This window comes from Martes martes (genome assembly GCF_963455335.1).
Source record: "Martes martes genome assembly, chromosome: 4".
Lineage (NCBI taxonomy): Eukaryota > Metazoa > Chordata > Mammalia > Carnivora > Mustelidae > Martes > Martes martes.
The window spans coordinates 138,168,758-138,240,846 of NC_137891.1; positions in this window are offsets into that span (position 1 = coordinate 138,168,758).

Sequence of the window (72,089 nt, forward strand, 5' to 3'; positions counted from 1 at the left end):
CTGTGGGTCTCTCTGACTACTTGTGATCTCTGTCTGTCAAATAAATAAATAAAATCTTTAAAAAAAAAAAAAAAGATTAGACTATAAAATGAAAAAAATTGGGGGCACCTGGATGCCTCAGTTGTTGGAGCATGTGACTCTTAATTTCGGGGTTGGAAGTTCAAGCCCCATGGTAGGTGTAGAGATTACTTTAAAAAAAATTTAAAGGGGCACCTGGGTGGCTCATTCAGTTAAGTGTCTGCCTCAACTCAGGTCATGATCCTAGGGTCCTCTCATTGAGTCCCTCATCAGACTCCCTGCTCAGCAGGGAGTCAACTTCTCCCTCTATCCCTCTCCCCAGCTCATGAGCTCTCTCTTTCAAATAAATAAAATCTCTAAAAAGATAATTTTTTAATTAAAAAAAATTTAAATGACAAGAATGGTTTTAAACAAGAGAATTTAATGGTGTATGAAATGAATATATATGCAATATTCTTGGAGATATATATATTTCAGTGATGACGTCATCTCTAAAAATATTTTTGGAACATTCATGTGGAAATGACTTTAGGAAAATTTATAAGTCACATAAGAAATTCAGTCTTTCACATAAGAAATTCAGTCTTTCACATAAGAAATTCAGTCTTGCACATCAGTCTTACTTCTTTATATTTCTATATAATTAACACCCTTCAATAATTTTTGCATACAGAGCCCTATCAATATCTTTTATAAGTAATACAGCCCAGTTACTTAAAAAGTTTAATCACCAGATTTAATTCCTAGTAAAATTTAACTGTTTTCTTTAAGTAAACTTACCTTAAAGCATTTACTATTTCTCATCACTAAGTTTTTTTCAAAGCACCTTTGGTCTTATAGATACAGTTTATTGTTTGACTTTAAATATGTCTGCTTAGACAATATCAACAATTAAGCCCATGGTCTTCTTTTATCTTCACACCAAGCATGTGAAAGACACTCTGAGTTAGTAAGTGTTGCACACATGAGTCAGAAGACTGTTCATGGGCATGAGGAGTTGACTGGTTTAACAAAAAGAGAAAAAAAGTCTAAATTATGAGATGTGGGTTCTATTTCTCTTCCATGGTTTCATTCATTCACAAAATATTGTGAATATCCTTCATATATAAAAAACACCAAGATGGAGGTAGAGAAATGAAGGATTGTACCTTCATGGTTTCACTGCTTGGCAAAGAGAAGTATAATACCAGGGAGAAAAGGACAAGAGGAATAAGGGAAATATAGTTACCAGAGGTTGCAATAGTGGAGTGCATGGGTCATTGGGCTTGGAAGGAAGAAACTGTGATGCTTATATTAAGATTAACAAGATATCAGGGTAGACGGAAGTAAAAGTGTGTGATAAAGCCAGAGTGACTCAACTTCAGAGATGTAGGAAGGTATTCATCAAAATGGTACAATAAGTTCAGACTTTGTTTGCAGACAATGGGAAGTCAGCCACATTTTTTCCAAGGCAGTTAGGTTATCAGTCAGAATGGGTTCCAGGAACAGAACCTGGTCAAATGAATGGACTATGGGGAGGCTAGAGGCTCAGAGGCCAGTAAAAAGAGTACTATAAATAGGGGAGATGTGCCAAAGTGATGGGAGCCTGGCCAAGTTCAGACACAGTAGGAACAATGAGGAAGAGTCAAAAGGGTGAGACATAAAGGCAGTTACTCTCTCACCCCTGGCTGTTTCCAGAGTTACCTGTGGAATTTTTAAAATTCCAGCAAAAGAGAGTAATGAATTCTGCAGAAGAGAAAGCAAGAATGGTAAATACACATAAGAAAAGATGCTTCGCCTCATTGGTTATCAGGAAAATGCAAATTAAAATCACTGTGAGATACCATTTTACATCTCCCACTATAAAAATGAAACACAAAAACAGAAACTTGGACATTAATAAGTGAGGACAGAGATATGGAACAACACGGATTCTCAAGTACAACCGGGAATAAATAGCTACAACCACACAACCACTATGGGAAAAAATATGGCATTCTTTTGGAAAGTTGGAAATTTAAATGTGAATATACAATCCAGCAATTCCACTCCTAGGAAATGCCCTAAAGATGTTTAATGTGGAGACCTGACCCTCCGCCCCCAAAAAAAGGAAGGAAGGAGAAGAGAAAAGAGAAAAGAAAAACAATGTAAATATCCATCCAAAGGAGAGTGGATGAATAAACTGGGTCATGTTCATAAGGGTGGTACTACACTAAGTAAATGAGCCACAGCAGTAGGCCAGCTGGCACCATCTTGGATGAGTCTCACAACCATGGTGGAGAATAAAAAAGGCAAGTCACAGAGTACATACAAAATTTGACCATTTACGTTTAGAAAGGCAAATATCTGTAATAAAACTATAATGAAATCTAAGGGAAAGATAAATATATAACATTCAGAAACCACCCTTGAAGGGAGGGAGAAGGAAATGAAAGACCAGGAGTGCACAAGAGACCTCAGCTCTACTGGTAGTGTTTTGTTTTATTTTTAAACTGAGTGGTAGCTAACAAAAATCATTTTATTGTATCTATATCTTGTTTTTATATTTTATATTGTATTTATTCTTTGAAGTCTACGAAATTTCCACAGCATAGAATACAGATACCGATAGCCCAACATATCTGAGAGTGGTTTTCAGGAGTTGTACTTTTAAAAGGTCCATAGGTGACTCTCACACATGCCAGGAATGAGAACCACTGTATCTAGATGACAAAACTAGCAGAAGATCAACAATTTCAGGTTGTGAGGTAGGACTATAACATGACACTCAATTTTGAGCTTCTGTTCCTAGAAAGAGAAACAGGTACCATTAACTAAAACAGAGAATTCAGAAGGAGAGCTGGATTAGGGAGAAGAAAAGTGGACAAGTAAATTTAAGGTGCAGGTAGGACCAAGACCTCTTGTTGAAGGTAACTGGATAAAGCAGTTAATTTTTCAGTTAATTTTCATTACATGGAGAACTTCTATCTGTTTGAAGAGCAGGACTGGAGAAAGTAGATTTCTTGAAGAGGTAACTTCCAGCCCCCAAGGATTATTATTCAGAATCTATGCTACTTTCCAGGAAAATGTGGCAAAAGAACTTGCTAAATTGCTTCAAAATTAAAGAATTTGTTAATAAATTGTAACAGGATTAGGACCTCCCCCACCTCCAATCTTTCTACCAAGGGGTATCCTTGTGCTTATCTGCATGGGAAGAGATAGCTGTTGCTATGGCAATTACTCTCCTGCTTCCTTAAGAACAAAAAAGGTGGTGTTTATAAATGACACAGCACTTTACCCTTTTCAGGGCAGAATGAGCCATGTTTCCTGTGCCCGACCAACCCGTGGTCCAGTTGGAGTCATCGTTAGAGAGAGAGAGAGAGCCCTGTTTCGGGCTCTACACTCATCTTTCCTCAATTTCACACAAGGTGTAGGATTTGCCAGTTATGGTCAGGGTATCTGAAATTCTCTATTCAGCTTCCAAGTAGCTAAATGGATTGTGAGGCTGTGGGGCAAGATATTTCTCCTATGAGGACCTCCATGCATCACTCTTAACCCTAACTTACCTTACAGGGATATCAGGAAATTTCCAAAAGTAAACCAGTGCTGATCAAATTGCCTTTCTAGGGCGCGTGGGTGGCTCAGTGGGTTAAAGCCTCTGCCTTCAGCTCAGGTCATGGTCCCAGGGTCCTGGGATCGAGCCCCGCGTCGGGTTCTCTGCTCAGCGGTGAGCCTGCTTCCTCCCCTCTCTATGCCTGCCTCTCTGCCTACTTGTGATCTCTGTCAAATAAATAAAATCTTTAAAAAAAAAAAATGCCTTTCTAAACTCACTTACCTTGCTCTTTCCTAAGAGCTAAACGTGGGTAACTGAGTAATTATTGCTGTAATTATTTCAATTAGCACATCATTGGAGTTGCCATTGATTGCCAATATTGCACACATATTATTACTTGTTATGATAAAATGTCAAGGTAAATATTTTTATCCCCACTTTATAGATGAAGGAAGTAGAAATCAAAGAAATGAGTTTCCCCATGGTCTTACTGCTATCAAGTAGAGACTGAATTAAAATCTAAATCCAAGGAGTTAAATAAGTTTTTAAAACAACCTCGATTTTTTTTTTAAGATTTTATTTATTTGACAGAAATGACAAGTAGGCAGAGAAGCAGGCAGAGAGAGAGAGGGGGAAGCAGGCTCCCTGCCGAGCAGAGAGCCCGATGTGGGGCTCGATCCCGGGACCCTGGGATCATGACCTGAGCCGAAGGCAGAGGCTTTAACCCACTGAGCCACCCAGGTGCCCCTAAAACAACCTCGATTTATCTTACTTAAAACCTATACTCTTCCTCTGCATCAAGATCTCCTCTTGAGGGAACTCTCATTGCGCACACTGAATGTCTTGTTCTAATACACATTTCTGGGACCAAACACAATCTAATCTCATAAGTGAGAAAGCAATGACTCGATAAACTTTTATGATTTCTTATTCTACAGCAACCATAAAAGAATATTACTTAAATTTCAAAAACTACCTATCTAACTTACATTTGGAGTTCCACTTTTTTTGTATTGGATTATTGAGATTGTTTTTGATCATTCAAGGAGATCAACATGGTTGTTCAGGACTAGAATCCATTCTTCATTCCTAAAGATATATGTATCCGATAAATGGAGAACCAGACAACTTGAACGTACTACAGAGAGAAAAACTCTCTGTACCTCAAATATGGGATCTTGACAGTACTCCATCCATGATCTCAGTCTCAGGATGCCCTGAAAGATAAATATTGTCACTGTCCATTCTGCCTTTGAAAGTCTAACCAAATCTGAAAATAATCATTTTTTTGCTCCTTTGGCTCCACTGAAGTATTTGATGGCAAAACTTTTTCTAACCAAATCTTAGTCTTTTTCCTTAATCATTTTCTTGCTGTGTTCGATGCTGCTCTTACTCTTTTCCTTCTGAGTTTTTTTTGTTTGTTTGTTTGTTTTGTTTTGTTTTGTTTTGTTTTATCTTGACCTGATTTCTCAGAAACTATACGTTCCTGGTCTCATTCCATGTCTGGCATCATTTTCTCTCTAACTTCCGTCATGGCAAATATGCTATTTATAAAATCATGAAAAACAAAGCCAATACAAGACAGAGCAAACAGAGAGGTATTAAAGAAAAGGATATTACTAAGCACCTGAGACTAAGTAATGCAAATAGAGAAGTCAATCAGAGTGGGCTCTGAAGTTAGACTAATCAGATCACAGCTCTGGCGTACCTACTAGCTTTGTGACATTCAATCCTTCAATCACCACATACTGAGCTCTGTAATGGACCAAGCACAGTAATGGGGGCTGAGTAGACAGTGGTAAACAAAACATCAAAGTTCCCTGTGGTAGATTATGTTAACTTTTGCCAAATGTCTCTTTTTCCTGTCTGAGGAGTCATCCTCATAGGAGGATTATGTATACCCATCCTGCTGCACTTAGGAGTGTTCATGTGACTGGCTTTGGCCAATGAAACACGGGCAAAAGTTCAAAAGACATCACATGGTTCCCGTCCTTGTTCCTCCAGTTGTGACAACTGGCAATGTTCTAGATAAAGGCTGTCCTGCCAGAAAATAACAATACAATAAATATTCCTCTCTAAGCTTCAATTTCTTTGCCTGTGCAATAACATCTGCCTCATACATGTGCTATGAGGATTTTAAAGACAGTGTAGGTAAAGTTCCTAGCTTTATACATGTAAATATTAAATGTGTGTTATATAACAAGCCCTTAGCTAGCCGAGGAGAACATTGTTCTGGCCTTTGTGTATTTCCCAATGTTTACAGGGAAGACACTCAAATAGCCAAAAAATTACAGTTCTGTACATGTGGTGCTGGGAACACAGTAAAAAACAGATTCCTCTGCCAGGTAAAACTGAGCTCATTAAAGGAAAAATAGACGTCCTCTCCAAAGAAAGGTACCGTTGCAAGAATGAAGGAGGGGAGAGGGAAAAAGCATGAGAAACAAAGCAAAAGCATGAAAAAAATGATCACCACGCCCCAGGAAAATTACAAGTAATTTAATAAAGCTAAAGGATAGGAGGCAAATAAGGAAAGAAGCAAGACCCCAGGCAGGGAAGGCATTTAGGCAGAGTCCTGAGGGGGAAGAGCCTCATGTGCCAGACCTGGAGCTCAGCTTTATGACACAGGAAGAATTTTAAACAGGGAAATAATTACAGCCATATCTGCATTCCAGAAACATCCCTCAGAAGCAGTGTGGGGGGTGGAAGAGGCTAGAACAGAGAATAGTTAGAAGGCTGCCAAGGGTTCTAAATGAGATATGATGAGAGCAAAATCAATGGCAGTGACAGTTAAGCAATGAATTTAGCTTTGACTACTAGTAAATAAAGCAGAAGAGGCCCTATATTTTTATTTGACAAAAGAAATCTTACAAGTTTATCTGGAGAAACATTTTCCTAAGGTGTTCATCTTTACGAATGGCAGTGGTATGTGGATCCTTATAAAATGTAAATCAAGTGACACAATGAACACCATTTTCAATTATGATTTTGCAAAAGCCATAGTTTTATAATCTATATTATGCAAGATAATAAATTATACTTGTGGAAAATACAGGGAAGACTAAATATGTCACTACCTTGCATCAATAATCCCACTACCAAAAAGTAACTATCATCAATTTTTACTGTATATTCTTCTAGCCCTTTCTGCGCATTCATATACATACAAGATAAAACCACATTTTTTTTTTTAAAGCAAAAGTTTATATAGAATCTGGCTATCATGTCAGTAAGAGTTGCAGTAATGAGGTGGGAAGGGGGGGGCTTGAGTTTAACACAGCACAACTGGAAAACAATAAAACCAATTCATGTGTACACTCCAGTGAGTTAATAAACCTTAATAAACCAAACACCCACTGATACACACACATAAGTTTTCAATTATTAGAACAGTCTCCCTTTGATATCTAAGCCTCAGTCCTCTTATTTTAAAACTTCAATCTGAAACTGAATTCAAAGCTCTTCTATTCCCCTGTCACCAGTGAAAGCTAGACTTCTGTTGCCAACTCTTGAAAACTGTGGTAATCAGGTGAGGCATCCTGACTACCATGCCCTTCCTCTCAAGGCTAACTCCTCTGTAGGGGGGAAGAGAACAGCGGTAAATCTCTCCTAATTTAACTGGGAGAGATTGGCATCCTCCCCCTCCTTTCCCCATGCCCCTCACCCCCATTCTTCCAGTTATTGTTTCTCTGATAAATAGTGACACCGGGCTATAGATGCCATCCATGTGGCAGGAATCACCACTATACCCCTTTCACTGGACCTCTCTTCCCCAACGCTGCACTCCCCCAAAAGACAACCGTCTCTGTGGGGTATGTAGTAACTTTTGTTCTCAGCCTTGGACCTCAGCTGCAAGTCCAGAAAACAAGAATGGTCTCAGCTGATACACTTTTTAATGGATATGTTTGTAAATATGTTTCTTTGTTTTGTTACAAAATTATTTCTCAAATTATAATTTATGAAGATCTTACACAAAACTTTTTTCATAAAGAGGCTGCTTACATCGTCAGGATCATACATTTAATATTATACCTTGCTTTAATCTAATTTACACTACATCATACACATCTTTCAATTCGCCGCTCTTCAAAACATGCTTCTTATAGCTTTACTCATAAGTAGAACAATGGTCTCATATTAGACAATTATGTTGCCTCATTTTCGCCCCTTAAAAATAATGCTGTGATTAACATTCTTGCCTATAAATCATTGTGAAAATCTTTACTAGTACTTTAGATTTTATCCTAACTATGAAATTGAGTATGGATCTTTATGGCTATTGACACAACTTGATGATTTTGGAAAACTGTACCAATTTATATTGCTGTCCACAGATTAAAAGATTCTTACACTACAAATTTTTCGGTACTAGCTTTCTTTGCTTCTGAAGCTTTTTCTGAGTTATTAACTTAGTAACAGAAAAAATGGTACCCTGTTGTTTTAACTTGCATTGGTTTGACTACTATGGAGAATTAATATATTTCCAAGTGTTTATTAACCATCAAGGTTTTAGATAACTAATCACACTCTCCACCCCCACCCATACACACACACTCACACACCACACACACCCTCTTTGTGTCTCTCTTCCATACATACACAGAGTATATTAATAATATATTAATATAATTAATTATATTAACTATAATTACATGTTAATTATAGTTAATATAATTATATATTCACTAAAAATTGAAGCAAGAATCACAATAACCAAAAAAATAACTTTCTTAATGTTTAGGCTGATAAGAATACTTAATTTCTGCTAACAAATGGGTGTCCCAAAATGCTTCTAAAATGAAACCTAAGCAACAGAGTTGCATCTGTAGAAAAAAAGAAGGCACAGAAAAAGCCTAGCGATGCCTGTGTGATATTTTTTCTCCCAAATTATTAAAATCAGATAAGTTAATCCTCCCTCATTTAGGATAGAGTGAGAAATGGAGAAATTAGCCAAGTTCATTCTCTAGCTGAAGTCCCCCTAGGTAGAAACATGAGGCAGGAGAATAGAGTCTGTTCCTTACATAAGCCAGATGTACAAACTATTTTATTCATTGTCTTTATGTTCTTGACTCATTTCTCTTTTGGGGGATGTGTATTTTTATTATTGACTTATAAACACATTTTATTTAATGAGGACATGTCTTTGTCATATACATATCAAATGTTTTTCTCACTTTAATGTTACTTTTAGCTTATAATGTTATTAAACAGAAACTCTTAATTATACATTTGATATCTCAGTGAACTTTTTAAAAACATAAAACTTTTTATTTTCATATAGGTTTAGATTCATAGAAAATCTCCAAAGATTATGTGGGGTTCCCATATACACTCCACTCATTTTTCCACTAATGCCCTTTTACTATGTCAGGATCCAATCCAGGATACCATATTGCATTTAATCTCAGTTTGACTTGTAATTTTGGTTGTGCTTTTTTTTTTTTAAATTTAATTTATGGAGCCAAGACTGTTCAATTTCTGAATTGACCAAATTTCTGAATTGACCAAACATTTGATAAATAATCATGGTGTTCTCCAGTGACTTCAAACACCAGCTTGATCTTGTAAATGACTTCCAAATTGATACTTCTTAAATTAAATTCCTATAAAAGCAGAGATGCAATATTTAATTTTGGCTTTCCAAGCATGAAATGTGCTTGCTCAAGAATGTGTGTTGAGTGAAGAATGAATGAATACATATATTCTGGGAAACGTGACAATTTTAGCATAGCCATAGACTTCCTGATAATGTAGAACAGCTAACCTATTCCATAATTAGGTATTTACCCATGACAAAGGAAAACATATGTTCACACAAAGACTTCTTTAAAAATGTTTGTTGCTGGTGTATTTGTAATAGCCCATTGCTAGGAACAACCTAAATGTATAAATAAATTGTGGTATGTCCATACAGCAGTAAAAAGAAAAGGCATTACGTTGAGTGGGTGTAAAAAAAAAAAAAAATGAGACAAAAGAGTAAATATTGTATGATTCCATTTATATAAGGTTCTACACCTACAAACTAAGCTAGAGTGAAAGAAAGGAGATGGGTGGTTGCCATGGGCTGGGGTGGAGGAAGGAACAACTTGCAAAGTCCCATGAGGAAACTTTGAAGATAATAAAAATATCTTGACTGTTATGGTAGTCTCACAGGTGAATATATTTGTCAAAATCACCAAGTTGTAGACTTTAAATGAATGTAACTTAGTGTACACGAGTAACCTCTCAATTAAGTTGTTTGAAAAATGCAAAAGGTGCACAAGATAATCCACCAGATATAGGGACATATATTACAACTCATCTTTTATCCATTTATTATATCTCTATAAATTTCTGTTTTCATGCATTCTCTGGATTATATACACACATACATATATATTTACACACACACAACCATACATACATAAGATATAATAATGTGCTTTAAATAAATTTAGTTGTACAGATAAGGGAAATTTAAAGACTACCAATCTAGCAAACTAGGGAAAAAGAGTGATTTGTCTCTTGAGCTGTTTCTGTCAACCAGCAGCTGTCTCAAGCAAGGTTTTGGCAAGCAATGTACTTTAGCCAATTCACAACTGAATTTTCTGTTAAGTGCCCAGAGTGCCCTAGTCCTTCTGTTCACCTGGCTCTCTACTCTGGGTATTGCCCAGAGCTCAAAACTTGGCCTTCTGCATCATTCTGTCTTTATTCTAAACCTTCGGTTGGAGCTCAAATACACCCAGGCTTCTAGTCTGTACTCTAGTCTCTCATCTGTTTCCCTTTGCCACAACCCCTGCCACTTGTCGGACGTGCTATTTTCCAAAGTTTTATCCCAACTCAAATTCATTATTTCTAATCAAATATTTTCCTAAATGGATTCCCGTTCATGGTCTTGTACTGCCAAGTTAAAAAGAAAAAAAAATACTGTAAAGTTATCTTTAATTCATTTTCCTCTTTTACTTTAAAATAACCATTCCTGCCAATTTGCTTTTCAAGTCTTAATTTACTATCTGCGGCAGTGATTCCTTATAAGTATGGAGGTCCCTCTCTTCAAAAAGACCACATTGGTACACAAATTTCTTCAGACAGTTTTGCATATGATTTCCAGGGACCAACCCCACCCCTGCCAACCAAAAAAACATGGATCTCTACACTGTTCATTTCTAAAATCTGATTTCTCTGATGAGACTCTTTCTTGAGAGTTTCAGAACCACTTTCCAAGTACTGTCCACATAGCTGTTATTTGATGTTACACAAATACCTCAAACTCTGGATATTCAAAAACCCAATGTGCCATCTCCCCACCCCAAATGGCAATTTTTTCTTGCTCCTTTTGTTAATGATTGGTAACACCATCCCCTAATTAATTAAAACAGTAATGTCAATATTATTGATTTCTTTCTTCTCAAACCCCACACATCTGCATGGTAATTATGGTGGCCTGACAAAATTGGTTAAGGGTTTTAAACATAGTTTTATTTGCCAAGCTGGTAAATGTATTTCTAAAAGCTGGCCCACCATATACACTCAAGTTATTTCTGTATGAATATAACACAAGGGACTCATTCCTTTTCAGTTTGTAGCCAATGCTCCAAATTATCAATACCTCATTGTTGGTTTCTCTCAGTAACCTCAAAGCTCTCACCTCATTCTCAGTCCCTTTCCAGTTCTAATATCTCCCACCACCTTGTCTTGAAATGGATTCGACTCTTCCCTCACCAGCCCCCTACAGAAACTCCAGTGGTCTTATCCTCATTCTTAAGTCTTTCTACCCCTAGGGCAGCTCTTCCAGGGTCAGCTGGGCCTTTAGAAAGCATGTGATAGCCAAATAGAAAATGAAAAGGCTGAAGAATACTGTTTAAGATTTTACACTCTCCCACCCCCAGTCCTGTTATAATTCGCTTCTCAGCCTGTATGCCACTATGTATAATTTTTTAAGAAGGTTGAGCAACTCACCCCTCTCTCCCCACACCATGGCCATGCAGGTCCTGGAACGAAGCACAGTGTTATCTATGTATCTCAGCGTTCCCTACAAATGTTAACATTCCCAAAGTATGTCAAAAGATGAAGAAAACATTTGAAAGCCACTGCAAACACAAAAAGGCCCTCAAGAGTCTAAAAGAATGAATTTGCATCATGACATTTTACTGCCTGGGGAATTCAACACCAACCACCAACCTATAGTTAAAACCTGAAGGATTATGGCCAATTACTTTTGGAAGGGAAAGTTGGCTTAGGGCCAGAGGGAGCAGCAGAGGGTGAGAAATGCTACCTCTGAGCGGTCGAAGGGCGCGGAGGGTAGTCACCTCAGGAAGGAGTCCAATGGGGGAAAAAATCAAGTCAGTAATGAAGCTGAAAGAAGATCCCAGGTACCTAAGAAAGGAAACCTCCGAGCAGACGCTGAAAGCCGGGAGCAGAACCCAAAAATGAGTCAGAGGAAATGCGGCAAAAGGTCAGACCTTAGGGAAGGAAGCAGAAGATGCCAAACCAGCAGACGGCTGAGGGCTGAGATCAGGGATGAGTCAAATCAGCTGTTGTTGAGGCCAAAAGAAGGCTCTCTTTTGAGCAACCAAGAGGGTTAATAATTCTTTACTGAAATGAAATGGGCTACACTTAATTCTTCACTAAAACCTAAATAATTAGGTATATTATTTTAGTCTGTGCAATAGTCCTGTTTTTTTGCTTGCTTAGCCTTATGTTCCCGCCCCTACTTTCCTCATTTCTCTTCTGAATCTGTTTTTATTTTATGTCACTTTTTTAATTTAATGTAACACAACAGCAGCTTTCAAGGTGTCCCAGGTAGACAAAACATTTTTTTCTTAACTTAACTGAGATGTAAATACACATAATGATCTCATGTTACAAATGGAAAATCAAAACCATTTTATTATCATAAATACTATGATTCTTTGTATTACTAGTGGCTACCCTTTACCAAAATTTTTTTTTTTTTCCTGTATTGGAAAATTCTTATGACCTTTTTTTTTTTTTTTTAATTTTTTATTTATTTTCAGCGTAACAGTATTCATTGTTTTTTTACCACACCCAGTGCTCCATGCAATCTGTGCCCTCCCTAATACCCACCACCTGGTTCCCCCACCCTCCCACCCCGCCCCTTCAAAACCCTCAGGTTGTTTTTCAGAGTCCATAGTCTCTCATGGTTCACCTCCCCTTCCAATTTCCCTCAACTCCCTTCTCCTCTCCATCTACCCTTGTCCTCTATATTATTTGTCATGCTCCACCAATAAGTGAAACCATATGATACTTGACTTTCTCTGCTTGACTTATTTCACTCAACATAATCTCTTCCAGTCCTGTCCATGTTGCTACAAAAGTTGGGTATTCGTCCTTTCTGATGGAGGCATAATACTCCATAGTGTATATGGACCACATCTTCCTTATCCATTCATCCGTTGAAGGGCATCTTGGTTCTTTCCACAGTTTGGCGACCGTGGCCATTGCTGCTATAAACATTGGGGTACAGATGGCCCTTCTTTTCACTACATCTGTATCTTTGGGGTAAATACCCAGCAGTGCAATTGCAGGGTCATAGGGAAGATCTATTTTTAATTTCCTGAGGAATCTCCACACTGTTTACCAAAATTTTTTTAACATTACGTCATGTCTTCTGGTGGGTGACAGTTATTCCTCACAATATCCACAAGAGGAATTATTAGTTCCAAACAATGAGGAAACGGAAGCTAAAAGAGGTTAAAATTTTTCCCAGGACCCTAGAACTAATAAATGGCAAGGTTGAGATTTAAACCTGCCATGTGTCTGATTCCAAACTCTGTGCTCTTAATTACTACACTAAGCTAAATTTTATTTAAAAGATCCTTATTTAAATAGGACTCACATAAAATGGGTCATTTGTTTAATGAACATCTGTCAAAGCACTGTGATAGTAAGTATTCTTCTAGGTGCCCCTGGGGCAAAAGAAAAAGAACAGTATGACAGAGCCCAAGCCTTCCAGAAATCTGAATTAGGGCTGAGGACACAGTCCATGAACTAAAATTGAAATTGTCCAAAGATATATGTAGGCCTTGAGTTTGTGTCCTGGAGATACCACTGCCCAGCAATGGGACTCTGAGCAAGTTAGGTCTCCTGTGTGAAATGGAGGTGATGAGGGTGTGAACTTTACACGGGGCTCTGAAGGTAAGATGAGATAACAGAGACCAGCGTTTCTCAGCCTTAGGTGACTTCCTCCCCCTTCCTCACCCCAAAGGATATTTGGCAATGTCTAGAAGCATTTTTGGTTGTTCCAACTGGGGAGAGGTGGGGAAGAGTGCCATTGGAAGAGGCCAGGATACTGTTAAACATCCTGTAATGGACAGGACAATCCCCCTTCCCAACAACAATTGTCTGGTTCGAAACGTCAACAGGATTGAGGTCAAGAAACCCTAATGTAGTAATGACATATAATAGGCCCTCAATATTAACTCTTATTCTGTTTACATGAAAAGGTGGTACTGAATGTACTTCGGTGCAAAAAAAATTGATTACAAAATAATTGTAAAAAAAAAAAAAAGAATAATTTGGAAACATAACCCTTAAAAACAAAGACTTACAAGGCCATGTAATAGGTAAGAGAAGAGGCTGTTGGAGTCAGCTGGATCTAGTTTGAATCCCAGCCCTGTGTGAGGTTGAGCAAATTACTCCAAGTATGAATCTCTCAGTTTCCTCATCTTTAAAATAAAATGTACCCACTTCTCTTTTTTCTTTTTAATGAAGACTGAATGAGGTCATTTATGCACCTGGAATATAATAAAACTCTCAATAATTATTTTTAAAATTTTAGCATAGTGAGTCTTATGCAGGGCCTAGAAAAATACAGACTTCAGACTGGTGAAAAGAAAATGAAAATCACCTCTTGTTATATAAAATTAATTTGTTATACAAAATTAATTTAATAAATTACTTAATTTGGCCAAGACTTACTGTTTTATAATAATGCCTCTATCACAAGGGTACAGTAAAAATGAAATGAAAGCATTTTAAAGCACTGAGTAAGGTGTTTGACACATGGGGAGTACTCAATAAACACTAGTTGCCTTTTCTCAGAAAGACAAAAAACAAGGTTTGGGGGCACCTGGGTGGCTCAGTCATTAAGCATCTGCCTCTGGTTCAGGTCATGATCCCAGGATCCTGGGATCCAGCCCCGTGTGGCGGGCTCCCTGCTCAGTGAGAAGCCCACTTGCTCCTCTCCCTCTGACCCTCTCCCCTCCTCTACTTGTGTTGTCTCTCTCTCTCTCTCTCTCAAATAAACAAGTAAAATTTAAAAAAAAAAAAAAAAAAGGAAGAAAGAAAGAAAAGAAAAGAAAAAATAAGGTTTTTATAAAGGTACTGAGGTTGAAATAAATAATGAAATTGCCTTTGCTAGAGCAGAAAATCTAGACAGAGGAGGATGGGACTACCCTGTCACTTACAAACACTCCACCTTGGAGGAGCCCTCTAACTGTATCTGAAAGGAAAGTTACATATGCATCTCTCTCACCACCCACCTGCTTTCGACAAGCATCCTTCTTTGGGCCTAGGAATGTCACTATGACTTATCGAGGCCGAAAGAGAGTACAGCTCTCGGCTGCAGTTACTGGAAGAATAAAAATTGAATTCTTCAACTACAAATTTAACTGCATTTTATGAGCACCAAAATGATCCACAGCAGTAACTATTCATAAATGAGCTAAGGGCAAGGCATGATAGAAGACAGTTGCTATTCTGTCTCTAAAAAATGATCATTGATGAGGTTTATGACTGTCTCTGAAAATCACGGTCAGGCAGTAATACCTAAGATGAAATTACTTATTCAGTTATTGACCACCAAGCTGAGGCAGATTATCTAAAAGTATAATAAACGCTATTTCAGAAAATGCAGTTTAAATTTCAATGAAAATAAGAAATTATCATAAACCATCCAACTCCAAGGTATTAACATTAAGGCTTTTTAAAAATATCCTGGAAAAAAAAAATCCTGTACTATATGCTTAAGATAATTTTGCAACCAAATGAAGGCAGTGTTTAGGTATCATTTACTCTAATATTTAAAGTATGAATGATATGTCCATATATAAATGAAACACAAATATAACACATACAACTTTGCTCATCTAAATGGCTTAATGACTGCATTTTCCATTTGAAATGACACATTTGCTGCCATTTGGCAAAGTTGATTATCTTATGGCAAGTCTATAGGGTGTCTTTGATGCAGTTTCTGAATTCATTTTCCATTTTTATATGCCAAATATCTACCCACATACCACACAACGTGTTCAAAAACAATTTTACTTTCTGTTATAACCTGTACATATTCTAAAGGCCTGACCTATCAAGAAATAAGCTACTTTCTCCTTCCCTTTATGGGAAAAAGAGAATAACAACAGAATACTGGAAGCCTTCACCTGGCTATGTATCCCTCCAAACATAAATCAGCCACAACTAAAGAGGTTCTAGCTTACAAGACACATATAGAAACCAGAAACACAACATTTTGTATTTTGCCTACATACATTTCCAATGTCATTCAATGCTTTTTATTCACTTTCCTAAAATACAACATTTGCAAGTCTCACCATACCGGGACCCCAAAAATGTCAGAGGTCTTCCACTGTTCTTAAGATAAAGAACATGCTCCTTCCCAGCAATCGCACTACTGAAAGATACAAATGTAGTAATCCGAAGGGGAACGTTTCTAGCAGCAATGTCCACAATAGCCAAACTATGGAAAGAACCTAGATGTCCATCAACAGATGAATGGATAAAGAAGAGGTGGTATATACATACAATGGTACTATGCAGCCATCAAAAGACATGAAATCTTGCCATTTGCAAGGATGTGGATGGAACTAGAGGGAATTATGCTGAGCGAAATCAGTCAATTGACACTGACTGAAGTCAATCAGAGAAAGACAATTATCATATGATCTCTCTGATAGGAGGAATTTAAGAGGCAAGTGGGGGGCTTGGGGGTAGGGAAGGAAAAAATGAAACAAGTTGGGATCGAGTGGGAGACAAACCATAAGAGACTCTTAATCTCACAAAACAAACTGAGGGTTGCCAGGGGGAGGGAGGGAGGGAGGGAGAGGGTGGCTGGGTTATGGACATTGGGGATGGTATGTGCTATGGTGAGTGCTGTGAAGTACGTAAGCCTGATGATTCACAGACCTGTACCCCTGGGGCAAATAATACATTATATGTTAATTAAAAATAAAAAATATAAATAAATAAATAGAACATGCTCCTTAAACTTTCATTTAAGACACACTCAAAATTCACAGCGTGTCCTCCACTCACCTTGCAAACACGTCCTCCCCTCTCTCTCTACTATGTGGACAATGTTCTCAACCATTGCCTCACTCTACCGTTTGCTGTTTGCCATCAAACGTTTGTGTTCTTCGACCTGCTTGGTGAACCCTCCCTTTGCTTTCCACTAAGAGCCCAAAGCCCCCACTTATACTTCCCCTATTTATTGCCCCAAGGCCACCCAGTCTATAGAACTACATAAGGATCATACAGTTTGCAGGGCTGTGTTCCCACAGCCCCTTGATCAAAGTACCCAAACGGTGCTACCTGCAAAGCATCCAGCCACTTAGGGAAGGCAATGACTAGGCTCTCTGGGAAAGTGAGAAAGGGTTTAAGACAGAGTTCACTAGACCTTCCAAGACTCCAGGGCAGTAACTACTCATTTCCTGCCAAATACCTTCTCCTAACATTCATCAAAGAGCTTCTCCAGCCTCCCTGCTCACAGCCATCCTACTTGGACAGCCTCTTTCTCTCTCGCAGGAAACCACAACACATTATAAAGTTCTTCAGGAAAAAAAAATAAATTAATTAAATAAAATTTAAAAAAATAATAAAGTTCTTCAGGGTCCCTAGTAATCAGAACAAATCAAAACCAACAAAGAAATCATTTTCCTCCTCACATCCACGAAAGACCTACAAAACCCAGAATCAGAGGGATATGAGGAAATGATCATTCTGATGAATGGTTGGTAGAAGTTAAAATTGGGTATAACCTTTCTGAAAGGCAATTTGGTGGCAGAAAGTCTTTATAATGTCTATTTTCCCTAACTCAACAAATTACAGACATTTATGTAAAGATGTTTATTAAAGCATTGTTTAAGCGCGAAAACTAAAATGGAAGCAATTTAACATTCATCGTTGGAGAAAGGATTTATTAATAGAATACTATGCAGTCATTCATAAAAATACTAGAAATCTGGGGCACCTGGGTGACTCAGTGGGTGAAAGGCTCTGCCTTCGGCTCAGGGCATGGTCCCAGGGTCTTGGGATCGAGCCCCACATCGGGCTCTCTGCTCAGCGGGGAGCCTGCTTCCCCACCCCACCTCCCCTCCTGCCTCTCTGCCTACTTGTGATCTCTGTCAAATAAATAAATAAAATCTTTGAAAAAAATACTAGAAATCTATACTTTTCACTCAATTTTGACCAAATATATCCAGTTACAGAATAGCACTTACACTGTGAGTGTGAATCTACACAGAGGGACAAATGGGAAAATATTTTCCACTGCTTTTAGGCATGGCTCGATGATGCACCTGCAAAAGATTGCCTGAACATAAACGTGGTACTTCTTATGTTTTGACCACCTCCAGGTTCAGGTGAGTCTTCTGGCACATGTGCTACTATTAAAGGTAAAAGATCCCCAGGGATTCTTACCATTCTGTCTTGAGAAAATTTAAGTTCTTCCTTACTTTACAAATAGAGACACAGTGGAAGAGTCAGAGACTACATCTCTTTATCTATACTCACAGAAATTGTAAAACAATATGTTAAGATGTGAAAACTGGATTTAAAAAGATGAGAAACTTTTACAGGGTTCACCCAGATGGCTCAACATATAACTATCATGCACATTTTCCACAGTATTATAGATGAAATCCAATGCATCTTACAATTGATAGTATCCTACCACTGTTCTCAGTGAGGCTGTGGTTGTCATGACCAGCACATTCATGAAAACTTGCAGAATGAGTATTAGTTTGGTTGGAAGAAAACCCAAGAAATGATAATGAACACTCCTAACATCTAGAAATCCTATGCTTGTGAGGAAGGGATAGGAGTGTGGAGAAACAAGAATTTTTAACATTCCTGGAGCAGGAATCACAAAGCAGGCTCACTTGACATGATCGCTAAGCATCTTTTCAGGGCCAGCACTATTGGATTCAGAAGATGGGGCACCTGGGTGGCTCAGTTGGTTAAGCATCCAGTGGCTCTTTGTTTTGGCTCAGGTCATGATGTCATGGGTCATGACCTCATGGATCATGAGTTCAAGGCCCATGTCCAGCTCCACAATCAGTGGGGAATCTACTTGAAGATTCCCTCCCTCTGCTCCTTCCCCCACTCATGCTCACTCTCTCTCCCTCTTCCTCTCTCCCTCTAAAATAAAAAATAAATCTTTTAAAAAAGGGATTCAGAAGAGATAAATTCTAAATATGAATAAGTTTTCAAAATAACTTATTCAATTTATTTTAGTAGGTTTTCTTTTTCATGCATTCACAGAAATACATGATATAGTTTAATTAAATCTAAACATATTCTTTCCATCAGAATAAAATCAATATTCTAAGAGACAATATAACATTTTTCATAATTTTATTGTAAGTATATTTTTCTTAGTGATACATAAAATAATGGTATATCTTACAATGGAAAGCATATTAGAATAGGTGAAATATGATAACTAAAGTTCCAGAAAGAGAAAACCAAGAAAACCAAGTGAAAGGATTTACAATATTTCATCCAAAACTCTTTGATCCTGGCTCTATATTTTTATCCATATAAACAAGCGTCAACAGAATGTTTTTTACATAGCCACGTCATGACTATCCCTAGCCAATGGCTATTATAAGATAATATCTATTTAATATGCATCCTGGTTTGAAATGTTAAATTATTATGGGAAATTGATTTTTTATAAAAAATTTTTATTCAAGTGCAATCAACACAGAGTGTTATATTAGTTTCAGGTATACAATGTAATGGTTCAACAATTCTATACATTACTCAGTGCACAAGATAAGTGTACTCATTCCCATTCACCTATTTCACCCATCTCCCCACCTACCTCTTCTCTGGTAACCACCAGTTTGTTCTCTGAACTTAAGGGTCTGTTTTTTGGTTTGTCTTTTTTTCTTCTTTGTTCATTTTGTTTTGTTTCTGAAATTCCCCATATGAGTGAAATCATATGGCATTCATCTTTCTCTGGCTGACTTATTTCACTTAGCATTATACCCTCTAGATCCATCCATGTTTTTGCACATGGCAAGACCTCGTTCATTTTTATAATTGAATAATATTCTATTGTAGAAGATGTATTCCACATCTTCTTTATCCATTCATCTATGGATGGACACTTGGGTTGCTTTCACATCTTGGTTATTGTAAATAATGCTGCAGTAAACATATTGGTGCACATATATTTCTTATTTAGTGTTTTTTTCATATTCTTTGGGTAAATACCCAGTAGTAGAATTACTGGATCATATGGTAATTCTATTTTTAACTTTTTGAGGAAGCTTCATACTGTTTTCCATAATGGCTGTGCCAATCTACACTTCCACCAACAGTGTACCAGGGTTCATTTTTCCCCACATCCTCACCAAGACTTGTTATTTCTTGTGGTTTTGATTTTAGCCATTCTGAGAAGTATGAAGTGATACCTCATTGTGATTTTAATTTGTATTTCCCTGATGATTAGTGGTGTTGAATGTCTTTTCATGTGTCTGTTGGCCATCTGTGTGTCTTCTTTGGAAAAATGTCTGTTCAGGTCCTCTGCCCATTTTTAATTGGGTTATTTGGGGGTTGTCTGATGTTGAGTTGCATAAGTTCTTTATATATTTTGAACAGTAACCCCTTATCAGATATTTCATTTGTGAATATCTTCTCCCACTCAGTAGGTTGCCTTTTTGTTTTGTTGATAGTTTTCTTTGCTGTGCAAAAGCTTTTTATTTTGGCACAGTTCCAACAGTTTGATTGGAAATTGACATTAAAACTGATAAAATTCATCATAGAAGAATAATTCCTAGAACTGAAGGACGAGTGTCCAGAAAGAAAAGACCCATTGAGTTCCTACACACAATTAATTAGAGATAACTTACACCACAACACATCATCTTGAAATTTCAAAATTCCAAGTGTAATAAGATGTTGCTAAAAGCTTCAAATGGGGGGGGAGCACATTTGAAGGATCAAGATCAGAATAGCAGCAGACTTCTCAATAGCTAATACTACAGCAAGACAATGAAAGATGTCACTAAAATGCTGAGAGCTAATGACGTCCAGCAAGAATTCTACATCCAGGAAAACTATCCAAAATAAAAACAAAATAAAACAAAATAAAAACATTCTCAGGTAATAAAACATCTCAAAATTTTAACTTCAACACACTCTTTCTTAGGAAGATACTGGAGGACATGCTCTACCCATCAAAACAAGACACTAAATCAAGAAAGAGCGAAAGCTATAGAAATCAGGAATCCAACATAGGGATCCAACATAGGAAGGGATCAACATAGGGAGAGGTTAAAAAAATTTAAAAATTTAAAAATTTAAAAAATCTGCAGAATGGTTGTACTGCAGACACAATTAGCAGCCTGCCAAATCTCATTTCTCTTCTCTGGACACCCAGCAAAGACATTATCTCGGTCTCTCCTGCAGCTTGGTTTGGCCACAAGACTGTGTTCTCAACAAAGATACGTAGGTGGAAGGGGTGTTAGCCATGTCCAGCACCACCTCCATGCTCTGACTGAAAGCAGTGGACCAACTTTGGAACTCATCTACTGAAAACAGTACTGCCTCTAACCAGGGTCCATGAGTGCCTTCAGGAAGCAGAGCAGTACCCTGCCCCACCCCCCTGGAATAACGGCTCACCCTCCCAGCTCACCTGAAACAGTTCAGTAGAGTGACATGAAAGAGAAACAGATTTCTGTGGCACTTGAAAGATTATAGATGTGAAGGCTACTTGTTACCTCAGCCCACAGCAACCCTAGTTTGCATGGGAAAGGATGATTCCAAAATGACAACAGTGAGCAAATGTATGCACAGCTTGAGGATGCATGTGGCTAGTAAAAAGATGAAATGTATAGACTGCCTGATTAAACTAAATATACTGAGAAAGTATTTACAGTTGAGATGCAGCGTTTGTGAATGAAATAGGAAGAGGGGCTTTAAAAGCTCTGAAAAATAAAATAATTAAAACAGCTAAGACATAAGAAGGAAATAAAAATACTTACAAGGAAATGGAATCATAGTATACCAAAGGATTCAGCTGTGAGGGATAGTTCCAGTCTTAGCAATTTGAAAATTAAATTGAGGAAGCAAAGTAGGTGAGCACGTGTGTGTGTGTGTGTGTGCGCGCACGCGCGTGCACATATATGTGTTAGAATCCATAGCAGGAAACAGGTAAAGAAGAAAACTAAAAAGCAAGAGTTAGCAACCTACACATCTTGTTTGCACAACATGGAGGTGAACATGAAGGAACAGTAAACTCTTTGAAAGAAATGCCTCTAGAAAGTAGGAATCCAAGATGAAGAAGAAGGCAACAGAGGACTGCTGCTCTTAGATGACATATCAAACTGTAAATCTGCAGTCTGATAAATTTGCAAACATTTGTTGCTTTCTTGAATGAACATGAATATCAGATTTGTTCACTTTTGGCTGAATTGTAACTTCTCAGAATGATAACACTAGTTATCTCACATTTAGTTGGAAGCTCTAATTGGCTGCCTTATATGCTTCTGGTTACTTTAAAAAGATATAATTATAGAAATAGTTTGGTGGACAAAATCTTTCAAAATAAAGGATCCAGAAGGAAGAAAATATAAATGACTGTGAAACTATGACTTGGTCCAATCCCTCATTTTCCAGATGAGGAAACTGCAAGCCTTCTGGGAAACTGCCATCTTCTTCAACCAAAGTAAACACCAAGCTTTCAAGGTGTGCAGTGGAGGAAGAGTCTCCATTTTGAAAATGGCGGCTGGACACCTAGCAGTATTTGGCAGGCACAGCTCCCCAGTCCCCACCATAATCTCCAAAATGTCTCTCAGGAATTTCCTATTCTCCAGTGATTACTCCTATTGCTACTACCACACTGGTTTGGGCTAGAGGGTGGGAATTCTTCCCCCTACGGCTCTTGCTGAAATTTGACCTTCTTCTTTGTTTTCAAAAGACAGCTAAAACTATTAAACAAGACTTCCCAAAGACTTGAGGAGAGAGAGAGAAAAATCTGGATAATCAGATTTACACACTGTCCTTAACTGGCCAACGTAGTTCATCTTAGCTACTATCTCCTTAGCAAAAACCACCAATGAGCTCACACCTAAGCATTATCTTCAACAAGTCACCCAAGAGAAGAAGGTACAGAGAGAAGCAAAGCTTCCCTCCTTGCGCTCACTTCCAGCTTTCATTGGCCAGTTTCCTGGCTGATGACCCATCACCGTAAGACTGACTCAAAGGACGAGCAGGACTCTGCCCACAGAGATGTGACTTTGCCCTATGACCTCAACTGGTCAGCTAAGCCCCTTAAGTCTAGAACACACAAAGAGGAGAAAGAGATAGATGGCTTCAAGGAGGTTGCTCTGCACAAAGAAACTGAATAACTTTCCCAGTCACATGGATAAATTAGTGGCAAACCTGAGACAGGAACCTTGCCCCCTGGCTCAAAGTCAAAGTCTCTTAACACCATATAACATGATTCACTTTTACTGGTGACTAGCAAATAGAAGGCACGGCAGTGATGTTAGAAATAAGGAAGAGCTGCCTGTCCCAAATTATCTTTCAAGAAATATCCTCCCGGGGCCAAGAGGATAACAAAAACCTTTACTGAAGATACTACAAAAATCTCTTTGTAAGATTTTTATTTTGAAGATTTCTATGAGTCGAGCAGAACCTCATTATTTTCAAGATGTAGCCACTGGAAGTTCAATTCTAAGTTTTAATCAGAGTTCACATTTTAATCAGAGCTTTCCCATTTCCCTAACCACTTAAGGGACCCAAAGGACTTTTTAGATTTGTGTAAAATCTATTACTACATTGCAGTACTCAACAAATCACCTCTCTTTGAAATTCTTTCTATACATTCTCTTCCCCCTCACATTGAGGTCTACCTTTGATATTTTGATGCAAGAATGGAAGAATGTGTTTTGCTATCTTGCTCTCCTTTGGGAAAAACTGCATTGAGGATCATGCTAAAAATGCCTAGTGAGGATACTCTCTTTTGGAAATGCTCACCCATCAACTTATTTACACATTAATAATACTATTTATAGAATTTATATAACACCTTTCAGAGCAAAAAAAATGCACTTCACATCCATTATTTCATTTACCTTTGTACCATCCTTCTGAAGTGTGGTAAGAACAGTTGCCTCACCCTATTTTAATGGAAAAAAATTAACAGAGAACATCCATTATCCTTCTTGATGTGGATAAACAGCTTCTAAGTAGAGTGCCTACATCAATTGGAGAATAAACCTTCAATTACAGGATATTTCTGTCAATATCCTGAATGAGAACAGCAAAGCAGAAATGCTGGAATTCAGCCAATTTTATTCTTTTTAAAATAAATATCTGCTCTTGGGTATTTTTCATATATGCCATTAAAATTTTTAGGACAAAAAATAGCCAAAATATGTAAATGTAAATTAAAGCAAAAAATAAACCATAGTATTTCATAAATGGCTGTACTAGTATGTAATATTGTCACTGTCATGATTTCTTAGAATTTCACACTTGTGTATGTCATTATTCATTATAAAAAAATATGATGACTTTTTGCCCATGATTAGTTCAATACCAATGACCATCAGGATATACTTTAAGTTTTATATACCAGTCAGCTATCCTGACAAAGTGGCAACTGATACAAAAATTTTAAATGACTACCACTTAACAGGTATTTAAGGCAATAATAATTAATAACTGTCTTTAAACTGTTAAAATTTAAGAGATCTCCACAGTATGCATTTATGATATGACACTACAAATAGGACTTTTTTTTAGATTTTTTATTTATTTATTTGACACAGAGAGATCACAGGTAGGCAGAGAGGCAGGCAGAGAGGGGGGGGGAAGCAGGCTCCCCGCTGAGCAGAGAGCCTGATGCGGGGCTCTATTCCAGGACCCTGAGATCATGACCTGAGCTGAAGGCAGAGGTTTAACCCTCTGAGCCACCCAGGTGCCCTACAAATAGGATTTTTTTTTTAAGATTTTATTTATTTATTTGACAGATCACAAGTAGGCATAGAAGCAGGCAGAGAGAGGAGGAAGCAGGCTCCCTGCAGAGCAGAGAGCCCGATGTGGGGCTTGATCCCAGGACCCTGGAATCATGACCTGAGCCGAAGGCAGAGGCTTTAACCCACTGAGCCACCCAGGCGCCCCCACAAATAGGATTTTTAAAGCTGGGAAATATTCTTCATACAATGACAGTGATGGTTGGCTACCCAATTATCTATTCTCCCCTTCTTTCTTAATAGAACAGAATCCTGACGTTTGGAGAAGTAGCAATTTTCCCTTATTTTTTTTTTAACAAGATTAAATGTACTTTTATTCTTAACACATGGAACATATAAAGATTTTATACTGAATACATGATATTCATTTAGCGAGAGAAAAAGGAGGAATTTACATGAAGTTTTTTTTCTTTTTTTTAAGCTACATTATTTTGAAATATAAATGTGGATTTTTGACACTGAAAAATCTTTGAACTTGTGTTTCTTCTTTTTCGTTGTGTTTTCTTTCTTTTTTGTCTATACTGGTAACAATTTTTTAAATCAATCCATATATAACCATTTCCATACCTTGATACATGAAGTAAACTGTGACCTCCCAAAATAGAGCATGGTTTTATACGTACAGAAATGTGTACATCACCCTCCTTTTTTGGTCTTTGTTTTTATTGTTTGTATTTTTTTCTTTTTTTATGAAAAAAGAAAAAAGAAAAAGAAAAAAAAAAACCTCTATTTCTTAGACTTCCCTGTAGTTAGGGAGACCCATTGACATAATTCTGGCCAATAAGATAATGGTAGAAGTCACCAGATGCATCTTCCTGGGAGCTTTCACTTTCCTTATAAAAAAGAGCTGATGGCTGGTTTGTGCCTTGCCTTTTGTCCAGCCTCTTCTTCCCACCTGCTGTCCAGCTGCCACTCCTGGATGTTCACTAACTGTCTTTCCACCAAGAAAGTGAGAACCATGCACCAATGACAATAGAGTCAAAAGCAAGAAGGAGCCTAAATCCTTGATAACCCCCTTGTGCAGTGGCGCCAGCCTTAGGCTGTCTCCTTCCAGATACTGCATGTAAAACAAACAACCACACACACAAGCCCTCCGCCCTTACTTCTGTATTGCATGTCAAATTTTCAGTTACTCTCAAATGGATGCACGTCTAACTGAAAAAAATCAACACAAATACATCCTAATTGAATTTTTTTTCTCTCATTATATGACTTATATGCAAAAAATTAATTCCCTGCCTTTAAACCAAATGGAGAGTGTGCAAATGCTATGTCACACACACAAAAATTATCTCCCATCTTCTATATCCACATACTGCTAAACAGCCATCCTTCTTTAATCTTTAAAGTCCTTCTTTTAAAGTATTTCAGTCATATGAAAGTGTGAGGTCAGAAGGAATCTACTGGAAACAAACTTAGACTAAACAGTAAAGCGGGCAACCCACTCCACTATACATTTTTGTCTATAAATCAAATGAGGAAAACATTTTTTCAAGGCTCATTGGTATTCTTCAGCTCTATCCCCATCTTACCAAAGATTACAGTAAAGTGGGAGGTGTGACTCACAGAAATAGTTTTCCTCATATAAATTTCACCCATTGAATGAAATTTGAAATATTCTTTAAGCAATATAAAACAAGAGACAGTTTTCTGCTATTCTTCATGCTATGAACAATAAAATAAAAATGTTACAAATTATCCAAAATTTTCACACCCAAGCTTCCTCAGAATGAGAATATTTGCACAAACTAGCCCAAATTTTGTGCCCAACATCAGTAAGTACAAATCTCTATAAACACTAATTTTATCCTTCAAAAATGCAAAATGCAAAGTCATAATAATTACCTTACATATTCAGTTGGGAATGTGTTTGGCTCAGAGTAGCAGAAAACCTAATAAATACTGGAAGAAACAGGGGTTTTGTTTTTTCTCATGGAATAATAAGGCCGGAGGTAAGCAGTGCAGGGCCGATAGACTTAGTCTAAGAAATCGACAAGGATCCAAGCTACATCTATTTTTCTGCTTCATCATCCTAAGTGTCTGGTTTTATTTCTCACGCTTGAAAGATGGAGCTCACCTCAAAACAGGGCATCCACGCTCCAACGAGAAAGAAGGGATAAGGGTCAAGGGTAAGGACCTTCTCTTTAAGAAGCTTTCCCTTTTGTTAGGGAAGGAAAGCATTCCCCAGGAATCTCCATCTAATCTTTGGGCCACACTTAGTTTCAAGGGAGACTGAAAAGCTGAATGATTTGCCTTCCAACTTGTATAGTACAGGAAGAATAAAGAGAAAAGGGGAAAATAATGATGAATGAACAACCGACAGTATCATTACACCTCCAGACCAATTAAATCTAGTGCCAAAAACATTAGTGTCATCACCACGGCCATGGTCATCATCAGCACTAAAGGGCTTATTCCCCAAATTGTGCTGTATTGTACCCACATAGGGAGTCCTAACCCAAACATGACCTCCCTGACTAATGCAGATTTCTGACCATATCAAGGTTTTATAATAATTTCAAACTTAAAAATTAGTTCCCTGGAGAACTTTCTTATGACTAATATTTAATTACAGGGATCTATCAAAAAATTCCCCTAATGTGTCAAATAACAACTACTAAAATTTTACTAAATCATAATGTTGGAAAGATTACCATACCTCAGCATCTTAATTTATACCTTAAGGCTGACACAGGGGATGTCCCTTACCCACTTAGCGGCACAACAAAAACGACCTTTAGGTCTTGTAATTCCCAGCGCCCAATTATTCAATTACTAAAGAGTAACCCTGAAAACAAAAGTCCTTTCAATATTTTAAAATACATAAAAGCACTAAAAAATAAAAACTGTTACTGTATTATTTCTTTGTGTACAACGTTCCTGGCTTTCTGCACTGAGGTTTTTCACTCTAGTATACAGCAGGGCACTTCAAATCATTTCCGAGTCTTATTTCCCTTCCGGGGCCCCGTACAAGTCACAGAGAAGTATATAGGAGCTTTCTTTAAGTAGACACAAAAACAGGCTCCTTAAAACTAATTTAAGCTCAACAATTTTGCAAATGCTAGCCTCACTCACTCGCTGAATGCAGCGTTGTTTATCATTCTATACTCTCAAATTTTTTTGATACATTCTGTAAGAAAAACATGGATGTGGTTTTCTTCTCCCCCTCAAACAGTACCCAGTAAATACATTAAATGTCACTAAGTGCTTTCTTCTTTGAACCCCTAACATCTCATGTGGATGAAATTTGGTTTAAATGACTACCAGAACAGCCTTCCTAGAGCAAAGGAGGATTATCTCCAAAGGGCAACGTTTCTCCACACAGTAAGAGGGTGACAGCAGACGGGAGCAGATGAAGGATCTTTCCAAGGAATCTTGAGGTGTGTGTATGTGTGTGTAGGAGGAGAAAGCAAGGGCTGTGGGCTCAGTTGCCTGTTTGTATTTCCCATAGTCTGCTTTAACACCTGCTGGTCCTGTTAAGTCCTTCTTACCTACCGGCTCTCTAGAACTTGCAGAAAAACAAATTCCCCCAGCACACCAGTGAGCTGTACCCAGGACAACCGCCAGGATCCATGAGCTCTGAAGGCTAAGTCTGACTGTAAAATGAGGCATTATCCTCATGCCTTTTCCTCAGCAAAGACCATCCACGGATATCAGATGGTACAAGACAAAAAAACACAGTATCTAGCAGTCTTACCTAGGAGTTCACAAACCCTCAATACCACATACAAACTTTTGAGTTTGTGTTCAATTTTCTGGATAGTCGGTCCATATGATTATCAGATTTTCAAACATGCCTATTTTTTTAAAGAGTACCATGATGCCATCCCAACTTATTTCATATTTTTTCTCCTCATTAGAAAAAGGAATGAGAAATCGTGCTTCAGTATATAATTTTACTTTTCTCCTTTTCACAATTAAGTATCTACACTGGGGTGGGGTGCCTGGGTGGCTCAGTCTTAAGCATCTGCCTTTGGCTCAGGTCCTGATCCCAGAGTTCTGGGATCCAGCCCCATGTCAGGCTCCTTGCTCAGTGGAAAGCCTGCTTCTCCCCCTCCCACTCCCCCTGCTTGTGTTCCCTCTCTCGCTATCTCTCTCTCAAATAAACAATAAATTTTAAAAAAAAGAAGAAAACAAAACAAAATTGGGAAATATTATGAATTCAAAATAAATAAGCCCTGCCGTTATGGAACTGAAGGAACTTAGTTTCCCTTATTTGCAAGGTATTGGGTTTCTTTAAATATAAAACAATACAGCTGAAATAGGTTATCTCTAAATTCACTTTCAGTTCTGGAAATGCCAGTATTCTATGAGTCAGCACTGTGGTGTAAACCAGGACAGCCAAAGACAGAATCCTGGTATCTTTTCCTTAATCCACTCTAAATATTACCAAGTTGCTTGTGCAAATAATGTCATTTGTTTTCTCTACGGTTTAAAGTATCCATCTGATAAAGGATTTTTTTTAGTATTGCCCAGAGATAGCAAATGAAAAAAGGTACTCATATTTTTCAAATGCGATAAAACAACTTGGAGAAAAAATGTTCGATAGAGACTATATCACGTACATAGATTTTTGTCTTAGGTCCCACTGACAACACTGACTTAACATTTAATTATCCAATTATAGTTAATATTAATTAACCTAATTTGAATTTAACTTAAGTAAATTTAAGGGGAGGCTTAGTCTATGTCTCCCTCACAGACGCATTACAGGAAAACACAGTCAAATGAGTATTTTCAACTATATCAGCAGATAACGTGGCTAATGAGTCAACCTGGTATTTTTAAAAGACATATACTTGTGGTCCACACAAGATGGCAGACACTCACCTCTCCCAGCCTCTCTCCACTTAACACAACTAGAAACACTAAAAATAACACAGGAGGCAATCAAAGGAGGACTCCAAACACTGAAAAGAGGAGGTGGGCTGGTTAGTCACCCCAGATCAGAGGGACAACAGAGCAGTGGGATGCCTTAGGACTCCTGATTCCACCGAAGGTTACCCAGGCCCAGAGTCTCCCAACTGCAACTTGGCAGTGGTTAATGTAGGTGGATTTATTCCTCCCCTGCATCTAACTGGGGGTCCAGCCAACAACAGCAGATGGCCTCACAGCACTGGCAGGGGGAATCCCACCACAACAAGCTCTGGGCTGGGGAGAGCTTTTTATCCCTGCAGGCCAAAAAAAATCCCTTCCCGTACTCAGACGTACCGGCAGGCCCGGCCTGGGGAGGCTCCTTCCACCCACCTCCAGTGGGATCAGCAGGGTTCAGTGGGAGCCCAGAAGCACCTGACAAACCAAACAGACTAAAACAGCCAGCAAAGCCCCTGGAAATCAAATTGTCACTGAAACCACAGCCCGCAAATGCAATCCAGGACCTCCGTGCTAAACCTAAACAGAGTGACTGTCTGCTAAAACGCAAGATGCAAACAAGACTTGAGCCTAACATGCCGGCTGGCACGTCCAGGATGTATCGGGATATATCACAGGATATATCAGGCTATATCACAATGTGAATGAGGAAAGTCAATCAACTGACACCAATGCTAAAATGAATCAGATATTATAGGTATCTGGTAAGAATTTTAAACCATCCCTTATAAAAAGGTTTCAACAAGCAAATTCAGATTCTCTGGAAATAAATGAAAAAAAATATAGAAAATCTCGGGGGCGCCTGGGTGGCTCAGTGGGTTAAAGCCTATTCCTTCGGCTCAGGTTATGATCTCAGGGTCCTGGAATCGAGCCCCGCATCGGGCTCTCTGCTCAGCGGGGAGCCTGCTTCTCCCTCTCTCTCTGCCTGCCTCTCTGCCTACTTGTGATCTCTATCTGTCAAATAAATAAATAAAATCTTAAAAAAAAGAAAATCTCAACGAAGATGTATAAGTTCTTTAAAAAAAATAGCAATGGCAATTACAGAACAAAAAATAAAACACTCAATGGCTGTTATAGTAGAGGTGACAGAGGATAGAATCAGTGAACTTGAGAATAGCACTATAGAATTTATCAAATCTGAAAAACAGAAAGAAAGTAAACAAACAAACAAAAAAACATATATAGAACCTCAGAGTCCTGTGGGACAATAAGAAAAAAGTCAATCTTCACATCATTAGAGAACCAGAAGGAGAGACTCCTGAGTGGCTCAGTTGCCACTCAGACGCCAAGGCTCTGCCCTGGGCTCAGATCATGATCTCAGGGTCCTGGGATCAAGTCCCACATCAGGTTCCTTGCTCAGCGGGGAGCCTGCTTCTCCCTCTGCCTGTCTCTCTCTCTCTCTCTCATTCTCTCTCTCTCTGTCTCTCTGGCAAATAAATAAATAAAATTCTGGGGGGAAAAAAGGAAAATCAGAAGGAAATGAAAAAGACAGTAGAGCTGAAAGGGCATTTGAAAAAAAAAAATGCCAGAAAACTTCCCAAATTTGGTGAAAAGACAAAAGCATATTGATTTAAGAAGCTAATCAAACCCCAAAGAAAACAAACCCAAAGAAATCCATGCCAAGACACATCATTACTAAACTTCTAAAAACTAAAGATTAAAGAAAAAAATCATAAAACCAACCCGAGAGAGGGAAAGAGCTCATTGCCTTTAGTGGGACATCAATTCAAATGACAATGATTTTCTCATCAGATACCATAGAAGCCTGAAGGAAGGGCACATTTTCCAAGTGCTAAAAGAAAAGAACTGTCGACCACAAATTCCTTCCCAGTATCAGTTGTCTAAATCACTTCATATCCAATGATTGAAACAAACAAATAAATAAACAAAAATAGTGTCTTATATTCAAAACTACAGCATATACAACGAAGCAAATATAAAGAGACATAAATATATATAGTAAGAACCAACACAACCACTGAGGAAACTCCACAAAGAGATACACTCTAAAACACTTATAAATGAATCAAAATAGAATCCTATAAAACATTCAAGTAACTCAGAGGTAGGCAAGAAAAGAGAAATAAAGGAAGAAGGACAAACAGAAACAGTAAAATGGCAGGCAAACTCTAACGTAACACAGAAAACCAAATCACTCATACATTGCTGGTAGGAATGTAAAATGGTACACCCACTCTGGAAAATGGTTTGACAATTTCTTATCCAAATACACATGCCATTATCATAGGACTCAACCATCACACCATTGGGCATTTATCCCAGAGAAATGAAAACTCACATTCACACGAAACCCATACACAAATGTGCAGAGCAACCTTAGTCATAACAGCCCCAAACTGGAAAAAGTGCAAATGTCCTTCCACAGATGAAGGGAATATTGCACAGCAATAAAAAGGAACAAGGACTGATAACACACAACTTGGATGAATCTCTGGGGAATTACACTGCGTGAGAAGAGAAACAATCTTTAAGGCCATATTATCTATGATTCCATGTATTTTTTATTATCATTTTTGAAATGACAAAATTATAGAGATGGAGAACAGATTAGTGGTGGTTAGGGGTTAGAAATGGGGCCAGGGAGTGAGAGGGAGGCAGCGGTAGTTCTAAAGCGGACAGCATAAGAGATCCTTGTGGTGACAGGAAAGTTCTGCACCCTGACTGTGGTCCTATAGGAACCTACCCATGAGATAAATCTGCAGGGAACTAAATGAAACAAGATGGGATCAGGAGGGAGACAAACCATAAGAGACTCTTAATCTCAGGAAACAAACTGAGGGTTGCTGGGGTAGTGGGGGGGCTGAGATAGGATGGCTAGGTTATGGACATTGGGGAGGGTATGTGTTATTGCGAGTGCCATGAATTGTATAAGACTGATGGTTCACAGACCTGTACCCCTGAGGCAAATAATATATTATATGTTAATAAAAATAATAATAATAATTTTTTTTAAATAAGAAGATACTGAATTCCAAGTTCCTAAGGACAAGGATCACGTTCTTTGAGATTCCCATGGCTTATAGCACATTTGCCTTGAAACTGAAGGTATAATTATTTGTTGGGTAAATGAATAAATAATATTAATAAACTTTGGGTGCCTGGGTGGCTCAGTCATCAAGCATCTGCCTTCAGCTCAGGTCCTGATCCCAGGGTCCTGGGATTGAGTCCCACATCAGGCTCCCTACTCAGCGGGAAGCCTGCTTCTCCCTCTCCCACTCCCTCTGCTTGTGTTCCTTCTCTCGTCTCTGTCTCTGTCAAATAAATAAATAAAATCTTTTTAAAATTTTAAAAAATATTAATAAACTGTATTTGCATAGAAAAAAATAAACTACACGGAACTAAACACACAAACTCAAGGGAGTGTAACACAGGGGAAATCTAAGTAAGATATATAGATTCTGGGGCACCTGGGTGCCTGGGTGGCTCAGTGCATTGAGTCTCTGCCTTCGGCTCAGGTCATGATCTCAGGGTCCTGGGATCAAGCCCCGTGTCAGGCTCTCTGCTTAGCGGGGAGCCTGCTTCCCCTGTCTGCCTGTCTCTCAGCCTACCTGGGATCTCTCTCATTCTGTCAAATAAATAAATAAAATATTTTTTAAAAAAAGATCTATAGATTCTGTTGATGTCAATGGCCTAGTTCTGCGATTGTATCACGGTTTTTCAAAATGTTACTCTTGGGAAAAATGGAGTGACGGGTACACAGGATCTCTCTGCATATTTCCTACAACTGCTTGTCAATCCATAACTAGCTCAAAATTTTAGAATCAGTTTTTAAAATTGGGGTGAAAGTTGTGGGGAAGCAGGTTTTTCACATAATCTCAAAGTTAGAAAGACAAAATGGGAAAGTTGGTAGGTATCCCCCTTTCAGGTGGTCTCACTCAGTAATGGGACAAACAGACTTTCCTGCTGTGATGTAACAGGAAGTACACGTCACCCAAGTAGGAGTGTTCATGCCAAAAATGGTTAACCTGAACCTCACCAAGTGAGTAAACCACTAGACAAATCCAGACTGCGAGACACTCTGTGAGACATCTTTCTTGGACTGAACACAAATGTTAATGTTACAGGAAAGAAAGAGAGGAAGAGAGAGAGGAAGAGAGAAAAGAAAGAGGGAGGGAGGGAGGGAGAGAGAAAGGCTAGTATAATTAAGTTTTTTTTTTTTTTAATAATGTGAAAAGGGGCACCTGCATGGCTCAGTGGGTTAAAGCCTCTGCCTTCGGCTCGGGTCATGGTCTCAGGGTCCTAGGATTGAGCCCCACATCGGGCTCTCTGCTCAGCGGGGAGCCTGCTTCCTCCTCTCTCTGCCTGCCTCTCTGCCTACTTGTGATCTCTGTCTGTCAAATAAATAAATAAAATCTTTTAAAAATATAATAATAAAATAATGTGAAAAAATGAATAAAAATAAAAATAGGGTAAAAAGATTGTTGGTAGGGGTGCTGAGAAAATTATTGAAAAGAGTCGGTTCTCAAAGTAGATACAGTCACAGATGCAGGTCGTATTCCACTAGCATGGCCGGCTGAGTGAATGTGGACCCAACTCCCTCCTGCTACAAACACACAGATACTAAGGTTTTTTAAAGATCAGGATAATTGAACACATTAAATAAACTTGAAGAGGGAAAAAAAAAGGTAAACTGCAGCTATCAGAACAGAAAGGAAACAAATAAAAAAAATAATTTAAAAAAAAGGAAACAAATATCAGAATAGCAGGCACGTATCCTAAGTGACACATCTATCCTAAGTGACACAGAGCTTAGACATGGACATTAATGCTGTGAGGGTGGAGATTTCACGTGTATGCAGGGACAAGCCACTTGGTTTGGGGCCTGTGAATGGAAGGTAACTAGAGCCAAGACCTTTGCACAAAGGAGAACTCTGAAGACGTTGACCCCTTAGTTTAAGGACTAGAAGTCTGGCTGAGGAAGTAGAAAGAAAATTTGTCTCTTCCTAGGCCTCTAGATACAAGGGAAAGAAGAATTCTTTGGATTAAATCCCTAACCAACCCCCCCCCCACACACACACACAGCTTGAATCTAGATCACCTGCATGGTGCAGGAATCTCACGCCAGGAAGTGAATGTAAAAGCTGATCCTCTCCATGCTCACTAGACAACATGGTGATCATTTTGCAACATATACAAGTATTGAATCATTACGTTGTACACCTGAATATATAATGTTACATGTCAATTACACTTCAACAAAAAAAATTTTTTTTTTTTAAAGCTGACCCCTGACCAGTAAAACTCCTGAGCTATTCTGCAAAGACAAACACAATGTCACTCTAAGGGAAACATTCAAAAATGGGAAAAAATAAAACTACTACAGGAAAAAAAAACAAAAGTAAAAACCTGGCTGAAGACGAGCTCATAATCCCAGTAACAAACCACATGAGGAAAAGATCCATTTATAGTGAATATGTAGCTTTGGAAGAATCAGCAGAAGAATTTCAAGTAAGAGAACGATCTGAAACTGTAACATAGTACAGGTATGACTATTAAAAAGATGGGGCTCCTGGGTGGCTCAGTGGGTTAAAGCCTCTGCCTTCAGTCTCAAGGTCCTGGGATCGAGCCCCGAGAGCTCAGCAGGGAGCCTGCTTCCCCCTCTCCCTCTGTCTACCTCTCTGCCTACTTGTGATCTCTCTCTCTCTCTGTCATATAAATAAATAAAATCTTAAAAAAAAAAAAGATAAAATAAGGACAAAATTCGTAGCAAAATGATAGAAAACCTAAGGGAAAAAAACAAGTAGATATGAAAAGGTATCAATTAGTACTCTAGAAAAGAAACAATAAATCATAGCTTAGTGGAACTATAACTTAAATAAAAGATAAGGCATGAGTGAAGAAGAACTGGTTAGCTGGAAAACAGTCCTGAAGAATTACCCCAATGACTCTTAAAAATATTTTCTAACTGGAAAAAATATATAAATATATACACACACACACATAGGTAATAGACATGAGGAATAAAACAAGAAAATCCAACATATATCTAGTAAGAATTACAGAGGAAAGAATAGAGAGGATAGAGGCAAGATAGTATATGATGAGACATGTCACAAATTTGTAATAATTCAAGAAATACAAGGATTACCTGATTAGATCATGAGAAGACCCAAGAAGAAAAGGTAGAAACAAGCCCACATCTGGGCATACAATAATAAAACTGCAGAACACCAAAGACAAAGAGGAATATTAAAAGCAACCAAGAAACAACCTTATTTGATTATTAACAACAGAGGCTGGAAGACAATATACTCAAAGAGGTAAGAAAAATAATTGTCAATAGAATTCTGCTCCCAGATAATCTGTTATTCAAGTATTAGGCTAAAATACAGTTTCAAACAAACAAAATAGATGAAGAGATCTTTATCATTTGCATATGCTTGCCAAAAAAACTACCTCCCTAAGAAGGAATTCGTATCCAGATAGAAGGAAAGAGATGCAAGAAGATCCAGTGAGCACAGAAAACGTGGGTAAGTTTAAATAAACATTGACTATGAAAACAATCCAACAACAACAACAAAATTCATTTACATAAAATGACAGTGCATGTGAAAAATGTGGTGGAACTATTACACCACAAAATATTATGAAATACAGATTATGCTCAGACTTATAACTTAATAAGGCCCTTATATTAGGCAAGAAGAAAGTAGATTTTTTATATTTTTATTTTTATTAGCGTATAATGTATTATTTGCCCCAGGGGTGCAGGTCTGTGAATCGTCAGGCTTACACACTTCACAGCACTCACCATATCATAGACCCTCCCCAATGAAGAACGTAGATATTTTGATTCATTTCATCTGTTAAGACAAAAATCTGAACGTTAAAAACAAAACATGCCTACTGAAGGAACAGAAATGAGATATATAATTTTGAAATCATTAGACAGAAAAGAGACTAAAGACAATAAAAGGGAAGAATGAGAAAACAAGGAGCAACAGAAGGGCAGCAGAGATATGGAAATGCCTTCCAATGAGAAGTGGCACTACATTTGAAAAGACAGATTTAAAAAAACTGGCAAAAATGATTAAAGATTAAAACTGGCAAAATGAATGTGCATGGAGATGATGTTATAGGCTGGCCTCTCCAAGGAAGCCCACTCTGAGATGAAGCTGGGTATGCAATTTTATCAAGGAGCACCTTGCTATCAACATCTGAGAATGAGGAAGGAAGGAAAAAGGGGAAATGTCAAGCTGCAGTGCAAGTCCCGTAGGGAGTTCCAGAGCTAGAACGGTCCTAAAGAATTGTCCGGAGTTGGGCTCAGATGACCAGGTCTTTATACTCCCAGATGGATCAGCCACTGGGTGTGAGCTGCCTGGGAAGAAGACATGATCTTGGACAAAGATGCTTTCTACAACTCAAGCAATCCCCTTCAAGGACCTTTGCAGGCTATCTGTTGACAGCACTCTGAAGCTGGAGCAACAAGCTCTTCCTTAAGAGGGACTTGACACATCAATATCTGCCATATTACCATGAGGTGAAGCCAAACAACCAGTGCCCAAAGAAACCCAAATGTCATGTAACCAACTACATCCTCACACCTTCTACAAACTCTGCTCCTCAGATTTTTCTGGAAAGCTCAATGGATTTTTATGCCATAATAATGAAAGGTAAATCCAAATTACTAACTCCTAAATCTTTCTAACTCAAGACCTCATCATGTACCTCTTACTCCCTAACCAAAGTCAGCCAAATAAGATACTAAGAGCAACATGAGACTCTTTATTCCTTCATAATTTTAGATCTTCAGTTTATAAACCAAAATGAAAATGTCCTTTCTGTGTCTAATATTTTTTATGAAACATGAATCCTTACTTATGTATACCATCATTATTAAATACCTATCTCCAGGCAGGGAAAGGACACCAAGATCAGAAAACCGTGTATGATTGATTTCTTATTCCTCAAACCGAAACCAATACTATTCAAAAGAAATTAGCAGGCCAAGTACCCTCTAGAGAAATTTAAGATAATTCACCTTTGCAAAATATGTCAAATCAGAAATTAGAGCGGATTGGCTGAGAAAAAAAAAACTACGTAAGTAGACAAAACGCAAGACTGTTTAGCTCACAATCATAATGAGGAATATAGAGACATGATACATATGCACATAGCCTCAATGTGTCAATCATGCCATCTCAACAATTCTAGTCTATTTAACAATTTTACTTATTTTTTTGTAGTTGGCATGTTGTTGTTTAAAAAGAAAAAGAACAGAAACAGCCAGCAAATATGTTACTCGCCAAGTCCTGCAAGCATTGATTGGAAGAGTTGGTCAAACCACTGTGATGCTTAAGACACATGTTGGTAGTAAGGGGGTTTCTCTGTTGGGATACCAGAAGGCAAAAGAGGTGTCCTCAGAAGCAAGTGTGGCTGAATTTTCTTTTACCTGAACTGAAATCATTTGCCTTAACTACCTTCTTGTCATTTGTCTTATCTACCTTCTTCTAGAATAGAATATATCTATTCAGGTACAGATATATTCCAGACCCCTGCCTATACCTCAGGCCTAGGTAAAAACACTTTGAAGCTCCCTAATTGTTTTTGTTTTTATGAAAATTATTGGCATAACAACAAGCTTTTAGTAAAAGGAAAGAGCGGTACATGGATAATGCATCAGTACTTTTTCTTTTAATTTAATGTGACTTTTATTCCTACAGTGCAGCCCGAGGCTTTCAAATAGCTGGAAATCTCTGAATTTAAAAGATGGATGGGATTCAAAGAACAGTTATAGCTCATACAGATCTAAGACACAGAATGCACAGATTTACCATTTCTGTTTAACAGCACCATGTACATGTGATGTAAACATAATGTAAATGCAATATAATTTTAGGTGAGAATCTCAAAGTATTTCTTAAAAATTACCCCAGGCCTGTGTGTATATTATATATGTATATTATACTATATATAATACATTATATGTTATTTACATACAAATATTTTCATCTTTAAAATGAACCACAGTGTAATTAAGAGCTATTCCTCTGTGCTCTCTTCTTTATACTTGTTTTAAATTCATTGACTACAGGGGGTTTGTATTTTAAGTACTGCACATGGTGGGCTGGTCTATGGAAAAGGGGCAGGAAGGAGGCAAAAGAGGGACATGGAAGAGGAGGGACAGCAGGAAGGATAAGGAGGATACCCCCCTCACTCCCACCCCCACACACACTTGTAGCTCAGAAATGGCCAGGCCTTGAATACATCCCAGCACCCCTTCCCAAACATGAGACAGGGCTTCCCAAACATGAGACAGGGCTTCCCAAAAGTTCCTGGCAGAGCCTTCCTTAGGCTATGGTTTAGGAGCGCCGCACTTGGTGCCCCAGACATTGGGACGCACAGGACCATCCTGGGGATGCAGCCCCAGCAAACTCTTGGTACTTCAGGCTCCCCCCGCTCGCCCGCCGCCCGCAGTCAATCACTGGGCAACGCGCGCCAGTCCACCCACTCCTGGGCGAATCCTTCTGCCCTCTCCATCCTCCCTTAGCTCTCTCTCTCCGGCTCAGGGGTTAGCCAGGAGGTTCAAGGGCGGAGGCAGAGGCAGAGAAGGAGGGAGCGAAGAAGAAGGGCGGGTCGGCGGATTTCCTCCAAGGGACACCAACGACGCCCTCAAGGCGACCCCCCTGGCGCGGCCCCAAACCCTCTTCGCCCCCCATCGGCCCACAGCACCCCACACTCTCCATTTCGGCTTCGCTGTTTGATGAAGTGAGGGAAGGAGGAAAACAAGCCCGCAGCCTCCGGGGCAGCCCTTACCTCCGGCTGCCCTCGCGGAAGCCGCCCTCCTGCTGTCCGAGCGCCTCTGGTGCACCGCCGTGGCTCCGCCCGCCTCGGCTCGTCCGAGCCCTGCGCTCCCGGGGGCACGAGAGCCGGCGGGGGACGTCCGCTCGCCGCTCGCGTGCAGCCCGGCCGGCAACAAGCAGCCCGCAGCCGCGGAGGCGGGGCCGGGAGCCCCGGAAAGGGGCGCACGAGCCGGGGGCGGCCGCCGAGCGCGCGCGCCGACCGGCCGGCTGCCGGGCGTGAAAGACCCCGGCCGGGGCAGTGCAGACGGCCGCGAAGCGCCCAAGCTCGCGCCTCCTCCGCTGGCCCCCCCAAACCCCCTCTCTGTACCCCCACTAGCCCACCCTCCCCCCGGGAGACCGCTCGCCGGTGGCACTTGTTCTGCCGCGCTGCGCTCTTCCGCCCGGAGCGGGGAATAACAATGTGATCGTATTGCACGGACTAGATGCTAGTAGTAGGTTGTAACTGCTGAGGCCACCACCTGTCAATTCTAGGAGCAAGACGCACCGTCCCCAGCGGGCTGGCCTTTCCCCGATTCCCTACCCGCTTTTTTTCCTCCCCCACCTACCTCGCCGACCTCCCGCAGTACTCTGCTGCACGATACTAAGGGAGTTTTGCAAAATAACCCTCACTCCCAGCCAGGAGCTCACCGCATCTCCCTTCCCACCAGAGCTGAAGGATTACGCACAGCCCTGCGTGCCTATCCAAAGCCGGATGCCGAAGATCCCAGTTTGAACCCCACACTCGCCGGCGCCCCCCCCCCGCCCCCATTCATAATCCCAGCGGCCGTCTGCCACTACACACCCTCCCCCTGCCGCCCGCGCTCGCTGCGATTCGCTGTCCCTGGAACGTGTCAGTCACTCTCTTCTTCATCTGCCATGAATACAGTACTAGAAGCTCCGCAGCCACGGGTTGCACAAAAGGGAATGGGGAGGGGAGCACTCCGCGCTAGCGGGCTGGGGTGGGGGGGGGGGCGACGGGGGAGGCAAGGAAGGCAAGGGAGCAAGCGGGGCAAATTACGTGGAAGGAGCCGGTGTGAGGGTGAGAACCCGCAGCTGTCCTGTTGCACAAAGGAGCTCCAGAGTGGATAAACACAGTGCTACGGAAACAGTGGGTCAGCTCACCTCCAAGGAGGCACTCCGCCAAGGCACCCTAGGAGTGGGTTTCACAACTTGGGCATTTGCAATGAACTAGCAACAAGCTCCTGGGAGCCTGACTGCCCCAGTTTGACAGCACAGCTGGGTGGGGGCCTGCCACTTGGAGGGGAGGGATTGGGAGGAGGGACTGGGGGGAGGGCCGGGGGAGGGGGTGGGAGGAGGCGGGAGATGTGGGAATACACAGGTTTCCATTTCCCCAGTGGTCCAGCTCTTTCAGTCAGAGAAAAAGAGAAACAAGCTGGGGAGGAAAAGAGACAGAGATACAGTAACTTTGCGTATGGAACTATACAACTATCTAAAAACCAGAAAAACTTTAATGCTTTAATGGATAAAATCGACCTATTTCTCAATTTATTCCAATAAACATTATGGCACACCCATTTTGCACTGAGCACAATACACTGTGCCAGGTGCTGGCATAAAGACATGATTAGGGCCACAGTCCCTGCACCCAGGAAGCTCATTGCCTAGCAGGAGAAGCTACTATGAAAGCCCCAAAATGGACAATACAATATTACACACAGAAGCATATACCAACTACACTAGGGGAGATAATTTTCTCTAGTTGGAATGGAAATGGATCAGGAAATTTGATCCCTTCTGAACTGTATATTAAAAGGCAAATAGAAGTTTGCCAAAGAAGTGACAGTAGCCTTCTGTTATTCACCCATTAACCCAACCGGCCTCACATACCCACACAATGAAAGTCACACCTGAAAGCTTCTCAGTGGAGGGACTTCATGAACTCCTGCCCTGCACTGTTTCCCCTTGGTGGTTTGGTGGTTTGGGAGGAAACATTTCCAAATACCAGCACTTGGAGTGTGGAACACCTAGCTCTCCAAAGCCGAAATGTTGCCTTTTTGGACCTGTTGCTTTACATTCTATACTGTCTATTTATCTATTAGCTTGACATTGAGCCCAAAGCCAAAGTTAATAATAGTGAGGCAATAAGCATCTGGAGGGAAGCCCATAAATCCTGCAATGCAGTCATGGTTCTGTCACAGTCTTTGTCTCAAAAATGATGACAATATAATCTCTTTTTCCTGAGCTACAGTGAGGATTAATTAGTCAGACTTATTAAATAGAAAGAGACCATTGCCCCAACAGAGTGTGGGATGGCAACCTAAATTGTGATTCAACCTAGGAAAAAAAGAATCAGATTGAGTGGCATGCTCCCCTGTGAATATGAGAATTTTGAAAGGTCTTAGTGATTGCTAAAGCACCGAAGGTTACTACATCACCTTTGGAAAAACATGTCTAAAGGGTTCTGGTTGCAAATAAGGATTAAATGGACCCCTGTATGAAGATGATGTCATCTATTAAAACATCCTTCCCACTTATCCCTAGAAAATATATAAACTAACAAAGAGAATGGAAAAAATGTTAAAACCATTTTCAGCAAACTTATAATACAGATTTGACTGACAAACCCCAAACTCCTTGCAAAGGTTGCTAAAAGCAGCTGCATTTGGGCAGAAGTCATATGGAAAAGGCCCAGGAAGAGTCAAAGAGAACCAGCCATAAGGACTTCAGAAAGTACCAGCAAAATTATGTTTCCTGAAAGTAAAGGGCTTACCTTAAACTGTGAAAGCAGTTATGTCTCTCACAGAAGTGGAGCAAGAGCAGAACAAGTAAGGCAGAAGAGGCACAGAGATGGAGAGAAGAGGCACAGAGAGTTTCCAGGGAACCCACTAGCATCAAATCAGAGGGACAGCAAAACTATGATCCCTGAGGACAAGGTGATCACTGTGAGATGTAGAAGACCTATTCCTGTCTTTAAGAACTGGGGAGCACAGCACTGTTGGCAGATGATCTCCTGAGCCAAATTTACCTCAGAGACTTAGAGGGAGTGAGTCCACAGAAAAGCCATAATTACAGGAAGCAGACTATTTGGGAGGCAGCAATAAAAGTGAATCTATAATCTATTGCCGCATGACAAACCCCCCAAAACAATGGCTTAAGAGCTACCAATTATTTGCCTACAGTTGAATGAAGTGACAAATTAGGATGGGCTCAACTGGGTTGGCTTATTTCTGCTTCATGGGGTGTCCCACTCAGCAGGTCTCACTCATGTATTTGGGCCTCGGAAGGAAGGCGTGGGGCATCTTTCCAGGCAGCTAGCTCAGGCTTTTTCATGTGGAGTTGGAAGAGTTCATAGCAGCAAGAGAGAGCGTAGTCTCCAATATTCATGCTCCTTTGAAGCTTCTGCCCATGCCATGTTTGCTAACGTCCCATTACCTAAAGTAAGTCATGCAGCTAAGTCTAAAGTCAATGTAAGGGGAGGGGGGGGCTACAGAAGGGCATGGGTATGGGGAAGTGTCAAATGTTGGGGGTAATTAATATAACAATTTGCCACAGAAAGTAAGCTTTTGGATTGAGAGAACAGGAAAGTTACCTCGAATCCTCCATTTCAGGAGCTTTCTACAAAGAAATATAATTCATTCAGGAGTGAGTAGTGATAAAGAAGAAACTGGCACAGAAAGGATACAAAGATACTATAAGAAAGATTCTGAAAAGGAGCATCAAAGTTACCAAAAGATGGGGGAAGGGGGAGTTGCCACAGAGTCAGTGAAAATTGTGACTATATATAGTATTTCTCCAGCATCTGTGCTCTTTTTCATTAAGCTATACTGACTGCCTAAATGAAATATATTTCCCATTATGTTAATGAAGCAATATAATATATTGTCCAATGTGGTGAAGCACAAATGCAGAAACTCCAGAAAGAGACGAGGATGAAGTGAGCTGATATAAATCAGACATGAGGAGGAAAAAAGGACCAAACCATCACAGAAATGGAGACAATATTGGAAGAAACACAGACGGGAATAAGCACTGAGGATGAGTAAGAGACAGCAAAGGCATATATAAGAAGAATGGTCAAAATTAAATGAAAATAAAGAGAAATATATTTTTAAGCATTGTTTGAAAATGGTAACAATAGATGAAATAAGATACAGAGCCAACATACCTATAATTGGAATCTCTGCAGAAGAAAACCTTAGCAGTTTTCTTTCAGACCTTCAGAGGCAGAACAAATACTTTCAAACAAAATTATAAAAGAACTTTCCTGAAATTAGAACAGAAGTCTCAAATCTCCATATTGAAAGCAAACACCATGTACTAAAGAAAGTTGATTCACAATGGTTAAGCAAAGACATATGCTAACAAATTATTGAAATTTAATTTTATTTTAATTTAAATTCAATTAATGACACATAGTGTATTATTAGTTTCAGAGAGAGAGGTCGGTGACTCATCAGTCTTATATAATACCCAGTACTCATTATATCATCTGCCCTCCTTAACATCCCTCACCCCATCCCCCCAACCCCTCCCCTCCATCAACCCTCAGTTTGTTGCTTATGGTTAAGAGTCTCTTATGGTTTGTCTCCCTCTCTGATTTTGTGTTGTTTTATTTTTCCTCTCTAATGAAAGAATCTTTGAAGCAGAAAAGCAAAAAGATCAAGTCTTGTATAAGGAAAAATAAGTCAACTTCACTTTAGTCTTCTCCGTAGGAAAGTCAATGGAAAAAAACATGAGCTTCTCAAGGCAAGAAAGCGTGATCTAAGTATTTTATATCTAGCCAAGTTGTTCATCAAATATAAAGACCATATGTTTAAAACATTAAAAATCAAAGACTATTCTGAGGAATCTTAAATGTGAGGAAGCTTTCTTAAAAAGACTCATGGTAAACAATGAATATACTTGTATTCTAAAATTTAGACTATTAAAAACGTATGAATGTTATAGACTTTGAAAGTATAGGGATGACACAGGTCAAATATTCAGAAGGAAAAGGAAAAAGATGGTGGTAATTGGAGCACATTCACTGATTGACTTATCTATAACTGCTGAGGTTGAAAAAGTCATTTAAAGTTGACATACAAGTAGTACACTAAATGTGCATAACAGTGCAAAGATAAACACTAGGAAATTTAATGTTTTTTTTTAAAGATTTTATTTATTTATTTGAGAGAGAGAGAGAGAGCATGAGAGGAGATAGGTCAGCTGGAGAAGCAGACTCCCTGCTGAGCAGGGAGCTTGATGCGGGACTCGATCCTGGGACTCCAGGATCATGACCTGAGCTGAACGCAGTCGCTTAACCAACTGAGCCACCCAGGCACCCTAGGAAATTTAATGTTTTAAAGAAAATATGATAGGGTAGAGTCAGGAAAAAAGGAAGATGTATACCAATTTATCATTGTTCATAACTAATAATATCTAAGATAATAGAGGACTATGAACATAATATGAAAAATTAATATAAACATATCCACTAGAAAGAAAATATGTACCTTAATGCACATCTTCATAGATAGAGGAACTATACACATATACGTACACACACACACACACACACGCACACAAATGTATCCTATAATTGACACAAATACTTCTAAATCAATACATATTTCAAGTTATTCTTTAAAAGGCTCTTCAGGGGCACCTGGGTGGCACAGTGGGTTAAGCCTCTGCTTTCCGCTCAGGTCATGGTCTCAGGGTCCCGGGATCAAGCCCCGCGTCGGGCTCTCTGCTCAGCGGGGAGGCTGCTTCCTCCACCCCCTCTGCCTGCCTCTCTGCCTACTTGTGATCTCTCTCTCTGTGTCAAATAAATAAATAAATAATCTTTTTAAAAAAATGAAAGGCTCTTCAAATTGCATTAAAAGCAAACTTTATACTGTAGACAGATGTTAGAAATAAAGATTCAGAATGGTTGATTACAAAAGGAAATCGAAGTTTTACCTGAACAATGCTCCATCCACACACAAACATAAAGAAATAATAATTAAAAAGCAAAAGTTTGAACTTCATTCAGACAAGTTGGATTTAGGACAAATAAGTATTGTATGAGACAAGAATGATACTTTATAACACAAGAAGCAAATTCACAATGAAGATGTGAAAGTTATGAGTTTCTATGACATAAATGTATCATAGCAACAACTTATATGACAATTTCACATTACAGGAGACAGAAAGAGATATAGAAAGGAGATCAAAAATAAAGTAATTTTACTCAACCTCCCAATCTGAGATATATCAGGGGTTTTGTCTCAAAAATAAAGATTGTATGTTTTTTTAAAGATTAATATCATATTCATAAAATGTAAGCGTGTATAAAGCCATGGAGAAAATGTTAATAAAATATGAAAATAAGGAGTCATGGACAATATTCCATAATCACAATATAATACAATTAGAAATTAAGAGGAAAATCAGAAAAACAAAAATCTCCATACATGGAAATAAACAAAAAACTCTCTTAAGTACTCTTATGAACAAAATTATAGACTTTCTAGAAAAGATAAATGAAAATACTACTCATCAGAATTCTGTGACACAGTGTTAGCTAAATTAATTAAATAAGCACCAACTGAAAAAGATAGAAAAACAGTATTTAAAAAACAGAAGGAAAACAGGAGAAAAAAAGTAGTTTAGAAGAACAAATAATGAGCATATAAAAGAAAGGAAAGTGATTAGAATTAATACATAACTCCAAAAGCTGTTTTTTTGTAATTATGAAAATATTTGAAATGATCATTAATCAAGAAAAAATATACAAATATAAAAAAATTAGAAAGGTTAAAGGGTTTAAAAAACAGAAACAGAAAATGTTAAAATAACCTTAAAATATTTGAACATACTACATGTGTCTCCAACATTTTTTCATTTTTGTTCCTCCTAAGAGAAAAATTAAGTTTCTCCCCATGAGAGAAATTAAACTTTAAAAAATTTGTTGAGAGTGTGGAGATTTAGTGACTACAAACTACTGTAATATGAAAGATATATTGCTCCATTATAAATGCATACTGTAGATAGAAAAATACATTTGAAAACCTGGGTAAAATGAATACTTTTAGTGGAAAATATAATTAACCTAAACTGTCCCTAGAGGACATAGAAAATCCAAAGAGAAGAAATTGTAAAAATTGTCAATCCCCCATCCTCCTCCAATGAATTACCAAGCCAATATGATCTTCAAAGTGGAATTTTACCAAATTATTTAAAGAGCTGATAACCACAATGAGGTATAACCATGTACCAGTCAGAATGGCTAGTATCCAAAAAGACAAGAAATAACAAGCATTGGCAAGGATGTGGCAAAAAGTGAACCCTGGTGCACTGTTGGTAGGAACGTGAATGTGTAGCCACTATGGAAAACAGTATACAAGTTCATCAGAAAATTAAAGATGGAAATACCATACTACAAAGTACTTACCTTTCTGGGTATTTCCCAAAAGAAAATAAAAACACTAATTTGAAAAGATATATGGACCCCTCTATTTATGGCCACACTATGTACAATAGCCAAGATATGGAAACAACCTAAGTGTCTATTGATAGATGCATGAACAAATAAGATGTGATATACATATGTACACATAAAATATTACTTGACTAAAAGAAGAGTAAAATCTTGCCATTTACAACAACATGGATAGACCTAGAGGATATTATACCAAGTGAAATAAATCAGACAGAAAAAGACAAACACCATATGATTTCATTTATATGTAGAATCTAAAAAACAAAACAAACAATAACAACGACAACAACAAAAACCAGAAATGGACCTCATAAATACAGAGAACAAATTGGTGGTTGCCAGAGGGAAGATAGGTTGGGAATGGACGAAACAGAGGAGACTGAGAGCCATGAACCTCCACTTATAAAATAAACAAGTCACAGGAATAAAAAGTACAGCATAAGGGATACAGTCAATTTAAAAAGTGGATAATTGTTATGATGCCTTAGTTCTTAAGAAGCATAAAAAAATAAATATTTTCAATTAAATGTTATAAAGTAAGCGACATTGAAATTAAAATCTAACAAAGTTTGACCATAAAGCAAACTTATAGATCACTCTTACCATAAATTCAGAATCCAAGAATGTAAGAATAATTCATTACATTAGTAAATTCATTCAGATAAATAATCATATGGAACGATCTAAGGAGCAAAAAACATAGTTATTTCTAAAGACATTGAAAAGATATTTGAAAAATTCAACACTCCTTTCTTGATTTTTTTTAAACTCTCAATTATTTAGGAACATACGAATACTTTCTTAACAAGACAATACTCTTGTCTCAGTCTAAAAGCCGTGTTTAAAGATAAGACATTAAAGGAAATTCTACTAAAGTAAGGGAAAGGACCATGATGCATTACAACTATTTTTAAACATTATTCTGCAGTTATAAGTCAGTGCGACAAGGAAGAAATTAAAGATATAAACATCAAAATTTAAATAAAAACTTTAAGAAAAGATTTAGGGGTGCCTGGGTGGCTCAGTCATTAATCATCTGCCTTCAGCTCAGGTCATGATCCCAGGGTCCTGGGATTGAGCCCCACTTGTGTGGGCTCCCTGCTCAGTGGGGAGTCTGCTTCTCCCTCTCTCACTTTCCCTCCTTGCGTTCCCTCTCTCACTGTGTCTCTCTCTGTCAAATAAATAAATAATCTTTAAAAAAAAAAAAAAAACTTTAAGAAAAGATTTTAAAAGACTAAATTAAAAACCTTGGGATGCCGAAAAAAAATAAAGATAAAAACATTGGAATTAAAGCTATAAAACTATCACTATTTTTAGAAATTCTGAAAGTATATCTGGGAATACTATACAAATTTATTTTTTGCAACCTTGTCTGGAATAATGAAAGGTTGGAAACAACTCCAATGTTTTTTTAACAGAGATACAGTCTGAAAATGGGATACTATTATGCAGATACAAAAAATAAAAGAAAGTACACTACTATGAAAATTTTCCATGACCCGTTACTCAGTTAAAAAAAAAAAAAAGAAGGAGAAGTAGGCTACGTTTAAGTAACAACAGGATAAAAGTAAGAATATATATTTGTCTTAATTGACTATGCATTTTAAAAATCTCTGGAAAAAAAAGAAAACAAAAAAAAACACCAAAAAAATAAAAATAAAGAAATAAAATTCTCTGAAAGGATACCCAACAAATAAAAGTGGTCACCTCTGGGAATGGGATGGGGATCCAGGACATCAGTAACCTTGGCTTTTCAGTGAACTTTTATAAAATTTGATTTCAAAATCATGATAATTATTAGCTATCTACGGATTAAATAAAATAAATTTGAAAGTCATTAGGCGTAATGTGAATTATGTGTTTTTATCTGTCATCCTCTCCTTAACATTGGGGGAAAAAAATGTGCGGTGCCACAGAACAATAATAGTACTACACGTACTTTCTTTTTATGAAAAGGTCAAACTAATTTCCACATGCAGGGTATAATCATGTTAGCAGGCATGATTCATGTGGTTATTTCAGGTACGTAGTCTTCCTTTTTTATTAATTAATCATATATTCAAGTGTCAAAAGGAATGACAACTTCTTGGGCACCTGGGTGGCTCAGTGGGGTAAAGCCTCTGCCTTCAGCTTGGGTCATGATCCCGGACTCCTGGGATGGAGCCCCGCATCGGGCTCTCTGCTCAGCAGGGAGCCTGCTTCCCCCTCTCTCTCTGCCTGCCTCTCTGCCTACTTGTGATCTCTGTCAAATAAATAAATAAAATCTTTAAAAAAAAAAAAAAAGGAATGACAACTTCTTAGGAAATGATGTATTTACCCATAGCCCTATTCAAATGCTCTTTTATATTAGACTAGGCCAAGATGGGCTGACTTTGAAAGCCTGAAGTTAAGCCTCGCCGCTTAATGAACTGGCAGCATCTTCACGTTCAATGCTTCAAGTTCAATGCTCTCGGTTCAAAACCGAGAGTCATTCCCTGGTCATGCCAGGCTCAGAAAGACATCCAGCTCATCTCACAGACAGCCACCTGGCAAAAATTTAAAGTCAGGGTCACAGTGAATACTGGAAGAACAGGGTCATGTGTGGTCTGGGAAATTGCAGACTTGTTCTGGTTTCACCTCTGTGACCCATTCTTTGAGAGAGTGAGTCTAAACAGACAGTGACCTATTTTGAAGTGAAAACACAGCTTGAAGGCAATTCAGATCTTCATGTTTTCCTCTACAACCTACCTCATAAATAAACTCCAGTTATTCCTGGTAATCTAAGCACTCACACAGATTGCAACATACAAAGTTGGAAAGTCCACTAATTTCATCGGCAAGACCCAGAAGAGTAGCAGTGTTACTAAAGTTGACAGTCTTGGCTATATTGGGATATACAGTAGTCTCCCGGCAGTAGAAGTTGCCAGGATTTTATATAGTCTTGAATATGTGGTTATTCATAATATGTACAATAATATGTACTCCAGAGAACTGTTGGAAGATTGAGTGAGAAAATACGCGTAAAGCGCTTGGCATAAATTTGAGTCATTCACTTATTTCCAGACTAGTGAACAGAATCAATTTGCTTGGCCATAATGAAACCAACCCAATCCTCCCATCTTTTATATAGCAATTAAGCCATTATTTAAGAATTTGGAGAATTCTTAACATGATTTCAAACCACAGTTTTACGTTGACTTAAAATTGTATTTTCTTACCATTTCCAGGAGAATTTATAGTGATGAATGTTTACCAAATGATTTGGGGTAGTAACTTCTAGTCTGGATATAAGCACTATTAATCCTACAAACAACAAACAATATTGTGACAAATACCAATTTGAATGTAGCATATGTAACTCCAATGAGCTCATTTACACATCATCATGCGAACTCTGTAGGCAGGGAAAGGCAGAGAACATCCTCATTTCTAATGGCAGCACTGTAAAGCGAGCCTTAAAAAAACAGAAAAAAGAAAAGCTTATTTAATGATCAATATTACAAAAGAAGACTTTGCTCCATGTTCCTTCATTCAGTCAACATTCACCAAACATAAAACATATCGAACAGTCCCGTGTCCCATGAACAATGCTGAGTACCTAGAATACAGTGTTGAACAGGAGGAGCACCAAGACTGCCAACGACTATCCAGTATCACACTCGGCTTCTTACTAGTCCAACACAGAATTTGCCAAGGGACTTTCAGCTGAGCCTCTGGCTTTTTCTGACTCTTCTAGAGAAAGCACAGCTATAATGTGGCTATAGTGGCTTAGAATTAAGGTACAGATGTTCAAGTTCAACTGTCAATTAAGACATGGCAAAAACTAGTCCTTCATTGTAGTTATTGGACCCTGGTTTTCTGGAGCTACATGAGAATTGTCTTAGTTTGCTTGAGCTGCCATAACAAAATAGTATAGATTGAATGACATAAATAACAGGTATTTGATTCTCAGAGTTCTGGAGATGTGAAAGTCCAAGATCAGGGTGCCAGCAGGGTTGGTATCTAGTGAGAGCTCTCTCCTTCCACTGCACGTGGCTACCTTCTCTGTGTGTCCTCGCATGACCTTTCCTCAGTGCATGACAGGACTGGAGAAAGAGAGAGAGAGAGAGAGAGGGAAAACAAAAAAAAAGAGAGAGAGAGAGAGAGAAGCAAGCTCTCTAGCCTCTTCTTATCAGGGCATTAATCCCATCATGAGGGCCCAACCCTCGTGATTCCATCTAAACCTAACTAGTTCTCAAAGCCCTCATCTCAAATACCATCCCACTGGGGGGCTCTGGCTTCAACACAGGAATTTGGGGTGGAGGATGTCATAATTCAGTCTTGAGCAGGGACCCAAGACCAGAAGCAGTGGAGTAGCTAGCTTTCACCCAGCAGAAAGATTAGGCCCATGACACTCCAAAAGATATTAACCCATGTGCTCAACATGCTGAACACTGCTTTATAAATATGTAACTCACCAATATATAGCTGGTATTGTAAGGACCTATTTTATATTTTTATATTTTAGCAAGAGGCTTTCATTGAGGTTAAACAAAAACCTTGTTGTTTAACCCTTAAACTGTCCCTGCTCCCCTTCCCCCAGGGGATTCTCTTAAAAACAAGTCCCGGAAACCAGCTCCAGGTAACAAACCCCAGATACAAGGGTGGGTCAGGCCAGGTAGAGACATGGATCAGTGGGGGGATGCATACTGTCTCCCTGGTTACCAAGGAGTATGGGCCCCGCCCTTTGGGAGCCTTTTGGGTGTCAATCCTAATCAAGGTGTAATAGGCTGGTTCAAATGTCTACGAGGGTAAATTGTAATTCAATTGGTCACCTAGCATCACTGTGGAGTTTCCTGTGTGTGTTACAATCTCATTGGTCACCTGTGTGTGGACCCGTTTTGGGGGCATAACAGTATATAAAACCATAATTCTAGATAAGTTCACCTGTGCAATGAATTCAGATAGCAAAGAGAAGAGGTTTAAGAACTATGCCTTAGAGGACACCAATACTTAAAATTCATAGAGATAACCAGCAAAAGAGTCTGAAAAATCAGTGTCCAGAGAGCTAGAAAGAGAACAAAGAGGAAGTGGTAGTCCTCGAGCACTTGAGTAAAGCATTTAAAGAAGGGGAGAACCATCAGTCAGGTCAAATGCTGGTTTTGTTCAAATAATACAAGGACTGGAAACGGAACAGTTTTTGTCCATGTGGAGATCACTGATGGCTTTGACAATAGTCAGAGCTGGGGAGAGAAACTTCAATAGAGTGGATTCAAAAAAGGATGGAAGGGAGCAGATAAGAAGTGGATGCAACGATTTTAGGCAGGTCTTCTGAGGACATTTCTGTACGCAGGAATGAGGCAGTAGCCGGAGAGGCAATTTTATTAGAACGTTTTAGTGTGTTCTCTGGTTATAACCCAGTAGCCTGCAAAGAGTGATGAAGCAAGAGTGGGACACATGCAGGAGTGATATCATAGGGAAGAAAAGAAGGAATGAGATACTTTGTACAAATGGAGGGAGCCTTAGCTGGGAGCAAGGACAATTCATCCATTCAATGAGGAGTGAAGTTGTGGCCTCTGGATAGGGTTACAAGTAGCTAAGATGTAGTGGCAGCATTATGTGGAAGTATTATAAATATGCCTGTTTTCTTAATAAAAACAGGGGATGCAGGTTCATCAGCACAGGGTGAAGAGAAAGCCTAAGGTATTGGAGGTCTGGGGCAAGAGAGGGAAAGAAATAGTAATCGGAAAGACTGGAGAGTGAATTAACTAGGAATAAAAATATAACGGATTTGTCTCCACAAGAGCTGCCTTGACATTATTGGTCATAAACATACCGTGAGAACGGTCAGCATCATTGTACATTTTTCTTCAGGCACATTCAGCTGCCCAGATGCAGGCACAGAGGAGATGATGTTGGATGAAATCAAAATTCAGTCTTACCAAATCAATAGAAAAAGTCAATAGTGTAAATCAGGGAGTAAGTCTAAAAACTAACAATGGTATCCAAGCTGGCAAAGAGGGAATGAATGATATAAAGAACAAAAAGGATAGCAAAATAGGTGTGAAATTTTTTAAAAAAATGTATTGGAGATGAAACGTTTCAAAAAAAGGAGAAACCGAATCCTAGCAAGGAGACATAACTTGCCAAAAATCACCCTGAAATAAAAAAGCAGGCATGATACACAACTGACTTTGGAACAACATGGGTTTGAACTGTATAGGTCCACTTATATGTGGATTTTTTTTCGAAAAGTATTGCCGACATTTTTGCACATTTAAAAAACTTTTCCTTTTAGTTCGGTCAGCGCCTTAAAGATAGGAACTGTGTTTATTGGAGGCTGATTAGCATAGTAGAAGACCACCGAAGAGGAAAATACTAGCTTTAAAGTCAGACAGATTTGGGATTAAAACTGTTTTGCCACTTACCAGCTGTATGAATTCAGAGATTCAATTTCCTTATCTGTGAAAGAAGGAAAATACTTCCCACGTAGACTGCGGTGAGAATAATAGGTAATGTAAGCAAAGTCTTTAGACTATTAAATAGCACACAATCATTATTCTTTGAAGAATTGTTACTATTATTGCTATTCTTGATAGTTGTATCCTTAAAACAATTAGCCAAGTGCCTCAAAGAACCAGAGTAAGGGCCCATTTTTCTTAGCAGTACGACCTATTGCAATACCAAATACCTATCCATAATAACATATTGCTATAGCAAATTACCTATCCATAGCTTCAATTAACATTATCGGTATTAAAGTGTAGCTTTCCAAAGGTTAGAAAAATTTATATTCTTATACAAATATAAAGTATGCGTCAGACATTTTAATTCAATTCATAAGGAACTAATCAAAAACCTATAAATTAATTTCTGTTCCCACACAAATTGTGAAATAGTCTGGTCAGGAGAAGGTCAAGCCCAACACTATACTGAAAGTACACCAAGTAATCTCTCTTGCCTACTTCCAAATTCGGGGTAATTTTTCTAATAGTCTCCCCTTTGGGATCATAAATAATCTCCAGATAACATCCATGATCACAAAATAGCTGGGCTCGTTAACTGTAGTCTGATTATTTATATAAATGCAAATAGAATGTCAATAACCATGTGGCCTCCTTGAGTTTACTCTGCCAATGTAAAGCTGCACAGTATTGAACAACTGTTAATACAAGATAATTGATTTCTGTCTGGGGATTTTCATAAGGAATCTTGGACTGAATTCTTAAAAGTCTCTGTTATTTGCCCTTCTACCCTGAGACTAGAAGTCAAGATCAAGATAATCTCTCTCTCTCTCTCTCAATTTTATCTACAGTACCTATAATTTTGGGAGAATACATCTTTTTTGGAGATCTTCAAAATTTGCTAAGGAGTGGCCTGCCACAGAGTATTGTGTTTGTTTGTTTTTAAATCACCTATCAGACTGGAATCCTCTGGTCCACATACAAGCCCAGTTTTCTTAGGAGGCCTATGAACACATGGGATTCTCACATAAGATTGATCCTTGTTCCTTATTAGTGAGCTTATGGTACCTGATAAAATGAGATTTGTTACTACAGACATGGCCTTGGTTGCATAATTGATTTGCTCAATCATATGCTGATAGAAAAGAACAAAGGTTATTGTTGAATATATAAATAATACATATTATCATTGAAAAGTTAGAAGATGGGGTACCTGTGTGGCTCAGTCTGTTAAGTATCCAATGCTTGATTTCAGCTCAGGTCATGAGCTCGGGGTCTTGAGATCAAGTCCTTTGTTAGGCTCCATACCCCTCCACCTGTATAAATACATACATACATATTTTTTAAAAGGAGGAGAAAACAGAAAAGTAAGAAGACTCAGTAAAAGATGTTTCTGAATTCTTAAGGATTAATATCAAATACTATTTTAAAGAGTTTCATTGAAGTTTATAAAAGCATAGTCTCCCAAATGGGTTAGAAATAGCTTACAGGGAGAGAAAAAGGACTTCCTCACATATACATTTTAAAAGAGAATATTAAAGTTACTATGAACAATAATCCAAACAAAAACCAATTCCATTTCCGTCCTCAGCCCTACGGTGTTGATCTGGATATTGTGTCAGCAGTCAGCTTTTGGATGTACATCGACTTTCAGACTGGAAAAAAGTCTTAAAGATGTTGACTCAGTCGGAAAATTATCTAACTGAAATAAGCTTGGAGGTCTGTACCGAACAGTTTATGTTTTTACATGCCAATTATTCAGAATGACTGATACAGTCCTTTCTGCGAGGCTGAGTCTGTCTCTATATGTGGAAGACACACATATAGCCCGAAGCTTGTGTAGTGGGATCTTCAAGCAAGTAGCAAAGGAAAGCAAAAACCTATTCAAGAATTAGACTGAGTGATTGTGGTTATTTTAATCCAATGACCAATAATATCAGAATGGAGGAGAGTAAAATTATCTATTATGTGCAGTACATTACTATCTTCTAAGAGGCTGGTCAATGTTTCCTTTAAGGTTAAGAACACATTGTGGATCACAAAAGCAATAAAAAATTTCTAGGGCTTCCCATAAAAGTACACAATGTGTGAAATATCTCTGTGGATATCCAGTTTCCTATACAACCTTAACCCAAGAAAGAATGAGCATATTTTCAGGTTTGACAATTCTTCCCAGGCAACCCTTACAATAGCTTTCAACCAATTAAGAAATAGGGAGCATATCAAACAAGCCTAATTATTTTTAGCACTCTTATTTTTATAAGGCACAATAAGAAACTTTTGAAAATTTCCAGGGGCTTTATGAGAAAACCCAAAACCAATTTTAGGTATAAAAAAATATCCAAAATTTTCTTCTGGTTTTTTTTCCCCCCTTAATTTAGAACTCAGTCTTGAAAAAGAAAAAGAAAAAAACAAAGCAAAACAAAACAAAAAAATCTGTAGTTAATTAAGATTGAATCATGGGGGGCACCTGGGTGGCTCAGTGGGTTAAGCCTCTGCCTTCAGCTCAGGTCATGATCTCAGGGTCCTGGGATCGAGCCCCACATCGGGCTCTCTGCTCAGCAGGGAGCCTGCTTCCCCCTATCTCTCTGCCTGCCTCTCTGCCTACTTGTGATCTTTCTGTCAAATAAATAACTAAAATCTTAAAAAAAAAAAAAAAAGATTGAATCATGGGGGGCCAAAATGAGTGAAGGTGGCCAAAAGGTACAAACTTCCAGTTATAAAATAAGTAAGTTCCTCTGAGTTATTATGATTACATTTTACTATCCTTTTTCATGTTCTAAAACAGGGTGAGCTTTTACTTTAGGACAAAAGTACTCTCGTCATTCCTGAAAAAACAAAATCATGTACCGAGCTGTATTCCTCTTCAGATAGCCTCAACCACCTATACTAAGTGTAACTTTTAATTAAAGAGGCAACTTCGGTTTTACAGAGAAAACTAAAAGGTAGGAATTGATAACAGTCTATCATTCACAAGTCTCTTGGCTGACAAGCCAATCTCATGAATACACATAGTTCAATAAAGTATAAACACACACATCTCCTTTTGGATCCCTTTCGTGTTTTCTTAAAGAAGCTAAAATGATCAAGTTCACTAATGATCACCCCAAGATACATCCACTCTGTGGTGTATGTAAAAATAAGAAGCAAAAGCTAATAAACTTAAAATCATGTTTAACATTTCAGAATTCTATCTTAATTATAAATTATCCAGCTAGTCAAAGATTATTCAAAAATAATTCAATTTGACATTAATATGAGTATTTAAGTTACCTAAAGAGCTGAGTAAGCTAAAACACTATAAAACATGATTACTGTTATAAAAATGTTTGTTGCAATTATGATTCAATTCAGCTGAACACAAATTTGCATTATTCAAAATATCAAACTATAATGTTAACTTATTTGATCAGAATATCAATATATGAAGTTTTGAAATTTTATCTTAGCTAGTCTTTTCAAGAGAAAACCTACCCAAACCTTTTTTTTTTTTTTAAACTATACTTACTTCTGGGGTGCCTGGGTGGCTTAGTGGGTTGGAGCCTCTGCCTTCGGCTCAGGTCATGATCTCAGGGTCCTGGGATCGAGCCCCGCATGGCCTCTCTGTTCAGCAGGGAGCCTGTTTCCTTTCCTTTCTCTCTGCCTGCCTCTCTGCCTACTTGTGATCTCTGTCTGTCAGATGAATAATTTTTTTTTAAATCTTTAAAAAAAATAAATAAAATTATGCTTACTTCATACTCCACAATGATTCATTCAAGGAAAAGACAAAAAGTTATTTTTGCTTTTTTCAACAAAAATCACTAAACCAGTCTAATTTGTCCAAATATTCATCATAACTGTGTAAACTAAGGTTCTTATCCAAAAATTATTCTAGGCTTATGTAAGGATTTTTTTTTTCCTTAAGAGTCTAGCACATTTACAATAAGTCTGGATTCTTCATATTTGTGAATTTGGTAACTTCTATTTTATAAGCACTTATTTACCTCATCATATGAGTCAGAACAAAGTTCCTATAATTGAAGAGAACACTTTTCCACAGTTGGGAAAGCACTTTCCAGTTCACAGGCACACAGAAACATGGAGTTTTTAGCTTATTTTACAACTTTGTCATAGGTCAGATAAAAACACAAAAAATACAAAAATTCACTCATCTAGCTCTCACGCAACTATTTTTTATTCCCTAGTGGCCATAAAATTCTTACTCGATTTGAGCTCACCAAAAGACACAAGAAAAAAAGATGAACAAACTGGATTCTGGTTTCTCTTACCCAGCAGAGAACAGATCTGCTTCAGCTTCTTCTAGCAATCACTAAAGCCAAACACACAAAAACCCTATCATAAAGCCAAAAACACCATTTTAAGACCGTAAGCCAAACACAAAGTTTTGAGTGATACCCAGAGGAAGTAATTTACCAGCCAGGACAGAAGTAGGGTGGGTGTGGGAGGAGAATGGAAAATGAAACTGGAGAAAAAAACAAAACAACAACAACAAAAAAACCCCTAGAGAATAAGAAAATTTAAAGTTCTCTTGTCACTTGGAATTCACTCAGGGAGCCAAGGAAAAAATGTATCTGGGCTTAGTAGCCCATGAGGTATACATCTCTGGTCACACAGTTTACTTCTTTCTGTCAGGTGACTTTTACTGGACACCTTGGTCAATGAACTGCCAAGTTGTTAAAGTCTAATTCTCAAAAGATTAAATAAAAGTCATGACATCAACCATATACAGAACAAACATGTGTCAAAGATTTAATTTGTTAAATAATGAGAAGGTTATTGAGGATATTATATAGGCCCAATAACATTTTAGGAGCAAGAAGTATATAGGGAATTTAATCAAAGAAAGTCAGGAGAAGAGAGCTGGCTTACATTCAAAAGCGTTTAACGTCTTGCAGAGCAATAAGTTATAAGCTTTGCGCTATCTGTTTTACCAGACAAAAATCTACAACTTAGCTTCTGCTCCTGCTGAGGTGTCCAGTACCCTAATCATTACAAAAACTCGACCAGTACTAACCTTGATGGGGCACACAGTCATTTCTTTTGCCTATTTCCAAGTTTAAGGTCATTTATAAACCATTTTCCATAATGATAGCTACTCCTTTTCCTTTGCATAAAATTAGCAAGTGTCCAAGTCTTCTCTTGATCTAGACTCAGTTTTGGGTTTTATGATTTTCCATCTTGGCTCTCTCTCCAGGAACTGGGTTTCCATCCCCAAATCCCTGGCCCACCCCTTCATTTGAGGTCAGAGGTTTGGGCCAGGCTGTGGATAAGATCTTTTAGTTACCTTTTTCCCCTCTCGGTCTTAGCTCTAATCAGGGACAGCAAGAGCAATGAGTGGAAACTTAAGTAGGGAGTTAGAAGTGGGGCAAGTCTAGTGTCTAATATGTACACTAGTATTACATCAAGAAGAGATTCTATTATATGTAGGAGGAAGATGTCAGAGAGGGCATGACTTTTCAACTACTTACAATTTCAGGACTTAGGAAAACCCATGTGAAGAGTCAAGGGTATCTAACAGAAGCACAAGGTCTTCCTGCCTCTTCCTCACTATTCTCTCGTATCTGGAACCTGTCTCCTTAACTTTTCCTCTGGCCCACACACCACCACACAGCCTTTCTTCTGGGAAACATCTGAGCTGGCTCTAATACACTTCTGCTTCTGCTTCTGCTTCTTTTTTTTAACCCAGTTAATTTTTACGTAAGATGATTGATTAAGCTCAGTTCTCCAGGTGTAGGTATTCAAAGCTTAATGATGAACACCCTAGAGTATGTCAGGTAGGCATTTGCCCATCTTTTAGTTATTCTGCAAAGTGATGATGTCTTGGAGGAATGAACTGGAACAACTCTGTAAGATGAAAATCTTATTCTAATAAGCCACTGGGAGCATGAATGTACAGAGGTAATACATTTTCAAATTCCTTGTAACTATTGTCAGAAACAGTTTAGAGATTATTAACATGGAAAAAATATTAAAAATACAATTTGTTTCTCCTATTTTATTGCCCCAGTTTATGTTCTGTGTTTTGCTAAGCTTGGGTGATTTGTGACATTTGTCTTCAGTCAGTAAAATCCTTTGCTCTCTTGGTGATTACACAGTCAAAAAAGCTTAGCTTGCCCATGTTTCCATGAATTTGTTTCCAAGACCTTCATAAGGAGCGATTCAGAAATGGTCTTTAAGGGACGGGTCAGAACATGATAGGGAAGAGAAAGAAAAGAGGGGGCGTGTTTTGAAATATTTCCTAGGTGATTCTGACGTTCTTATATAGTTTCCTGTTGAGAATGGCCTCTGGTAAGGGTTTGAAATGATGGCTTTGGAACAGATAACCTAGGTGTAGAATTTAAGAAGCAGATCTACAAAAACCAATTTAAAAGAAGCAACTCTGGAAGCACAGATAGCCAACAGGCCAATAAAAGAGAGTTAAAATGATGATTGGTGGATTCAGAAATCAAGGCTCGTGGTCTTGCCTCTGCTCTCAAGAGAAGATATTGGTAAGGTTTTGTTTTTGTTGTTTTTTTTTTTCCTTTATGATGTATCCGGCTTTTCAGTGGGTAAAGCAAGATAATTATATGGTGCCTTTCAGAATTTATTTGTAAGAATTCCCATTTTAAAAAGAAGTCAAAGTTTCTGATTCCTTGTACTCAGGTCTTACAAAGAAGTACACTGCTTACTAATGCTTTTATAACAGAGGAATTCACACAGTAAGATCTCAGTCTTCAGATAATGCACCACTGCTAAGACAACTTTTAATTTTTCATCTGCTGCTTATTGAACATTCTTGTTTATTTGAAAGCAATTAATTCCTGATGAATGCCTAGATGATTTGTATGTATGTTATCCAACCTTTTTCAGAGTTTCTAAATAGTAATATATTAATGTCTCAATTTTTAAAAAAGGGGTGAGCTCTCACATCAGGAAGGCAAGATAATTCTAAGCATGCAGTACTGAATGTTATTGTCTGAAATGAAAAAGAAAAAAGTGGCTGAGTACAAAATGAATGAGACAGAAAGCTACACAGAATGTGGCTCATACCACACATAGCACACCAGCAGATCACAGCCTCTGAGTATAAATAACGAGCACATCAAAAGGGGAAACACTTCTCCAATTCATCAAGGTTTCTTCGCATTTTTTGAGGTTGTATAGCCATCTATTGTCCTCTATAATAATAAATCCTTTTCTGTAGGATGGCTTGATTCTGGCATTCAGAGTTGGTTTCCCACATAGGGGAAAAAAAAGCAAACCCAGCTGAGGCCTGGGTGGTGGTATTTGAAAGGCAGTGTGGTGTAGTGGAGAGAGTTTGGGGTCAAGACCTAGGTACCATTTCCACTGAGTCTCTTTGGCCCAAATGTGTAATTTCTCTGCAGCTTCATTTCCTTTTCTATGTGAGGAACAAAATACTTTCTTGTCTACTTCACATCATTTTTCAAGGCTCACGAGAGAAACCCCACGTGATAACACAAGTAAACTGTAAAGCACCATGTTTTAACTTGCCATTAATACAAGGGTTATAAGGAATTGCAAGTATGAAGAGATCAGAACATTTCCTGATCAAAACACATCTCTCAAAGAGCTCAGTTATAACTCCTCAGGGCTATTTTCTTTCCTGAGTTGCTCTGAAACTTTGGAACATAACCTATTAGCTTCCTGGATTATCAGTAGTTTTTCCAGTGCCTTGTTAAGTGCATCTGTTGGTTGCCTATTTGGAAACCATGCTCAGCTAAAGATTTGTGTTGTCTCCTCTCTGCTTTAAGGGGCTGGAGCACATCAGAGTCAAGTGTCACTCTGGCCAGGCTCCATGGACCGATCCAGCCGCTCAAGAAGAGCAAGGTCATGCTCTGGGTATATTACACTTCTTGCAGTGTTCCCAACTAGACAGTGAAATCAGATAATCACTTTCTTGCCCAGATTTAACTGTTCCTTTTAAAATGGCCACAGTGGAAATAAAATAAAATAGACACAGCGATTCACTCTTGTCTTATTATGCATAGGCTTTACTATCTGCCCTATGTTCAAGTCCCAACCTCTTCAACTGTGTCACCATGTTTACCTTTGTCTACAAAATGGGGTAATAGTCAGGTCACCTTAAAAAGACCTGACTGAAGAAAGACAGCAGGTAGGATCAATGTGTTTCATAGGCAGAGCTCAAGAGTAACACACATCACTTCTTACCTAAAGACTTCCTTCACTGCCTCCGGCACTAAACCATCATCATTTTCCACCCGAACTCTTACGATAGCCTCCTACATAATCTTTCTGCTCTCAGCCTTATTCTCGGTGTTCTTTTCTTCATACACATATCTGGATGGACAGTAAAAGATGTAATACCTAGGGGCGCCTGGATGGCTCAGTGGGTTAAAGCCTCTGCTTTCGGTTCAGGTCGTGATCCCAGGGTCCTGGGATCGAGCCCCGCGTCGGGCTCTCTGCTTGGCGGGGAGCCTGCTTCCCCCTCTCTCTCTCTGCCTGCCTCTCTGCCTACTTGTAATCTTTCTCTCTCTGTCAAATAAATAAAAATAAAAAAATAAAAAAAAAAAATCTAAAAAAAAAAAAAAAAAAAAAGATGTAATACCTAATACTGTAACAGGTAATGACTTGCTACCAATTATTTGTTTAAGAACCCAGTCATTGAAGACTTTGTAATCTTTAATGGTTGTTCCAGCTGGCTCAAACACTCCAGTGGCTTCCTCCCTCATTCAGAATTAACTCCAATCACTTACCTTAGTTCTCAAGGATCTACTTTACCCCTCCTGGTTATCCCACCCCTTCAAGGAAAACTACCACCTAACTTCTAGCCTCAGAAATTCACTCTATTTGTTTGTTGTTGTTGTTTTTTAATTGAGTTGCTGATGTGTATAAATCAGGAAATCTGTATTTCCCCATTCTTTAAGAAATCAGATTTGGCAACCCTGGGTATTTGCTCAAGGCAGTGACTTGGTGACAGTGACAGCCGTCCCTTAGGGAGAACCTCCCCTGGCTCACCTTACTTGGTCACCTGCCTGGTCCACTGGTATAAGAGCTTGCAACACATGCCTTTTTCTATCTCTTGATCTCAACTTCAAGTCTTTGTACTTTGTACTTTTGACCACCCCAAGCCTTTTGCATGATGAGGTATTAGATAAACAAAGAAAGAAGGGTTGGAAAAGTATAAAAAGTAGTATAAAAAAGGTAGTACATATATGCTTGGATAACAAGTAATTCAATGCAGACATGTAACAATGTTAACTATAAGACGCGCCATCTGAAAATTAATAGGAACAATTTTTTTAGGATTTCGAACAGATATGACTTTCAGCATAACTGTACCTAATCTAAAGGATTTCAACACAGCTCATCAGAGCCGCTATTTGTCATAAACGTTTGAGTTTATTGTTGGGACTACATAAATAAATAAAGCCAGGATAACCTGTTAGAAATCCCTTAAACATGGTTTCAGTTGTGGTTCAACAACCAGGGCTAAAGAAAAATGTCACTGACTCTTTTAAAACAGAAATAAAATGAAATTTTAACTGGAAGGTCAGTGCAAGCACTTGTCTATTTACACAGAAAGGAATTTACTACGATTGAGAATCATATCTGTTGATGTCCGAGTCTTCAATATAAACACAAAATAGCCCTAAAGTTTATAAAAGAAAAGTGACCATAATATGTATGTAGTGGGATAAACAGGGCTTGCTTATGTATTTCCCAAACATTTTCATGTATATTATCTTACAAGGAGTAAGTAAATTGCAATAATCAACATGTTTCTACCTTAGTTGATTTGGAAGATAGAGACCCTATTAAAGACCAAGAATTAATAAGTCAGGTGTAAATACTTGAATTCCAGAATAATGAGCAGGGTAGGAAGAATTCTCATTTCCTTCCTCAGGCTTTTACTGTCCTTTTAGGCCAGACTTTGTTTAAGTAGAGTTTGGTCAAAAGACAAAAGCTACACAGTAATTTAAAGAGGGAAATCTTAACATGAACAATTATTTTGCTATCCCATGAGTGTAATTACAAAGTTAGAACCAGAACTCTAAAGATATTAGATCAGAGGGAGAATACTCAAGGAAGGATAATCTTGGAAGTGTGGCTAAAGAAAATGATGGATGACAGAGAAGTTCACTGGGTTGCACAGTTTGCCCTTGAGGAAAACAGCCTAGGATGGGAGGTAGGCAAGCTGAGGTGGGAGGCGGGTGCACAGGGGGAATGAGATCACAGAGGGAAACAGGTGCATACTGCACATGTGAGGGCTGAAGCACGTGATGTCTGAGGCAGAAAGCCGTGGAGAACAAACCTCTAGTAGTACAGTCAATCCAAGGCTGATAGACAGGCATGCAGAGAAGTAAGGTGCCACTGTGGATGCTTCTGGAACGGGTAGCTGGAAAGGCCTATTGCTTCAGGGGCCTAGCGCCCTTCTGTGCCTGGTTGGGGCTACAGCAGCTCTAGGCTGCTGCACAGAACCACAGTCAGGGATGGCCAGCTAGATGGGGCCCTCGGTATTTGTGCACAGGAGGTTGAGAAGATACAGGGAGCAATGATCTGGGATGTGTGGGGCTCCTGGCCTTGCCGCTGCTGCTCATTCAGTGCTGTGAGAACATAAGAAACAGTTAACCTTGCGGAGACTCTATTTCCCCATTCGTCAAATCAGCTTAAATGCTGTCCACCTCATCAGATTATAGTGAGGATAAAATTAAGCAGTTTATCACATGTAGAAGGCTTAGTATGTTAATAACACATAATCATTGATCATTACATATTTCCCATCTCTACCCTGATTTACTGTCAGTATGATATTGAGAAATGACTCATTCTGTCAATACTACTGCCGACTGTGTTTTCTGAGTACTGTCCTTGGTGTTGAATCCTCCCCCTAGAGACTTGCTTCTTCAAAGCCCCCATTACCATTCATAAAAGTGATGTGACAATAAAATAACAATTTTCATTTCAAAGGGTTTTTCTGACAATTTAAATGAATTAATGGATGTGAAGTATCTTTATTCCTGTGTTACTCATGAAGCCGTAATCACAAACCAGGATTAGCTTTAGAACATGAGACTGGTGAAGACTTTACTTTAGTCCCCATTTTCAACAAAAGCGGTTTAAAAGTTGGCAGTGAAAACATTCTAATATGGAATTCTATGCCTTTTAAACTTTTCTGAAGTGAACTTGATTCTATTTGTATAGAACAATTGCATGTTTTTTTACTGTAAAGAACAGTAAGATTCAGATCACTTTATTACAGAGAAAATGGTTTTACATCATTATCTAGGAGTGGCTTTTACATCAACTACTTGTGGTATCTGATAGCAAGAGAGTTTATAGCTACAGATTAGCAATTTTCAAACTGGAAACTAATTTTTTTTTATTTTTTGGTCTCTGTTTTCTAAAGTTCTATTGAACAGACTCCCCTACTCATTCAACAAATACACACATTTTGTAAAGCTTTGTCCTGAAGGATATAAGGATGTATGATTCTGCAGACTCCAAAATACTGGGATTTAAAAGAAAAAAAATGAAATAGAACTCATTATTTCTAAAATTCTGATGTATATAAAGAAATAAAGGGGGACGCCTGGGTGGCTCAGTTGGTTGAGCAGCTGCCTTCGGCTCAGGTCATGATCCCGGTGTCTTGGGATCGAGTCCCGCATCGGGCTCCTTGCTCGGCAGGGAGCCTGCTTCTCCCTCTGACTCTGCCTGCCACTCTGTCTCCCTGTGCTCTCTCGCTCTTTCTCTCTCTGACAAATAAGTAAATAAAATCTTTAAAAAAAAAAAAAAAGAAATAAAGGTAAAAGAAGACCATTGTCCCATATTGAACGGTTGTATTCATCTCATTTCATTCATTAAATTAACATTGCCTGAATGCTTACTACTTGTCAGGCATTATGTGGGACTCTGGATTTGTCCCAGCTCTCAGGGAGGTTACAGTCTTGCTTAAACAAATAATTAATGACTTGCTTTTATGTGAACTGTGAGAAAAAAGAAGTGCGAGTACTGCACATATGCATAATGGGGAGATCTGAAACAGTCTTGGGGGTCAAGTAAATACTTTAAATATTAGTGGAGTCTTGACGATCAGTGGAAGTTGGTTAAACATTTTTAAAATATTTGGGCTACTTTATTTCTTCATTTCTAGATTGCCCACTCTCTTTGCACACTTTCAATAGAAATTGTATCTGCTTCTAAACAGGTTTTAGTTTTAATTTTTATTGGTTTTAATTTTTTTAAGATTTTATTTATTTATTTGAGAGAGCGAGAGAGAGCACAGTGGGGGGAGGGGCAGAGGGAGAAGAAGCAGTCTCCCCACTGAGCAAGGAGCCCAAGGACTCAGGGCTCAGTCCCAGGATTCTGGGATCATGACCTAAGCAAAGGCAGACCGACTGTGCCGCTCAGGTGCCCATAAACAGGTATGTATTAATTTTAGATTTTTTTTTTCCTCATGGCATGTCTTTGAAACTAGTAAAGTGTTCTCTTTGCAATTGTAATTTTCACATAGCACTGTACCCTTTTCCTCTACTCCTCACCTCATATTCTGTTCACAGACCCTCCCTCACCGGCCCCAGGGGTGGGCATATGACCATGAGTGAGCTAATATTGTACCCAACCACTTGGTCCAAAGGTAGGCACATCCTCTAGCCAAGTAGGATCCTTGCAAGTAACTGAAGCTGTTTGGGAAAAGTCTGCTTTCTACTCCAGAAGTAAATCTGTAAAGCTTATTGGCCAGAGATCCCTGTGGCTATAGTTGTAAGCTTGTGGGAAGAGGTGGCTTGGGAGCACAAAGTTAATGTGCAGGATGAAATAGAGGAGATATTAACATGGAACTGGAGAGAGGGGTGTGAGAGTGAGAGCAAGGGAGAGACAAGGGAGTCAAGTCCTTGTGTACAGTTACCCTGGGCTGAGGCCAGGCCAAAGGTACAGCCAGCCTGCCCTTCTGTTGTTTAGGGGAGCCAAGAGGGTCCTGACAAATCAATCTTAGGCAGATTTGAATGCCCATTAGCACCAGGCAGAGTGTCTTGTTGACTATATTAACAACATTTTCTTATTTAGTACCTGACACATAGTAGGAATGTAATAACTATTTGTTGAATGAATGATTCAAGGAACAAAATGGTTCAAATAGTACACTGAACACACAGAGTCTCATGGCTGATGTTGTGTTTCCGTTTGGTTTGGGTTTTGCAACACTTACAAATCCTGAACTGGTGTCTGGAGAGCATCAGGAGAGCTCCACAAGGACTAGCTCAGAACTAGCAAGTGCTTCAAAGCTGGGGTTTAATTTGATTTTCAGAGATGAGATATGTTTGAACTTACATTTATTTAATAAATGTCCTATCATAATATTTCTTCTGGAAGCCTTCTTCCTGGTGGTTTCTTTTTCTTTCTTTTTTTTTTTTTCCATTCCATGTATTGATATATTAGTAAATTCTATTTCCCTTCTTCCTGTTGGATGAGCCAGCTACTAAGGGCTCCATGAGGGGGTGAAAAAGAGGAACAAAAAGAGCCAACATTTCCCCCAGTCCTGGGAGGGTATTTTGGCTGTTCTCTGGGATCAGTGATCATTAGAAATGAAGAATAGCCATATCCACGTAAAAGAGGAGGAAGACAAATAACAGTGTGTCCTCTACTGCATGGTAAAAAAAAAAAAAAAAAAGCGTATAAGGAGTAAATGGAGCCAGAAATGAGCAAGCAGAAATAAAGTTTTCTTTATCAGTTATAAATAAGCAAGGAGTCATCTTTCATCTGTATTTCTTATTAGTGTTCAACCCCCCAAATTCTATTAGGACATAAAACACTATAAAACATATAGGAACATATACTTTTTTACATTACAATAGGAACTTGTACGTGGCCTTACTTTAATATTAAAGATAGTAATAATAAACCAGATGGGGAAAAACATGAAGTAACTTCTAAGTGCTACTGTCTACATTGCCACCATAGAACTAATAGTGCCTAACCAGTTTCCTGTGAAAAACACTTTCCTGACCTATTAACTTTCTTTATCTCAACAAGTAGAGTGATGGGAAAGTCATAACACCTTGAATCAGAAAGTGGACTGTGCATTTGGACAAGTCACTCAACTTCAAGGATGTTTCTCCTATAAAATGAGGGGAGTGATGCCCACCCACTGGCCATGTTAAGAAAATGAAGGACAATGGGATTAGCTGACTTGCCCAAAGGAATACCAAACAACTGGCAGAAGCAGAAGCTGGAACTCGGGTTTTTTGGTCTTCTTTAGGATTCCTTGAAGGCTATTGGAAAACACTGCTACTGTCCAGGGCAGCTGGGTGGCTCAGTCGGTTGAGTGGCTGCCTTTGGCTCAGGTCATAATCTCAGGGTCCTGGGACTGAGCCCTGTGATGGGGCTCCCTGTTCAGTGGGGAGTCTGCTTCTCCTTCTTCCTCTATCCCTCTCACCCACTCATACTCTTTCTCAAATAAATAGATAAAATCTTTTTAGAAGAAATTGCTACTGCTATATATATATATATAAAATATATATATATAAACAATTTAGGAAAATTACATATTCTGTAGAATATTTTTAAGAAAAAAGAATTAATTTTGTCATGCATAATATAAACTGATTACAAATAATACAGGCAATTTTTTTAAAGATTTTTTAATTAATTAATTAATTTATTAGAGAGAGAGAGAATGCAGTGGGGAGAGGGACAGTGGGGGAGGAGGGAAACTCAAGCAGATTCTGTGCTCACATAGAGCTAGACAGGGGGCTCAATCTCCCAACCCTGAGATCATGACCTGAGCCCAAACCAAGAGTCGGTCAGTTAACCAGCTGAACCACCCCAATATAGGCAATTTTTTAAGGTACATCATAAACTATCCAGGCCACATTGACCTTTCCATTGAGATGAACATAATTGCCACCATCTCTGGTGTATATGCGCAGAACAGATTAAAGAGCAGAATGTTTGTTTCTGTCTGTCAGCATTTCCACCAAAGGCCCAAAGCTAAAAACAATAGTGAGTGCTCCTGTATTCTGTAGAGTCAGGGAAATGCTGTCAGATACTCCTGCTAAGAGTCTGTAGCTTCAATAATCCTTGAGGGATCTTTTAAAACAGTCAGGGTCATTCATTCTAGAGCGATTTCCCTCATTGATCAATCTTCAGATGTAGTTCTTCTACTTCAGAATTCTTTCCTGCCTCTTAGAATTTCTACTTCAAAATCACCAAGTAGACTTATGATTTATCATCTTGTTTTTTAACCTATAATTATCTCTAAAATTGCTTTATACTCATCATCATTTTTCTCTTCATTTAGTGTGATCATTTCAACCCTTTCCTCCACGTCAGTGATTTGAATATGAGTCATAGATATTCTGTTCTTGGTAGTTCCCATTTATTCATTACATGATGATGTTATTTTGGTGGCAAATTTTTATCTCATCCCCACATTTTCCTGTGTCGTCTTACTCTATTGACTTACCAGAACTCTCATTTTACCAAATTTGTGCTTGTATTAATCCTTCTTTAGCAAGAAATGATCCCAGGCATTTGCCTTCTGACCCTTGAGTGATATTTTTTGCATTGTCCATTGTCTATTTTTCTTTTCCACACTATGTTTCACTTTCACGCTTTTATAGATTGTTTGCATAGTTGTCATGCAGTTTTTTCACATACATCCAATGTTAATGTTGTCCTCTCTGAATATCTATTTTTATTTCCTCTGATATTCTGTTGAGAAATTCCCTAAAATTCCCTTCCCACCTTATCCAGGCTGTGGTTTGAGAATGGGGAATGGGTTTGGAGAGATACCAACCAACTTGGGTTTAGTGCAGCTTTTATAAAAGGGCCTTTGCTATGTTTTCTCTCTCTTTCTTTGCTTTGTTAACTCTCTCTTATCATTATTTACTTGACCTGGAAGGGGTATATTTTTGTTCAATGGGCATATCTTCAGGCCTTTTACTGTTACCACCACTTAACATGGAGCACCTATCAGACGTAGCATGGACTAAACTTTGTCCATTTACTTCTTTCCTCAAAGCTGCTTCTATTCCACAGAAAAAAAAGAAAAAAAAGACCAGAATTGGATTGACCCATTTTTCCTCCTAAAGCTGATGTTGTGGAGTTGGACCCAGATTAGGAGCCAACAAAACAAGTCTCATATCTTCTTTCTTCCATGACTACAGATAATTCAAGACTTTTGTCAAAAAACATTGCCCCCTTTTCCCTGTTAGATTTCTTATGATTATTTTTTGCTCATTTTTCTTTTACTACTTTTTTCCTCATTCAGTTGGGTACTAGAGAGGGAAATTATGTGATTCATCCTCACTCCATCATTTTTACCAAGATGTTATTAGTGAAAAATAAAACTATCCTATACTCATATTTTTATATGTCATTCATTCAATATGCAGTATCTATTTATGCAAAAGCTACTTTGTGCTGAGCATTACGGCTATCCTCCCACAACCCAGAGGAAAAAAAGGTTCCCATGATGCAAAAAGTTGCTTGATCTCTTACTCCAACCTCTCCAAGCTATTTGGCAACTCATGAACTTTTCAAGCTCCCTAGTTAATTATACCTACCCCCAGTACTGCCTACACCACCAGCCATGAACGCTACTCTGTCTCCCTCTCTCTCATGTCCTCCAAAAGCTCTAACAAAAGCAGAAATATCTCTGTACCAGAAAGCAAGGCTGTTGCTACTCAAAGAATTACATGACTGAGACCATAAATAACCATAAATTGGTATAGGCCTCAGAGATACAGACTGCTATCCATGTGTGAGTTCTAAGAAAACAAGAGAAGCAAAAAAAATTCTACTTTACTAACTTAGCAGGTGTAGTGGGGCAAAATTTGCCACTCCAAAATGTGTCTTTTTGGCATGTGGATTATTTTAGACTGACTATTTTTAAGAAACAGAAGGCTCAGGAAGAACTTTTGACCTTCTCCCTAACTGCCTAAAGAAATTAGATAGAGGACCTACTCTGGAAAGGGAGCTATCACCAAAGATAACTGGAGTATAATATGCACGAGGTATGGTAGACAGTGAGGAACTTAGAAATGTCTGTTGTTTTTATTTTAAACTCCTATGTCCCATTATTTCCCTATGGCACAGCAAAAGTTTGTTTACCAAACATGTACTTTTTTTCATCTTCCTGTGAATCGTCTTCCTTCCCTTTAAAGTCCCAGACCCCCTACCTCTTTCTTAAGTTCCAGATGGCATATAAGTTTCAATTGCCTATCTGTGGCCCTCATATTCTTATACAGTGCCTGTACATACATAGATTTTATTTTCTTTTGTTATTCTGTCTCATGTCAACTTAATTCTCAGACCAGCCAAAAGAACCTTAAAGAGTAGAGGAAAATTTTTCCTCCCTAACACAGGTATCTGAATTGTATTTGTCCCTAGGATCTTCAGCTTTCAGAGCAGTCCCATCAGCTTCTGCAAACATTCCAGGATAGAAACCAAGAGTGGCTGAGACCTCGGACCTTGCTATCCCCTAAAGCCTAATCTATCCTGAGTATTTAGTGAGATGGGATAATAAGATCATTAATTTTGTTTCCTGCTTCTGCAAAGGGGATTGTCAAGACTGAGTGTGACCAGCAATTTGTTCAATTCTTACTGAGCAGATCTGGGGATGTTACCAGAAATACACATTTCTGCACAATAATACACCACTATTAGTAAAGTATTCCCTTACAGTAAGGTTAGCCTGTTATAGTCTGATGCCTAACTTACATGTGAATATGAGCCCCCACATCCCACTTCGGAAGATTGCTTTATAGGTTAAACTTTAGATTGCTTTATATATGTGTGTTACAGTTTAAATATATGGTAATCTTCTTGCTTTGACACTTTTGATTGTGTCTTACATTTTATGGGATTATTCCAACTAAGCAAGTGTGGAAATTGATGTAGTTACATATCTTATAATGAGCTATAGCAGAGACTCTCCTAGATGCTGTAAACTAGGAATAAGTTAATATTAGTTTATCTCAAATAATGAGACCCAGCTTTTTAATTTTTTAAGTGTAAGTCAGTCAACTATAATATCTTTCTTAGATATGTAATTAAAATAACCAAGAGGAAAGGTGAGTTTTCCAAGATATATTATTTTAAGGATCTAGGGTTTCTCAGACTCTATAATCTGAGATTTTTTCAAGATTCAACAACTTAATTACAGGCTGGAAATACAAACACTTCAGGCTGGAAATATAAACACTTTGGACACATTAAATTACTTAAACTTCTATGTATATGATTATGGTAGTTATCTATAGTTGCCCAGCATCTATGCTTTCTTCCTATGGTAATATATCTTGATTTTCCAAAGGAAAAAAAAAAAAATCCCTCCCTTTTTCTGCCCAAGCTCATGGGCCAAACATGAGCTGATTCCTAAATTAAATACATCTTAAATACAATCTGCATAACACATCAGCTGGACACATTCAGTCCTTGGTTCTTGAAAGGCAAAGAGATATTCCCAACTGGGACATTTATACCAGCTATCTGATCCTTCTTCTAGAAGGAACACTGCAGTGGTTTATAGTTTAATTACATAGACGTTCTGAGAAAAGTTTGGGAGAAACTAAAATGCTGTTACTTGTAATGTTGAGGCCCTGTTTGTGCAGAGCACTCTCAAATACTACAGCTTCAAACTCAGCCAGGACCAAAACAGAATGGGCAACTTCTCTCACCAAAACCAAGGCAATATCCTCAGAATCACAGCTTTGCTGAATTCCCTTTTTATTAAATTATATTTTTAATGACCAGAGGCACAAAGGATGTCAGCTACTTAAGAGCCACTCCTTCTCTTCAGAACACAGCTGCAAGGGACTGTAATTGCCACCAGCACCTGAACAGGTATCC